At 43.9% G+C, this 72,089-nt stretch overlaps 1 protein-coding gene across 1 annotated transcript; it reads right to left on the bottom strand.

The window, feature by feature from the left end:
• Positions 1-25,784: 25,784 nt before the first annotated feature.
• Positions 25,785-51,073, bottom strand: FAS (Fas cell surface death receptor). Its single transcript, XM_044420610.1, has 10 exons — positions 50,920-51,073; positions 50,057-50,126; positions 45,985-46,132; positions 39,009-39,149; positions 36,723-36,834; positions 32,682-32,749; positions 31,463-31,549; positions 30,110-30,171; positions 29,337-29,361; positions 25,785-26,123 (listed from the first exon to the last, which is right to left on the bottom strand). The coding sequence occupies exons 2-10, from the start codon at positions 50,093-50,095 to the stop codon at positions 25,843-25,845; spliced, it is 963 nt and encodes a 320-aa protein (XP_044276545.1). The 5' UTR covers positions 50,096-50,126; positions 50,920-51,073; the 3' UTR covers positions 25,785-25,842.
• Between the last annotated feature and the right edge of the window lie 21,016 nt (positions 51,074-72,089).

The raw sequence follows: 72,089 nt of genomic DNA, 5'->3' as shown, positions 1-72,089 counted from the left end.
CTACACAATTCCTGGTATAGGGCATCTACCAAGACAACTGAGTGTGTTTCAGTTACCAAACAGTGTCTAAATCCACATGGGAAAGGATCCTAATAAACCAATTTCATCCAGGAACATCTGGTGGAATCTTGGACACTGGTGAGAAATAAGGATGGCTTCTTCAAGTTGTATAACTACCTTTTATACGGAAATGGGGAAGAGCTCTCCCACAAAGAAACATTTACAATCCCTGCCACCCATTTGGATAAGTGTCCAATAAGCACGTGGCTACTTGTTCACATCTCTAGGCTGAGCAAGATTATTGCTATTTATTTCATCTCCATGCCGTCCCATAACCAGAGCTCTCCGTCCATTAAAATTAGACAAGTGGATGCCTCAGTTATCATCACAGAGCTCATTCTTAATGTGGCGTCCCAGTTGCATTCAATGTGACTTGGATATAATTTATTTAATCAGGGATGGGTTTTGCGAACTCATCACAGTGGCTTCCTGAGGATTCTCCTTCATCTTTCTGGGGCTGCAAAGATAACAGCCCCCTCTCCTCCACAGAAGCTTCCCTTGGTGATGCTATGCTAGCAGAGATATCCAAACATGCCACGACACAGAATCTATTAAGGCCACCAAAAACACATCCGCCTTTTGGGTCATTCTTAGTTTTCTATCGTTCCGACACTCTTCCTTATAAACATAAGCACTGTCCCTCCAGTTTAATGTTATGTCTATGGTTCAAGTCAATGGGAGGATCACACATTGCTTTTGTCTTTTGTTTTCTCTATAAATGAGGGAGGATGTATTGTAGCAAACAACTTGGTCATTCATGGCAACTAAGTCTCCATTCTTTCTTGTTTATCTTTGGCTTGTACTCCGTCAAAACTCAACTGTTAAAAAGTCATCAAGTTATGCCAGATGGAAAATGCAACCCACTTCATCTTCCCGCTGCTGCTTAGTTAGGCTAAACACACCAGGTGTCTTGCTTCTGCTTTAGCATAAATGCAAACAGCTTATAATTGGGAATGTTTAGTTAACCAAGAGGTCAGTGTTTCACTCTCACGATTGCTATGACAGTCCGAAGATAAAAGTACACAAAATATACAAAGGACATCTAGCAGTTGGAGAGTAAATAAATGCTATTGTACCAAGGCTTGGATCCAGAACATGTGGTAAGCAAGACAGGGCTGAAGAGCTTCCTCCAATCACACTTCTGAAAGTAGCCTCTGGTGGTGCAGTTTTTAGTGGAAATGTGGTAAGTGGGGAAAAAAAATAGGCCTGGAGTGTATGTAGAAATACCTGTAATTGATCCCGTGGTCCAGGCAATTACACTCATATACTATCAACTTCTGTGTGACCCAAAACTTCATCTTTACTGAAACCCAATTTATACATGCAGGATCAAATGCTTAATGTTTGTGGCTGATGATGATGAATGGATAAGATCAGTTTAAATAAAGTGTTTGATAAGGTGAAAAACTACTCAAGGGTTCACAGTCTGGAAGTAGCAGCACAGAACCACGCCTGAGAGAAGTTTCCTTCACGAAACAAACTGGAAAGGAGATCTTCCATGGGAAAACTAACCAATGCATGGCATCAAGGCCTGATAAATTGCTAACAAGTTTATATAGAGAATAAAGTTGAGCAATTATAAAAGCAAGCCCTGGGGGGGGAAACACAGCAAAATAATATAATGCCCAACAGAAGCAGAACATTGCTCATCTAAAAATTTTGGATTTCATTCCTCACACAATTTGCTGGCTATGATAGCTGTATTATTGGGAGTGCTCCTCGACCTGGAGCTGTCCTTGGAAGCCCAAGTGATGGTGGTGGCGAGGAGTGCTTTCCTTCAGCTTCGGCTAATCTATCAGCTGTGTCCCTGCTGGAGGAAGATTGCCTAGCAACAGTAACACATGCATGGGTTACTTCCCCGTTGGATTTCTGTAACATGCTTTACGTGGGGCTGCCCTTGAAGACGGTCAGGATGCTTCAGATGGTGCAAAATAGAGCTGCCAGTTGCTGACAGGGACTGGGCGTTATTCTCATATAACCCCAGTCCTCTATCAGCTCCATTGGCTTCCCATTGAAGTCTGGGCTCAATTCAAGGTGCTGGTTATTACCTATAAAGCCCTAAATGGCTTGGGACCAGGATACCTAGAGAAACGCCTTTTCCCCTATTTGCCCTCCCATCCCCTGAGATCGGCAAAAGAAGCCCTCCTCAGGAAACCCTCTGTGAAAGATGTTAGGAGACAGAGTACCTGGAGGAGAGCCTTCTCTGCGGTGGTGCCCCGTCTATGGAATGCGTTCCCCAGAGAGGTCTGCCTGGCACTGTAATTATGTTTTTCGGCACCAGGTTAAGACCTTTTTATTTCATCAATATTTTAATATTGAATTTTATTATTGTATTTTATAATCTTGCAGCCAGAGTGGGTCGTCAGTTTATTTATGCTGTAAGCCATCCAGAGATGTAAGTAATTGGACGGCATACAAATTTTATAAATAAATAAATATTATTAGCTAATTAGACCACACTCATTATATGGTTAAGTTTGGATGATGCAACAAGCCACAGCAATTTCTTGTGTAGTATCGTCCACTGCAATACCAATATCCCACCATAGCATTACAGCATGCCTTGGCTGTCCTTTCAGAAACCATAAGAAACAATGGCCTGTTTAGAAGTCTTCAGTAATTAAACGTCTTCTGCTTTCCCTTTTAAAGCAATTCAAAATCTAGTCACAGTTGTCATGTACATAAGTAGTTCTATTTGTCTTAAATCACCTTACTATAACAACAAAGCATCAATACACAAATTAATCTCTAACAATATTTTCAATGTTCTATTTTATTTATATAGCTCTTCTTACTATAATAGTAAAGCAAGAGTTTAAATATTAATTCCCAACAATATTTTCAGATGTTCCACTGATCATATATAGACTTTTCTATGAAATAGGTTGTACATAGCTGACTTTCCATTTATCATTAAATTCTTTGGCTGGTTTTCTCTGTACATAATTGGTCGGTTTTGCTATTACCACATAGTCTGCTAATTTCTTTTTCTAGCCCTCAGTAGTTAGATCATCTTCTGCTTTCCATTTTGAAGCATTTATAACTCTGGTTGCAGTGATCATATATATGAATAACTCTACCATATTCTTTGGCAGAGTTTCTGGCAAAAATCTCAGCAACATAGTCTTAGCAGCCATGGGGAAATTAATTTTCAATTTTTTCTGTATTTCTGCATACACTTCTTTCCATTTTTTTATTTTGTCACATAAGCACCACACATGGTAAAACGTTTTATCTACTTCTTTACATTTCCAACACTTCTAATGTAATTCTCGTCTGTTTTCTCGTACCACCGTGACCGCTTCGGGAGGGGGCTGCGGGCCAAAGCCTCGCCTTCCCGGCTTCTCCACGCAGCGCAGCACCAGTGAGCCGCTGCACTCACCAGGTCTTTCTTCTGTGCGTCGAGTTTCCACCGCACGCTTCCCGCAGCGCCTTGCCCTTGCCCGCTCCGGCTCCCTTCCCCCGTGTCGCTATGGCAATGAGCTGCGCCGTCCCGGCCTTACCGCTGCCCAGTCTCTGCTTGCAGTTTGTCCCGGCAGGCTGCCGCTGCAGCTCTTCCTTAAGCACATGTGTGTTTCTCTACTCGCTTGCCGTCTCTCTCTCTCTCTTTCTCTCTCTCTCTCTCTCTCCCCGCCGTTGCAATTCTTCCTGAAGCGCATGTGTGTTTCTCTGCTCGCTCGCTCTCCTTTCCTTCTCCTGCCGCCTCTTTATCATCCCTCCTCGCACACCATTCCACCCAGCCCAGCTGTCCCTGCCCCGGTCCGCGAGGCCGTACGTATCCCTTGGCCGCTCCCAGCCCTGCCCTGTAGTCTTCAGCCTGGCCCTGTGGAAGGCCCCAGGGAAAGGGGTGAGCCCCTCTGCCTCCTCACAACCACCAAAAACACATCTTGTACCAGTTTTCTCTCAGTGCTTAACTGGCTGTGAGTTTTATTATCTTCATCCGTAAATTTTCCCATTTCCCATGGTATTTCCTCTTGAAAATTCTGCATCCAATTTCTCATGCATATTTTTACTTGCTCAGGCTTGGTATCATATTGAGGTAATTGTTTATAAATTTGTCTTAGTAAATGATATTTTTGCTTTGTAATCAGATTTTCAAAGTCCATTAAGTCTCTTATAGTACCTTTCCCTGTTTGAATGTCTTTCTTGAATCTTGATACCAATCTTGAATTGGTAATAAAGAAGTCATTTAATTTTTTTTCCTTCATTTTTTTAGTTCTTGCCATGACTTAATTCCTTCAAGTTGGTCAATCATGTCACCATATGTCATGAAATTGTTACGTTTCCTTGAATGCTTATCATCATATGCTCCAGTTGGAGAAATCAGAGGAGACATTGGAGGACTAATTCTTCTTCTTAAAAAATACTAAATGTTTATTAGACCAGCTCTAAGTGTATGACACTGTTTGGCATTAAGGCTTTTTTTTTTTTTTTTTGATAGATTCCTTAATCCATAGGTAGCTATGTATTCCTTCGACCAAACCTGCTGTTTTCAATTTTACTAACCTGTCATTAGGATTTATAATCCATCCTTTAATCCAAACCAAACCAGTGCACAGAAATATAATTTAATATTAGGTACTCTGAGGCCTTCTCTCTCTTTTTCATTGGCTAAGATGTTAAATCTGATCCTTGTTTTTTCCCTGGTCCAAATAAAAGCATTCAATTGTCTTTGCCATTGTTGAAGGATTTTTACCTGAATAAAAATTGATATCATCTAGAATAAAATAATAATAATTTAAGTAACATATTCATTCCTATGATAGAAATTCTTCCCAACCATGATACTTTTAACTTAGTCCATTGTTGTAAGTCATGTTGAATTTTTGTCTACATTATTTTAGAATTATCTTGAAATAGTATATCATTACGTCTAGACATTTTTATTCCAACATACTTAACCAGTTAGGAAGTTATTTTACATTCTGAATGTTTTAAAATGTTTTCTTGTTTTGTTACAAATTTTAATATAATTTTTGTTTTCCTCTTGTTGATTTAATCAAGATAAAAGACCCAAATTTTCCAGTTATGTGTTGCATTTATAAACTTGGATTTAGAAGCATCAAAACTCCATCCTTTTGTATTCTCCTCCCTCTACTTTCAAGCCCTTAATTTTTGGATCTTTTATTATTTTTGTAGTTAAAAGTTCCAGTTTGAGGATAAATAAAAGTGGCAATATGCTTGATGTGTTCCTTTATCTATTTGAAAACTGTCAGGTAATGTTCCATTTATCAAAGTGTTTGCATGTTGTTTAGTATATATTGCCTGTATCCAGTTCATAAAAGATGGTCCACAGTCTAATTGTTCAAGAGTTTTCAATCGAAATGGCATCACAATGACAGTAAAAAATCCCTCTTGTAGATTCCCACCCACCTGATGAAGTGCAGTGTCACTCGGGCCAACAGATTCCCAACTTTCACTAGCTATTAATATTCAAGCAAAGGAAGGGAGCTGGACAATATTTGGGAGTAGAAGGTGAACATTCTCTAAGTGTTGAATGAGATAATTGCATTACATTGTTTAGGAAGCCTTTTATGAGCTAGTCCAAGAGCTGCAAAAGAAGCCACAGCTGGCAGTGTAGCTTCTGCCGGCTGGGGAAACAGGGTTGCTGATGCCTCTGGGGATGTCACTGCATGGAGCCGCCATGCTTTTCCCCCCATCCAGTGTCCCAGTATCCATGTCACATCATTGCATGGCATCATAACCTTCAGGGGAGGTTTTATCTGCCATGCCCAAGTTTCTCTGAGAGCTTGAGAAAACAATCGCACATGAGAAATTGAGTAAGCATGAAAAAACATTTGGCTCAGCCTTAAGTGAAATTGTTGCTCTTGAAGAATTTGTGGCCTTTTTATAATCCAATATTTCCCTGTTACTAGCATGATTCAACTATTTAGAAAAATAATTACTGTAATGCTCTACATGTGTCATTTTAATTACGATAGTGCTGGAACATTTGGTCAAAGGTCAAGAAACACTGTAATCGTCAATGAAGCTTTGATCTATCACAAATGGAAGAGCATTACTTTATATGCCTTTGAAAAAACCGCAACTTCTTTCCAGGAAGGTGGGTTCTGAAGATAAAAAACTTGTATTCTCTTGGGGTGTACAGAATAAGTGCCTTGCAGTATGACCATGGAAAACACCATAGGATTATTGCCAAATGACAGAAATGACAGCAAAACAGAGGAGAGTCTGAGGGAGAATGACCTCCTCTGCCTGATTGAAGGTTAAAGGTGTATACAGCTTGGAATAATCTTATGTCGAACTCATTTTAAAAAAGCAAATTTAGAACTGTTCTGAAAGGAAGTGCATGAATCATTATTCCTTCACTTTCATGTGATTGGGAGGAAATGAGAGAAAGCCAGGAAGACAGAAACATCAATGATTGTGTACTTCGGTGATTTGTTCTGAGCTGTAAATGTACTTTATAGTTCATTTCCCACTCAAAATGTACTTGTCTGGGAAATAATAAGAATTTGAAGAAATTCCTGGAATGGGTTTGGGGCACTCTGCTTTCAGCAGGTGGCCTGTTATGGAAGAGTATCATTGTATTTTCCCTCAAGGAAATACATTCTAAAAATAGCTGCATGTCCTAAAGTAGGGATCCTAAAAAAAAAGTACAACAGGAAATAAGTCCTATATGAGTAAACATGTACCAGATGCACTATAAGAATGATCCTAGTTTATAGCTCAGGGGAGGTGATCTTGTTGGCCCTACAGGAACATTTGACAGTTTGAAAGGGTATTATGGAATTCGCTCCCCAGAGAGGTTTGCTTGGCGCCGACGCTTTATTCATTTTGGCACCAGGCAAAAACCTTTTAATTTCCCCATTATTTTAATGTTTCATATGTTTTGATGTGGGTTGTATTATACTGGAAGCATTGGATGCTGTGCTTCATTTCATTTGTGTTGCTTGTATTGTAAAACTGTCCTGAGATGCTAGTAGTTGGACAGGATATAAAAGCTATAAGCAAACAAGCAAACATCTCAGGCACTGGTACAAGTCACATGGGGAACAAAATGTTGGAAGTACCCCCGCCCCCCCGCCACACACACACACACTTCTCTAGAGCATTACTTTCCAACCCCCATCCCCATCCCAGGATTGGCTGCTTTTGGGCCTTCACAATAGGTTTATTTGACTTTAACAGAGGTAGGAGAAATGTTCACATGCCACAATATGGCTGGAGAAGGGGGAAAGTCCACCCAGCACTAAGGACCTTGTTGGCTCAAGGATACTTGGGAGGCGGTTCTCTCCACTTGTGCCATTTGTTGACAGCTCTCCCTTTCCCCATCTCTGTTAAAGTAAACTGAGCAATCCTGCAGGAGAAAGAGATCTCTGCTGCAGAAGAGGTGCAGTGGGAAGGAAGTCCTCTCCATTTAAGTCTCACTGTGGAGGGGCTGTTCTCAGAGGGAGACACTGGCAGGAAGTGGTAGCGTAGGAGATCCCTGCCTCACTGTAAGGAAGGACACCCAGTGAAGCTTTTGGGCCAGTTTGCCACTGCACTGGCCAATCACTCTTCTTTTCTCAAGAGGCTAAGAGGGTCGTGCTCTAAGAAGTCAAGAGGCAATCGGTGCTCCAGAGGGCGGTGCCGGCCACTCTAGCAGCCCCTTTCTGGAGCACTGGGCAAGATGTGCAGTTCTTGTGGGGGTGAAATCCATTGCCTCCCACACTGGGTGGAAGGACTGCTCTGACGGACTTTCCGCACATCAAGTCGAGCTGCTTTGGCAAGGAACCATTACCCCAGCTTCTGTAAATGTCGATGGAGACTATTGTCCCATTGGTTTGGAACACAGCTGTGTCAGAGGAGGACTGGGAGGGTCTTGGTTGGTGACAAGCTGCTGCGTCACTGCTCCCTTTGAATGCAGGCTGACTCAAAACAGTTTCGGTGGCGCCTCTGAATGGACAGAAGGTTCTCAAGTGTTCTAGATGAAAGGGCATTTTCATAGCTTGGGGCTCCTTGAGCCATTTTTGTCACCTGAAGCTCAGGGACATAGGGTGCCTTCCACCAGCTTTGAAGGGTGGTCCAGCTATGGCTCTATCTAGACAGGGATATCCTGCTTTCAGTAATCCACCCTATGGTGATCTCAAAATTAGATTACTGCAATGTACTTAGATTACTGCATTGTACAAGAGGTAGCAACTAAAACCATCCCAAAGAAAAAGAAATGCAAGAAAGCAAAATGGCTGTCTGAGGAAGCTTTACAAATAGCTGAGGAAAGAAGGGAAGCGAAAGGCAAGGGAGAAAGAGAAAGATACACCCAACTGAATACAGAATTCCAGCGAATAGCTAGAAAAGATAAGAATGCCTTCTTAAACAAACAGTGCAAAGAAATAGAGGAAAACAATAGAATAGGGAGGACCAGAGATCTCTTCAAGAAAACTGGAGATATGAAGGGAATGTTTCATGCAAAGATGGGCATGATAAAGGACCAAAATGGCAGGGACCTAACAGGCAGAAGAGATTAAGAAGAGGTGGCAAGATTACACAGAGGAACTATACAAGAAAGAGCTTAACGTCCCTGATAACCACGATGGGGTGGTCACTGACCTCGAGCCAGACATCCTGGAATGTGAAGTCAAATGGGCCTTAGGAAGTCTGAGCAACAACAAAGCTAGTGGAGGTGACAGTATTCCAGCTGAGCTATTCAAAATCTTAAGAGACAATGCTGTAAAAGTGCTACACTCAATATGCCAGCAAATTTGGAAAACTCAACAGTGGCCACAGGATTGGAAAAGGTCAGTTTACATTCCTATCCCAAAGAAGGGCAATGCCAAAGAATGTTCAAACTACCGCATCATTGCACTCATTTCACATACTAGCAAAGTGATGCTCAAAATCCTACAAGCTAGGCTCCAGCAGTATGTGGACCGAGAACTACCAGAAGTACAGGCAGGATTTCGAAGAGACAGAGGAACTAGAGATCAAATTGCCAACATACACTGGATCATGGAGAAAGCTAGGGAGTTCCAGAAAAACATCTACTTCTGCTTCATGGACTATGCTAAAGCCTTTGATTGTGTGGATCACAACAAATCGTGGCAAATTCTTAAAGAGATGGGAGTACCTGACCATCTTATTTGTCTCTTGAGAAACCTATATGCGGGTCAAGAAGCAACAGTGAGAACTGGACACGTAACCGCTGATCGGTTCAAAATTGAGAAAGGAGTTTGGCAAGGCTATATACTGTCGCCCTGCCTATTTAACTTATATGCAGAGCACATCATGAGAAAGGTGGGCCTAGATGAATCACCAGTTGGAATTAAGATTGCTGGCAGTAATATCAACAACCTCGAATATGCAGATGATACCACTCTCATGGCAGAAATTGAAGAGGAACTAAAGAGCCTCTTGATGTGGGTGAAGGAGGAGAGTGCAAAAGTTGGCTTGAAACTCAACATAAAGAAAACTAAGATCATGGCATCCAGGCCTCTCACTTCCTGGCAAATAGATGGAGAAGAAATGGAGGTAGTGACAGATTTTATTTTCCTGGGATCCAAGATCACTGCAGATGGGGACTGCAGCCAAGAAATTAAAAGATACTTGCTCCTGGGGAGGAAAGCTATGGCAAATCTAGATAGTATACTAAAAAGCAGAGACATCACCCTGCCAACAAAAGTGCATATAGTCAAGGCTATGGTTTTCCCAGTTGCAATGTATGGCTGTGAAAGTTGGACCATAAGGAAGGCTGAGCGCTGAAGAATTGAGGCCTTTAAATTGTGGTGCTGGCAGAGACTCCTGTGAGTCCCTTGGACAGCAAGGCGATCAAACCGGTCAGTGCTAGAGGAGATCAACCCTGACTGCTCTTTAGAAGGTCAGATCCTGAAGATGAAACTCAAATACTTTGGCCACCTAATGAGAAAGAAGGACTCCCTGGAGAAGAGTCTAATGTTGGGAACAATAAATGGCAAAAGAAGAAGGGGACAGCAGAGAATGAGGTGGCTGGATGGAGTCGCTGAAGCAGTAGGTGTGAGCTTGAGTGGCCTCTGGGGGATGGTGGAGGACAGGAAGGCCTGGAGGAATGTTGTCCATGGGGTCACGATGGGTCGGACATGACTTTGTGACCAACAACAACAATGTACTTTAAGTGGGGTTGGGCTTGAAGACTGTTCAGAAACTACAACTTGTGCAAACCTCAGCAGTCAGATTAATAACTGGAAGGTATGAAGACATAACACTATGTCTGGACTGCATACATTCCTATATGCCTCTGACCCTGATTCATGAAGCATGTTTCTATCTATAAAACTTAGAATTGCAGAATCAAAGAATAGTAGAGTTAGAAGGGGCCAGAAGGCCACCGGACACTAAGTTGCACTATCCATTCAGAAGACTGTCAAGACATTTTTTTGAATGTCTCCAGCAAGGGAGAGCCCACAACTTCCCCAGGTAATAGGTTCCATTGTTGTGCTGCTCTGACAAGTGAGGAAATTCTTCCTGGTGTCTAGTCTAAATCTGGTTGCTAGAGTCAATTATTCCATGTCCTGCACTCTGGAATGAATGAGAAAGATCTTGTCCTTCCTCTCTGTGACAGCCTTTCAGGTACTGGTAGAGTGCTATCATATCTCCCTCCAGGCTTTTCTTCCATAGGCTGAGCATGTCAAGTTCTCTCAATCTTTCCTTATAGGGCTTTGTCTCCAGTCCCTGAATCATCCTCGTTGCCTTCCTCTGTACCCTTTCCAGCTTGTTGCATCTCTTTAAAATGTAGGTGCCCACAGCTGGACACAGTACTTCAGAAGAGGGCTGACTAGTGCCGAGTATAGGAGAACTAGCACTTCACATGTTTTGGAAGTGATTCTTCTCTTCAAAAGAGGCAAAAGAAAGTACTTCTTCACACAATCATCATTGATGATGATTGGAATTATAGCCATTGGAATTATTGCCACAGGATGTAATGAAAGGTCCTGGTTTTAAGTACTTTGAAAAGGGAAGTGTTAGACAAATCTAAAGGGGATCCTTTTCTTAGTGGCTATTTTCCACGAAGGCTAAGTAGAAACGTTGTTTTATAAGCAGGATGCTTCTAACCACAATTCTTGCAGACTTGGTTCTCTGTTGCTGCTCTCAACCACAGCCTGAATACCTGGTCTTCTATGGCGCATATTTCAGTGCCTGGGGGAAGGAGAAGAAACTCAGCATGGTCAGTTGTGGGAGGGAAGCGGTGCTGAAATGAGGAAGTGTCCTACTGGGCATTTCAAAAAATAGTATTTGCTAATCCACATGTGCAGAGTTGTGAATCTGTGAATAACAGAAACGTCTCACAATGCTGGGTGAAGGCGGTTACTTGTGGCTGTGGTCAGCATGGACAGCCTCAACAGAATAATAAAAGATAAGCAAAATTAATAAAAGAAAGGACAAGTGGATTCCATAAAGCTGCATAAAACCTAGTCCAATGGTCTGCACACATAAAAAGCTGGTTTTTACTTTGTGCCAAAAACAAACACAAACTTGGCACCAAAAAGGGACCTGGAAATTCAGGGTCACCACCAACTTTAGAACAACCAGCTGGGAAATGAGGATTGGAGAACATGTGGCACTCAGGCTCTGGAGGAATCCAATAAAGCTCTAGAGGCATGATAACTCCACAAACCCTTTTAAACTCATGACTCAGTCGTTCCATACGTCAGGCTTAGACTGGTTGGGATACTCCAAGAATACTCAGCCGAAGAATAGTTCAAATAGAACTGACTGGAAGAGTACAGACATCACCGTTGCTCTGATTGTTAGAACCTAAGCCTGAGAGCCGGGCTTGTGTCTAAGTGTTAGCCATTTCTGCATAGAGCACCTTTGTACATAAATGCTGGCACATAATAGTATGTGCCTGCAGATTTAAGTGCCTGCAGCCGGGCTGATGATGAAGGAGGTCATGCCCCTCGCCCTGTGTCCCCTGTCTCCTGTCCCCTGAGAGGGAAATAGAGCTCCCAAAAAGAGATGCCAGGAGAGCTGGGAGAGCTGGAAGTCTGCCTCTGAGGCAACCAAGCCTCTGAGAGTGCTGTCACCTCAAGAGGTGGACTGCTCAAAAAGTGCTCAGTTGCAAAGGGACACTAGGCCCGAGTGGGACTTTTCGCAGAAGGTCTGCTGCATGCCGTAGCTGAGCCCTCTGTGAGACTCAAGCAGCTCTGGATGCAGGAGACTTGAAGTTTAGTAGACTCAGTGCTGGAACAGTTCTTTCAACTCCACTGCCTCATTTTCCAGTCCTTGTCTTACCCAAGGCAACCCCTGTATCCCCCTGAAAAGGACACACAGATATCCGGGGCGGGGGGGGGGGGGGGCTGAATGGGATGAGCTGTGATGTGGAGGGAAGTGGGGATCCCCCAAAACTGGGGAGAAGCACCCTCCATGAGTGGAGCCCTACTATTCACAGAGGGCAGGCCTTGGATCCTGTCCTATATAATTACTGTCAATAATTATAAAATAGTTCAGGGGTGATATGACATTTATCTTAATATTCTTGTTTAGATGTTGCTCTCAACTTCTGTGTTCCTAAATCCTGCCGACACTGACATGGTAGCAGTCCCATACTTTTAAGAAAAGAACTTTACTTCTAAGGATTGGTTTTTGTGGCTATAGCTGTTGTTTAGTATATTTCAGGCACATTCATTGGGCAAGTATGCAGCAATCTTTTACTTAATATCAGTTTCCAGAAACTGGAACTCACTGGACACTGGAATGCTTTCCTCTACATTATGGGATTTGTGTAGGAAGAAAATGCAATTGGCTAAAAAACTCAGCCTGGGTATTAAGCAGGGAAATCTGGCTTGTTTAAGCTTGGTAGATTTTTTTCTGTTTCCGATAAAATGATTGCAAGCTGGCTGAGTTGGGGTGGTGGGAATGGAGTTTTGAGACATCTATCTTCAAGAAGAACTGTAATTTGCACATTTTTAAAAACTGCTAATGAAATTTCTACAACTAAGCACCCCAAACCCATGTGGATCTAGTGCTATTTGTGTAAAATCAGCAGACAAATAAGCACCAAACCCCCACATGGTTGTAGCACAATTTGTGCAAATCATGATTTGTATAAGGTGTCCTTTGTACATATCATAATCCATGAATTGTCATTTGTGCAAATTGTGGTCCATCTTAGAGAAAGAAGCTTACAAGTTGACGCAGTTCGCAAACTCCAGTTTGCCAGAGTTGGCTCCAGCAAAGGCCTAAAGCACTAGAATCCTGGCGGGTGAATCATGAAAATCTGTCAAACATTTACTCCCTATCAAAATTATCACACATCCCTATTGAGAGACTTTGGCAGGGCCCACTACTGCCTCCTGTACATCTGATGTGGATCAGCTGGGTGACAATGGGGACTGAGGAGATGGCTGACGAAGCAAAACAGCACTTCTTACTTACCGGCCCCATCACCTTAATTGCACTGTCCCTGCCCCTTTCATGTCATGGGAGGGGATAACTACCATTACTAAGAACTCAATCTGGTGGATGCTTAGGGAGAAATAAGTCCTACAATTTTTAGCATTCCTAAGCTGGTCATTTTTGCCTTTTGGTACTGTCCATGGGGTTTTGGTGTGAAAGCTGGACCATAAGGAAGGCTGAGCATCGAAGAATTGAGGCCTTTGAATTGTGGTGCTGAAGGAGACTCCTGCGAGTCCCTTGGACTGCAAGGTGATCAAACCAGTCAGTCCTAGAGGAGATCAACCCTGACTGTTCTTTAGAAGGCCAGATCCTGAAGATGAAACTCTTTGGCCGCCTAATGAGAAGGAGGGACTCACTGGAGAAGACCCTAATGCTGGGAACAATTGACGGCAAAAGAAGAAGGGGACGGCAGAGGATGAAGAGGCTGGATGGAGTCACTGAAGCAGTCGGCATGAGCTTAGGTGGACTCCGGGGGATGGTGGAGGGCAGGAAGGCCTGGAGGAATGTTGTCCATGGGGTTGCGATGGGTCAAACCAGCAACAAGCTGGTCATGCTATTTGGAGGATGCTGGGAATTGTGGGGGGGGGGATCTAAACATGTTCAGTATTGCATCCTAAATATTGGCACCAATGCATCATAGGTCTGTTGGTCAGTGCTCCCCTCACAGTCATAAGAAATGGTACTTGCCAGAGTCTTACCTAGGGCAGCCTTTGTTCCCACAGTGGCAAATGAGAGGCCCACTGTGGGAACCTATTAGCAAGACTATGAGTACAACATCTTTTAATTCATGTTTCTTAGAACAGCAAAATGGACAAGCACTGGGGACTAGTAAATAGCACTGGACAGAGTTCTCACATACAGGATTTAGTCCAGTGTTTGGAAGCTCTGTAGAGATTCCCAAGCAGGGTTTTTGAAAACCAAATGTAAGCTTCCCTTAGATCTTGCACTTAAACAGGGGCAAGGGAAAATGTGCTGTTCCTTTAAAATACTCAGGACTTGGAAACCCAAGGCTGCTGATCATCTGCCTGTCAGAATTTACAAGCTTACATACTTTTCTATTTGGCTGCCTGTGACACTCGCAAAACATAAGGAGAGATTTAGTCCCCAGTCTCCTCTTTTTTCATGCTTGGAAAAAGCTCAAAGTTTCAGCTGGCAGGTGCTCTCTGAAGTGTCAAGAACTGAAGACCGTGTTTTAAGTCACGTAGCCTATATGAATAACTGTGCAAAAAAGCCAGGGCTTTGGGTGTAAAAATAAATATAACAGTGGCATATTATTTACAAGCTTTGGAACCACTTCCATCAGGCTCGTTCAAGACGTGTGTGTGCCTGCTCCTCTCTTCCAGCTGTTAAATTGAGGTTCCTCAACATCCAGCTTGTTCAGTATCTGGTCACTGTAAACAGGGGTGTTATTTTCAGTGTGAGGAGAACCACCAGCACCTAACAGTCTCTGTTTGTGGCTGTTCTACCACATTCCTGAAGCCCACTGCCCCCTCAAAGCCTCACCCTCCAGTATATTGTCTTAAAAACAGTTTTCCCAAGACAGTGCAACAGCAAACAAGCTTCTAAATAGCACAGAAGCATGTGCTATTCTTGCACTGACTTTTTGATTCTAATTACTTTTTTGGTAATTTAGAGGAACTGAAATGGAACTTAACTTTTAAAAATAGTAAAAAGTAAATTCTGTATTCTGTTTTTCTAAAACAAGAGAACTAATTTCAAGTTCAGAGGATTAAATCTTTTTTTCCTATCATTATCAGTATCAGTAACATTAGTTAATGGACAGAGCAATCATATGGTTGTGGGCAATTCCTTCAAATGGCTTGGAAATTGGATACCAACTAATTTCAGGCTGCTGACTCCAACATTTTGCTCATTTGCCCTTCAGAATTTGTAAGAGGTACATACATTTTTCCTTAGGTGTCTGCAAAGCACACTAAATGTAAAGAGAGAAATTATGTGTGTGTTTTGGCCAGAACCAAGGACTTGATTGCTCAGAGGTTCTGATCAGGATATAGAGATACATTTAAAAATCAGGTGGAAACATCTGCAGGATGTTAACCACTAAAGAGGTTGGTTAGAAAAGACTTGAGCAAAGGAAGGACAAAGCCATCCAACAGGTCTAACTCTTCGTTTAAGCGGAGTGAGACAGCAGCCTCAGGCAGCAGATCTGGAGTGTCATAAAGGATTACTTACTTTGCTTATTATTGTATTTCTCCTACATATGGGGAGAGGGTTGGCCATGCCTTCCCACATGAAATGCCCTTACTGGAAGGTCTCAATACCGGAAATGGTAGCTGAGGGAAGGAGGAAGCTGTGCTTTGAGCTTGAAGCAGTCAGCAAAAACCAGCACCAGAGCTCTAACTTGAGAGAAGGAGTCCATGAAATAGAAAGTCCATGAACTAGAGTAATTTTATCCCTGAAACCAGACAAAGACTGCTGGGCAGTGTCTTTTTTGATTGTGAAATATTGGCTGGGTTAGAGTTAGTGAAACCTGGACTGAAAGAAAGTTCTTGAGCGCTTATCTGGCTGGGGAGTGTCTCTAATGTGTGGAGGGCTCATTTTGTGGCAGTGGTTGAATATTTATAGTGGAGGCAGCATTTCTGCCCTGTGAGATCTGCTGGGGAACCCTGTTAAGACTTAGGGACAGCCAAGACTCCACGGCTTGGCATTTTAGCAGCAGGGTCTTGATGGGTTCTCCATGCTGGTTTTGTAACAGGGCATGTTGGGAGTAACAGCTGGGGCTTCTCTGCTTCTCCAGAGCATTTGTTGTGCACTCATAATCCTTCATGCATGAAAGTTGATGAGATCGTCATACAACATCCTTCTCCTCTAGGGCCATTCCCACATTTTGTAGTCATAGTTGCCACTTTTTTAAAAAAAGTGAGGACAAGGAGGTAATAATTTTTAAAGGTATGGACAAACAGGAATAAAGGCTCATGTAAATTCAACACTGACACTGTGCTGTAACACTACCTAATAAGGCAGAGAAAGCAAAACTGTGTGGAAAAAAATGTAAATAACACTATCTTTCTCCTGCAAAGAAAATGGAAGATGACCTTTCATGGAGCACCAGGTTCAGACAGGTTCTCTTGTAGTGGTGCCTGTAGGGTTAAGTTTCTGTGGCTGTAAGTCTCTCCTAGCAATCCTGTTTTAGTTCCTATCGCTTCTGTTGATAAAACATGATATTGTCTGAAATCAAAAAGCCTCCTTCCTTGGTTTTTTTATGCTAAAACATTAGAAAAAACATTCCTTCCTTTGGTGAGGGACAGAAGGAAACTTTTCTAAAAACAGTGCAGGTCACCTGCATGTTTTGAAATAAATACTTAGCATTGCAAAAATGGTCTGATATAATTAGTATAATAATAATTGGGAACATTTTCATAAATTAATAATTGGAAACATGTTCATAAATTAAAAGGTAATTCAGTCTCAGTAACTGCTTAAACTTGTTGGCTATGTATTTATTTATTTTTATTGCGGATTTTGAAACCAAAGTCAAAATCAAAACAAAGGAAAATAAAATAGAATAAGTTGTTGTGATACCCCTTTATGTTACATATGTAGCGAAATATTCTACTAATATACTGGCCTACAAGGAGAAAGCCTCGGAAATGAAAGGAGCTAAATTTTTACCAGAATTGGGTCACTAATAAAGGAAAATTGAGTCCTGAGTATGAATTGGCTCCAGTTTCCAAGATGCAGCTTCCGGTCAAAATTGCATCCAATTCAAAATTACAAGGGCAATGTGGGATTATACTCCACAACTTGTTTTGCAAAATGTGATATAGCAATGAGAATGGTGCCACACCAGTCACTGTACATTTAGTTCACTCTGTGAAATTAGATGTGTTTCAGGAGGAGCATACAGTGGGCTAAAGTTTGGGTCCACTGACATCGATGCCCCTGGACCAGCTGCATCCTGCTCATCGTCTTTATCGTCATCTGAGTGTAGAGGGTAGGGTTCTGGTGGATCTGAAATTGGCAAGTCCTCACCATGGGGTACAGGGTGCCGTGTGGATGGAATGTTTGGATATCCCACAGTCCACTTCTTTCTTGAGATCCCTTTTGCAATTGGGGGAACCATGCAAAAATAGCAGTCACTACTATGATTGGTGGGTTCCCTCCACACCACTGGGACTGTGAAAGGCATGGAATTTTTCTTCTTGGTTAGCCAATGATGCAGATAAGTTGCACATCTAATGCAACAATAATAATGCAACAATAACTCTTGTCCTGATCCCCCATTTTGCACCCGAAATATAGTTGGTCTGCCTTTTTTACCACTGCCTTCATAGTGCACTTTTGAGATTCAAATGTAACCTCACCACAAATGTAGCAGAAGTTATCTGCATTGTTTACACAGTTTGGAGGCATCTCAGCTTCTGAGGGAAAATAGCACGCAATTGTTCCTTGGAAATGTTAGGCAATGACACTTTCACAAGGCACCAGATATAACTGTATGATGTGTAGATCTGACCAAGACAAATATACCTTGCAATAAAAGAACAATACATTCGAGTTAGGCAATAATCTTTAGTCTCAAAGTGAAAATAAATTTATACACTTCCATGTGGTACCATTTTCATTGTTCTACTGTACTTTGTCGAGAAGTTATAAGGCATCACGATCATCAGGCACCTTCCTCCCTTGTAGGCAAATATACTCACCTGTGAATAAATCTTTCTTGTGAAGTATCTTGAAAACTTTAGCCAACCAGCACCTTTATCACCTGATTTCTAATTCATCTGTGAGAATTAGCACATTTTATCTTGGAGGTTGATAATTTCCCAAAATTTGTAGATCAGTGATATCAGAGATACAGTAAGTATGCATAAGTGCTCATATTTCCAATAAAGGCAGTCCAAATATCCAATTGTTTGTAAATTGTGCCTAAAAGTCATGTGTTCCAAAGTTGAAAGTTTCAAGTCCTCCACCCATTGTGTTATTCCAAGTAGTGATTTACCCTTCCAGTGTTGTGATCTTATTCTTTTAGCTGTTCAAAAGACCCAGAACATCTGTTTGCATTGGCCTTGAAGCTGTTGCCCAAATGTAAGGTTTTGTGTACAATTTGAAATTATCTGTTTGTAGAAAGGAAACTAGAACATTTGTGTATTTTTTAGTATGTCTTCTCAATAATGATGAATAGATTTAGCAAATAAATGAACACATACTATTTTCTGGGATTAAATCTGATTTTCAGATTAGCAATTTTAGATAGGCTTCACATTGAGTTGCTCACCATGAAAGAATTTAGAGGATTTCAATCAGACTTAAGTTTCTGGCATGCTGTTCATTTATGGGAAGCGCAGTCCTATGGCTGTCTAGACAATGCCAAGCAACCATGCATGATTACCACAATTCATGGCTTTTTCACTGTGATGTACCCAGTGGACTGCCAAGTGATTTAATGTTTACCCCTCCTGCTGTTAGCATGTATCCCATCAGCCATCTAACTGAAATTAAGTCCCAAGAGGCATCACTCCTACCTACGCTGCCTTCCTCTTCCTCATTGGCCCACACAATTCTCGGGGGGGGGGGGTGTTCTCTGTCACCCCTCCCCTCCCCTAGATCCCTTGGCCAATGCTGCTTGTTAATGAATGGAACTGCTCCTAGAAAGCAGCCTCTTCCAACACAATTCTTCTCCATGTGTTTGCCTCCAAATATACATCCAAGGAGAGCCTGCCTGTGTGGAGGGTTTGCCCTCTGTCTGCTCCACCATGCCTGCAGCCAGCATCTTCCTGTTCCCTGTATCACCAAATTTTGAAGTGTCTTTCCTCAGCCCTGCCTTCAGGATCATGCATCGAGGCTTGTCTTGCTGTCAGCACAGCTAGCACCCCCTTCCCTACAGTCAGCTCCTGACACCATCTCATATGCTCCTCTCCCGCCCTCTTTCTCCATGATGCTTCCAGAACTACCCATGGCCACACACACTGCCCTCCAGACATATCAGCCCCACTTGAAAAACACCTCCCCCTTTCCCCTGCTCTGGCTCCCAGGATGCCCTGGCTGTTCATCTTCCCTCCTCCATGCCAGTCCCTCCTCCGCAGAAACCACAGCTTCTCACTCCTCCCCACCCACCAGCCACATTCCAGCTTTCTGACATTGCCTCTGCTCATGTCTCCCCTCATCTCTTTAGGCCAACCTCCCAGACAGCCCTCCTTCCCACTCACTGGCTGGGAACTAGATCCCCATCACTAAAGTCCCTGTGCTCACATGCACACCAAATCCTCTACACCCAACCCACACCAAATCCTCTCCACAAAAAGATGCAGCTGTAGCAGAACGTGTCTTTTAGCAGTATTAGAGGGAGGTGGATTATGGAAAAGATTTATTCAGCTAGAAAATACAGTGCAGCGTGTAAAAAAAACCTACTGAATTTTTCTGCTGTGCAGGCTCTGCTGCCTAAAAGCTATGCCCAGGCCCTATCCCCCAGCCCCACCACTGAGCAGTCTTCCCCATGCTAGCATGAATCCAGGTGGGCCTCACTGGAACTAGTGGCGGTGCTTCCAAAGGTACTTTGAAAGAGTCACTGAGAAACCACTTCATTGGTGTCACAGGCCTCAGTTATGGTTGCGGTGGGTGCAGGCAGGTTCAGAGAGTGGGGTTGTGTGACTAGTCAGGGCTGCTGTTGGCCACCACTGCATTATTCTCAGCATCTGGGCCAGGCAGTTTTAGGTTCCCCTCCACGACTTGTCTCCCCACATCTCACAAATGTTGCACAGGATGCAATGAGCAGAGTGTACAAGGAATATCACCGTATCTTCAGCTGCCTGAAGGTTAGTTCACAGGAGGCATCATATGTCTGTAGCAGGAGCTGAACTTCTGCTTGGTTGTTCTGGTTACCTAGTGTTACCAATTGCAGCACCCCAAAAGTAATTGGCCAGAGAAAGGCCCCAAAAGTAGTTGGTCAGAGGAAGGCCACACAGTAAAAACACCACAGTTATACTGTCCCAGAAGGGAAGGCAGGTACGAACAAAATGAACTTTGTGTAACCCACAGCTAACACGCTAGCCTGACCTCGAATACAGTAATCAAAGAGACAGTGGAAACTGGTCTAGCCACCATGAAAGTTGCAAATGTGCAGGGAGTAAGAACATGGCAAGCCTATGCGAATCTCGAGCAGATAAAAATAGACATGGGAAATGCCTCGTCCTTGACAGAAGAAAGGACTCTTTCTCCAGCATGGGAGGGTGTGCATACATTGATGTATCTATGTATTAGATGTCTTATTAGGTGACCTAACTGGTTACCTAGGGTATAAAACGCATGTACTGGGGTGCAACTTTCGAGACACTGCTTTGGGCTGAATGTCCCCTTTCATCTCCCTTTATTCTATAGTGCACTAGAATAAAGCTGATTTTGGCTCTAAGTCTCGTTTCAGGCTCTGTTTGGCTCGGGTTTGGGGTCCACCCAGGTTTGCCCCAGCTGTTGACTGGCTCAGTCTGGTAACACTAGGGTCAGGGGCTGGAAGGGCTCTCTACTGACAAACACAGGGGGCTCCTGAAGAAGATAAGTCTCTTCAGTTTGGGTACCAACGAGGACTTCTTGAGGCTGTCTTTCTCAGGACACATCATGACAAAGCAAGGCTCAGTGGGAAAAATAATCATGCTAGGGAAAGTGGAAGGCAGAAGATGAAAGGGAAGACCAAATTTGAGATGTTGGTCTGGCAACTTTTTTCTCACATGGAAGAAACTTGTTGGGTGAGATTCAAGACATGACCTGAACCATCTTTCTCCAATATCCACAGTACCACAAGTCCTGAAAACTGGAATGGGAAATCCTTTCAGTATTCTGGCAGCAGGACTTCAAAAGCTTATCCATAGTTGTACAAATGGCAGAAAAGAGCTGAGAAATGGAAGGACTTGAAGTCCTTACAAGGTAACTATCATTAGGCTGAATGGCACTGTCAGATTTCAGTATCTTGAAGGTCCTTGGATTCTTATGTATTAAATTTATTATACTTATGCCAGGGGAGTGGAGAAGTATTTGTGGGATTCTCTGTCTCAGCTGCCAAAATAACTAGGCTAGCCTTGGGTTCAAGGCCCGTTGCCATGGCAGTGGGCGAGCTGGCAATAGGCATGCATGTGCTGTTCTAGCATAGAAAGTCTTGGATCAGCTCTCCATGGAGACCCTCAACAGAAGTAGCTAGTTTTAAGAGCGAGACTGACTTATTCATTTTCACATTTCTAAGAATACTTGCTGCCATCTGGTGGAATTCCCACAAAGGGAAATACACCTTTTAGTAAACCAGTTCTGGCAAGAATTTCTGACTTCTACCAATCCAGCAAACATCACAGAAAACTTTTGTGTTCTTTGAAAGGACTACTTAGGTTTTATTATAGGAATTCACTTTTCTCTGTGCCAAAAAATGGGCACAAAGTGGTAGGTAAAACAAAGCTGGCTTTATTACTTGTGAAGATAAAATACAGGAATAAAAGGGTACTTTAATTCACCTGTGGAAAATGACAAACTGCAAAATGAAAATGGAACTTTTTGATAATGTTCCATGTGAACAACTTAAGATGGGTACAATACATTGCAAAAAGTACCAATTATATAGTAAAATAGTTCATTTTTTCTTATTCCAGAATTAAAGAAACATTGCTGCTTAATTCAAAATAACATTTATAACAGGAAACAAGAGAAGATATTCAGGATGCGTTGGTGAATAATCCTAATCTGAAATATTTCCAGAACTACTTCTATCATTCTCATGGTTCTTCAGTGAATAGTGAACTAAATTTCAAGTCATGTTTTCACACAAAAGGTATTTCATAGACTTTTTAAGGACTGATTTCAGACTGGAAATGGAATTCTGTCTTCTGGGGAATCCCAAGATTTTGCCTTGGTTTTACAGGCTGAAAATGAAATCCGGATGTTTCCATCCACTGGCAAAGCCAAATATTCTCTGAAGGGTTGTGGGGGGTCGCTGGAGCAGATTTGGGAGGTGTGCAGTGCCGTAGAGGAGATGAAGAGTGGATGGGATCATAGCCATTTATACTGCAAGTTGAAGGGCAAGTTGATTCGCAGAATAACCGGTGTTCTGGCTTAAATGCCTGCCAAATATCCTGAGCTCACTTTTGTGAAGTCTTGCTACCCTTGCAAAAGTGGGGCTATCGAGTATTTAAGGACTTTTAGAGGGATTTGTAAGACATGTAATGTGAAAAGGTCAGATTCCATATTAACCCCCATGAACGGAAAACATGACTGGCTATATAATACTTCATATAAATATATGGTGTGACTGCATTTGAGATGCTTATCACAATTTTGGTTGTCCCATTTCAAAATAAATTGTAGAACTGGCCAAGGTACAGAAAGGGGCAGCTAAAAGTATAAGAGTCTAGAGCAACTTCCCAGTGAAGAAAGGTTATCATGTTTGGGAGTTTTTAGTTTGCAAAAAAGAAAACATTAAAAACCCATCTAATTTTCATACAGGAATGTTGTAACTACCAGAATGTTGAAACATTGTGCTTTCTCACCCTGCCCCTGCCCTCTGGTGGTCATTCCATCCCTTGAAGAATTTTAGGAACCTGAGCTGGAGGGTAGAGTGGTAAAGCACCTTTCCTTATGTTACGATTTTTCAGAAGAGAACTATTTCCTTGTGGAGGATGAGAAGGTAATGACCACATATGATCATGTCACACAACTCTGTTAAAGTGTTTTCGAGCATGATGTAAGCTGCCTTGAGCCCTTTGTAGGAAAAAGGCAGGATATAAATTGCAATATAAATAAAATAAATAAATAAATTTTCCCAATTCAGTTATGGATTCCTGGTATTTGTCTCTGCTGCAAAACAGAGGCAAGTTCAGTCACTAACGTTCTTGTGCTTTTTCCTTCACAATTGTTCTTACTGTGTAGGAAAATCATTCATGTGACATATCATGTAGAGCAGAGCAGCATAATTATCTTGGAACGGAATGACTCATTTTTGGAAACTGTTTTTCTCTGTTTTAATAGTGGTGGCTGCTATTAAATTCCACTCCATGTGGGGGAAATTCCTCTCTGTGTTAAGGGCACACCACCAACATTTAGATTCTTTATTTAAAATCAAGCAGATTACTCGACACATGGAATGCCACATGTGCGCACAACCAGAGTTTATTACCACAGGGAAATTGGAAGAGACATTCAAGGAAATAGCAAATATTCATTTTGCTTTAACTTCCTAGCTCCTTGTTGAAAAGGCTCAAAATATTTCGGCCACTACTTTTTCTTTCAGGCGTTTTACTTGGTCTGCACATCTAATCGTAGAGCACAAAGCAGCCTTCCCCAGTGTGGTGCCTTCCAGATGCGTTGGACTGCAGCTCCTGCAATTTCCAGCCAGGGTGGGCTAGTCCCCATCACTTCCACAGTCCGAATCCATGTACCTTCCAACCCCTCTACCAGTGCTGCTGCTTACTCCTAAAAATATTGGTAGCAGGAGAATGGACATGCACACATGCTTGTACTACTGTAGCAGCGGAATGTGACTTGCACTGGGAAAGCAGCAAGGGAGGAAAGAGTTTATCCTTCTGCATTACCCCCTCTTCTGATATTTACAATGTGCTAAAGCAGCTGTGTTGCCTTCACATAGCTTTGTTGTCACAGCTAGCTTGGCTCCTAACAGATTCAAAAAGCATAGCCAAAGCACAAGAATTTTTCAATGTATTTATCTGGGGTGGAAAGCCTTTGGCCTTCAACATGTGTTGGCTTACAGCTGTGATCAGCCCTAGTCCTCATAGCCAAGAGTAAGGGACAGGGACAGGGACAGAAACAGAGCAAATCAGAAAGGGTCTGCCAGGCCATCTAGTCTGACCCCTGGCTCCAGCCAGCTCCACTCATGACATGCCTACCATGTGCATGTCAAGCCTATCCTTAAACACCCTCACTGATGGGGCTTCAACCACCTCCCGTGGGAGCCCATTCCATACTCTTGGGGTCGTAATTGTCGGGAAATACTTCCTGGCATCCAAGGTGAATTTTAGGTCCCTAAGCTTTGCTCCATTGGAACGTGTCCTGCCCTTCTCCGCGGGAGGAAACTGGTCTCTACCCACCTCTGTGTGACACCCCCTCACATACCTAAATGTTACCATTGGATACCCTCATTGTCTCCATGTCTCCAGGCTGAAAAGACCATATACTTGAGTAGTTTTGGAATACATACACAGTTACACTATCCAATGCTTCTTGCTTTTCGTGGTAGTAAAACTGCTATATCAACAAAGAACTGGGTCACCTCAAATAGCTTTCACTGCAGTCTGGTCACCATCCTTGTTGCCCCCATGCGGCATTGATTCTAACCTGGCCATACCCTTCCTCTAATGTGGAGCCCAGAACTGAATACAATACTCTAGTTGCAGACCATCCAGAATTTTATAGAGTAGTAGTAATACCTCTCTCACTCTAGCAGCCACACTTCTGGCTATGCAAGCAAGGGTGACATTTGCCCTCTTGACTGCCACGTCACACTGCTGACTATGTTTAGTCTGCAGTCAACTAGCACTCCGTCATCCTTTTCACAAGGGCTGCTCTCCAGCCACTTGTCCCCTATCCTGTACTTATGACACCTATTCCTATGCCCCAAGTGCAAGTCCTTGCACTTATCCACATTGAACGCCATCCTGTTGTCTCCTGCCCACTTCCATAGTCTGTCCAGATCCCTCTGGGTCTGGAGTACCTGCTCCTCCGTTGTGGCCACTGCCTCCAATTTAGTATTGTCTACAAATTTGATCAGCACACTTGTTTTCCTTTCTTCCAGGTCATTGATGGAAAGACTGAACAGGATCAGTACCAGGACAGAGCCCTGGGGACTATACTCATTACCAACTGCCATCCCGATGATTCCCTACTAATAGTTACCCTCTGCTTTTGCTCCATCAACCATGCCCTAATCCATTGGACAGTGCACTGGTCCATCCCAAAACTCCTCAATTTCTCAACCAGGATATCATGGGCACTTTGTCAAAAGCCTTGCTGAAATCCAGGTATACCACATCCACTGCATCCCCTCCATCTAGCCAGCTCAAAAGCTTGTCATAGGATTCCACAAGGTTCATCTGGCAGGACCTGTTTTTCCAGAAGCTGTGTTGTGTGGCTGCCTACCTCCCTTCCTTATCTAATGTTACTAGATTTCTTGCTATCATAAGCCTTTCCATTGTCTTTCCCAGAATGGACGTAAGGCTAACTGGTCTGTAATTCCCCATGTCCCCTCTCCTACCCATTTTGAAGATTGGAACCTCACCAGTTCTCCACAAAGCCTCAACTCCCTAAGTACCCTCAGGTGTAAACCCTCAGGGCCTAGCATGAGATCACTGGAAGACAATTTAAACAAATGTGAACATGTTTGTACAGAATGCAAAACAAATGCGGAAAAGAGGAGAACAGCTCGATCTGTTTTCCATGAGGAAAAGTGATGCTTTTCTGATTGTCTCAAGGCAATCGTCTCACCTTATCTTCAAGGTTATCAGCAGGGGCATTTAAGGGAATACTTCTTAGTGTGGTGATTAAAGTGAAGTAAGCATTTTTTTCCCCTTTCCTCTGGTACCAGTGTTCCAACAGTTTTATTTTCTGTTCAGAGCAATCGTGTTGGTGATCATGGGTGATCGCATCTATGTCAGCTGGAGACACACCCAGTTTCCGAACAAGTTTCCTGACCTCTTTTAGCTTCATGTCCTCCGCAATGTCAGGAATGTAAGGATTCAAGTTAACATCTGGAAAAGAAAAATGAGGACAATGCAGGAATTGTTAACTATTGATTATATAAACACAGATTGTCCTTAGTTTTACAGTAATTTATATTTGTTGTTGTTATGTGCCATCAAGCTGTCTCCAAACTATGCTGACCCTATGAATGAAAGCCCTCCAAAATTTCCTGCCTTCCTCAGCTCTTGAAAACTCAAGGCTGTGGCTTTCTTCATCAAACTGATTCATCTTGTAGTTGGCCTTCTTTTTCTGCCTTCAGCCTCTCACAGCATGTTTGTGTTCTGCAGTGAGCCTTGCCTTCTTAGGATGGGCCTGAAGTACAGCTTCGGTTTTGTCATTGTTGCTTCCACTTTTATACTAGACTTAGGCAAAATCATAACAAATCCTCAAGATATTTTATTGAGGATCCTCAAGAACCAGTGTGGTGTAGCGGTTAAGAGCATGGGACTGGGACTCAGACAAACTGGGTTCTAGTCCCCGCTCAGCCATGGAGCCAACTGGGTGACTTTGGGCCAGTCACAGACTCTTAGCCCAATCTACCTCACAGGGTTGTTGTTGTGGGGATAAGATGGAGGAGGAGAATGATGTAAGCTGCCTTGAGCCCTTTGTAAGAAAAAGGCAGGATATAAATCGAAAAATAAATAAATAAATAACAAATCCTCAAGATATTGAGAAGGCTCCAATACTGCCTGTGGTAGGTAAAACTTTGAGCAGTCCATTTTCTCTATTATACTTCTGCTATGATGGGAAGCAAGCTCCTACCTGGCAGAATTTTCTGTAACCTCCCCAGGTAACCCAAAGGTTGGTTTATCACATAGGACAAAGCCTTCTCATGGGAATGTTCTACTTCCAATTTTCACAAAGGAGTAACATTTGTTTGGAAGTGTATTTGTTTGAAAGTGCAAAGAAAAAATGTTCTCCAAATATTTACACAATATAGTTGTGACATGTTAGTTGGTTCAGTCATGCCTTTCTGTTTGCTGCAACTAAAAGACCATTACATGAATCTATGATTTACCACCTAGCTCAGAAGTAAGGAACCTCTGGTGCCAACCCCAATCCCCAGCACTGCTTACATAATTGCTACTGTCTTGTCTGTGATTCTGAAAAAAAAGAGTGGGTCACAGGGAGCACACTCCTTGTTTGCCGACAGAAGCACGTTCCAAGGAGGCTTCTGGGACTGTGATTTTGCTTTCAGACAAGACAGATTCTGCATGTCAGCCGCAGGCCTTGTTTTCTTGCAAAGCTGCCGCCTTCTTTTCTTTCACTTTGGCAAATCCACAGCATTGGGGTGGGGGGCACAAAAAGGGTAACAGGATACTGCATGTGGGCCATGTCTTGCCTGATCTTGATCTAACTTATTTTTAAAAAATAATGACATATATTTATTAAATAGAATCTAGCTTCCTGAAATAGCTCAAGAGTGCCAACAAATTTTTGCTAAACTAACCAACCAACCAGTTTACTTCCCTCCCTCAGAAACACTATAAAACAGCAAGGTAAAAGCACATTCCATTACAAAGCAACAAAGAACAACTGCTTAAAACAGGACCAGAAAGTCCCTTTACGAAAGGCTTTTCTAAAAAGAAAGGACTTCTTTACCAGGCAGCAGGAAGCCATTAGAGAGGGGGAAAGATGAGCTTCCCTTGCGAGGAAGGTCTAAAGCCTAGTGAGTTGGGAAGGCTGCAACTGAGAACGCCTTCTTCTTAGTCCCAGGATAAGATAGACTATTGGGGTTGATGGAACAAAAGGAAATATGTTGACCTTCCAATGGCATATGGGAGTAGATTGGTAACTGGTATCAAATTATAATAGGGTTTAATAATTATCACCAGCACTTTGAACTGGGGCCAGAAACACATTGGAAACCAATTCAGTTCTTTCAATAGGTAAGTTTCAATTTCCTCGAACATGGAAATAACAGTTAATAGCCTTACTTGTGCATTCTGGACCAGCTGACATTTCCAGGCACTTTTTAAAGGTAGCCCTAACTAGAACACATTATAGTAATCCAGAGAAGATGGATCTAAGGTGTTACCATGGTTACATCTCTATCCAGGTCCCAAGGCACGCACCATAGACTGGATTCAGACAACACAATAATAAACACTTAAATGTTAAACTATGGGTTGTGTCAGAATCCAGCTACATTAACAAACCACGGTAAATAACCCATAGTTCACAGCCCAACAACAAAGCAGGCTTGTTAGTGCACCTGGGGTCAGACAACATGGCAACCTCTGTTCAACAACAGTTCACTAAGAACCCACACTCAACCCTTCCTCAGCTCTTAAGTGTGGATCACAAAATCATAGGGTTGGAAGGAGCCAAGGTGGCATTAGGTCCAACCCTCTGCTGCTGCAAGGCACTAAGTTACATCATCCCAGTTTCTTTTTAAATGTCTCTGGTGAGAGAGAGCCCACAACATCTATAGTCTAATGTTTAGTGCTCTTATAATAAGGAAACTTTTTCTGATCACTAGCCTGAATCTGGGTTGTCACAGCTTGAAACGATTATTCCATGTCTTACACTCTGGTATCAGAAAAAGAGATCTTGACCTTACTCTTTGTGACAGTCTTTCAGGTACTTATAATGTGATTTCATGCTCTCCCTCAGCCTTCTCTTTTCAAGATCAAACATACCCAGTTCTCTCAGTCTCTCCTCATAGGTCTCTGTTTCCAAATCTAGGATAATTTTTGTTGCCCTCCTCTGGCCCCTTTCTAATTTACCTTCATCTTTCTTAAATCTTGGTGCCTAGAACTGGATGCAGTATTCTGGATGAGGTCTGACTAGTGAGGAGAACAGGGGAACTACTGCTTCTTGTGATTTGGAAGTAGTGCTTCAGTTAATGCAAGCCAAAATAGCATTTGCCCTTTGGGCAGCTGCATTGCATTGTTGGCTCATATTTAGCCTGTTGTCCACAAAAACTCCGAGGTCTTTTCCTTTTTCAGTTCTGTTGAGCCATGTATTCCCCATCTTGTATCGGTGCAATTGGTTGCTTTTTCCTAGATGGAGGACTTGACACTTGTCCCTATTGAATCTCATTCTGTTGCTTTCAGCCCTGTGTTCAAATTTATCAAGATCTCCCTGGATCTTCATTCTGTCTTCTAGGGTGTTCACCATGCCACCCAGTTTTGTATCATCTGCAAATTTGATTATCATATTGTCTGACCTCAGTCATACTCCACACATATTATGAAATTATTATTAATTTTCTATACCTGGATACTGGAGAGGTCTAACTTCCTAAAAGGAAAGAGAATGAAAAATATTAATGAAAAACATACAGACCAACAAGACAGTTTCTTTCCTTTGCTCTCAATGTTGATGCAAAGTGCCAACAGAAAACATTACTTAGTATTAAGGGAAAAGTTCAACTATATATTGAACTTATGATAGGACTGCCTCCAATGCAGTAGCCTCGCATGGAGTTCTCTTTCTCTTTATTGGCTTGCACCCGTTGATCATTGAAATGGCCATGCAATAAACAATTTGCTTGGACTGTAATTCGTAAATGCATATATTTGCAAAACAGATCTAATCAGTAAACCAGTAAACTATTTTGCCACATGGCCAGCTGTAATGTGTTTGAACTGACAACACAGGACAAATCTGTGGATAAGAGAACTGGTCCAAATAGGCCAGCAGAGACTAGGCCAGTGTGGCTACTTCTAGCACATAAAAAATCCCTATGGCAAACACAAGCAATGTTGCTGTTTCAATTGTCTAAGACTGACAGTCCTCTTCCATTTCTTTCCCTGTTTCCTTTATCATTTAGTTTATTTTATGCATTTGTTTAATATAATTCCTGGCTGCCTTTAAGGGCAATAAAATCCCATAGAATTAAACAAAATTTTGGCGTTGAAACAGCAAACAAAATATTAATATGAACAACAACCTATCTAGACCAGATGGCACTTAAATCTAAAATGCAAATATGAGGAAATCTTCTTTGGATTATTTTCAATTTATTGTAAAAAAAAATGCTACTCACAATTACAGTTTCGTCACTTTCATTTCTGTTTGGGTCTATTTTCTTCTTCTGTTTTTTTCTATCTGTATGTACAAAGAGACACAAAGAACTATTTACCAGATAGACTTAAAATAACAAGAATTAATATTAGAAGGCTGCAAGAAATCTATATCACCCATGTCAATGAAAAGCCCAGTGTAAAGGCAATTTTCATGTTGGGCATAATTATAAAATGAATCAAAAATAAATCTGCCAATACCATATTGCCCTTAAAGAAATCTATGGTGGAACCACACTTGGAATACTTTGCCCAGTTCTGGCCACTGCACCTAAAAAGATATTGCAGAGTTGAAAAAAATATGAAGAGTAACTAAAATGATAAGGAGTTTGGAGCCACGTCATGAGCAAGGATAAATGTCTGACGCAGTTTAGGTTAGAAAAACGATGGGTCAAGAGAGACATGATAAAGCTTCAAAAAATTATCAGGTAAAAAAATATTTCTTCTCCCATAATACTAGACTGCCAGGTAAGGGGGGGAAATACTTTTTTTACATGCTGCTTAGCTGGGCTGTGTAATTTGCTATGAGAGGATGTAGTGATGGCCCCCAAGCAGGATTAGAGAAATTCATGGTGAAGCCGATCTGTGCCTACCAGTTAGGACTAGAGATCATCTCCCGCGTGAGAGGCAGTATGCCTCTGTACACCAGTTGCTGGGAAAATGCGTGAGACCGTGCTGTTGCGCCACTTGTGGGCTGTCCCGCTTGCATCTCATCCAGCCCATGGATTTCCCACAGGAAGCCAGCTGGTCACTGAGTGAATGGGATGCTGCACTGGACAGGCCCTTTGGTTTCATCCAGCAGCTCTTCTGTGTTCTTGCCCATGTGTGATACATGCCACAATCTAACATAAAACTATTGGTTCTTAAGGCAAGATTCCCAAAAATTTCAGTTTTGTAATGGCAGTCTATTCCTGAACATAACACCAGGGAGGTACATTAACTTAATCCAAGAAAAAATGCATTATTTTAATCTGTAATAAAATGCCAAGGATTTTATGATTATTTTAACTGACATATGTAATAATTCTAGTCATGTTTGCCTTTATTGCTTATATATTGTAGTAAACATAAATACTTTCTACAATTGAATAGATTAATTGATCTTTTGACAAAGGATGATGATGATGATGATGATTTTTTCAGTTTTCCAGTGATTACACAGTAGCATTGATTAGCTCTAAATGTACACATTAAATTGCTATAAAAATAATGACACACTGCTTGGCATCTGTCTTTAAGCATGCATTTCAGACTACCCATTACTGAAAAAAAAGCTTAGAACATAGTGTAGTTTAGGGGAAAGGATATCAACTTACAACAATATAAAATCACTGCAACTAATATGAGGACGACGATGATGACGACGACAATACTTGCAATTGCCCAAGGTCGTAGTGAATTAACTGTTAAGTAGACAAAGTGATATGATCAATAAATATCCCCAAACCCCCTCCCCCAGGTTATACTTTCTCATGTGATAAGATTACATAATGTGAACCAAAGCCATTCTGGGATCAACACTAAACCCCCTCTGTTTACTGGGGACTGTTGTGGTGGCATTTACGCAGAATGCACTTACGTTGTGTTGCAACTGCGACCTTCTGTCGCCCAGGGATGCAACTATGGGACAGGAATCAAAATGAGTGCAGGGATATAGCCCCTTGAAAAGAGGAGTAGATTCCCATCCATTAATTATGCACCCTTGGGGAGGTGTGAAGGAGTGGAAATTTCTAGAGAAGGGGGGAAATGACAGCTCCTCCTGCCCCCTCACCAAAAAATTATGAAGAAAAAAGGATGGGTAGTGAAGAGGGGAGACTGGTGTTGTTTGCTGTCCTCCCACTTCCCATAATGTGAAACCAGTGGAATCTATACCCCTATTTCCCTCTACCCAAAATCAATTCCTGAAGGCAAGTCCAGCACCATTTCTGTGCTGACTTTCCCAAGAGGGACTGCCATTGAAATCTCTAAATCTCCATCACAAAATTAAGTTTCAACCAGATTTTATTTCCGCTGATACTAAGTTCTCTCAGTTTCCATTTATTGCTAAACAGAACTTCCAATGGAGCCATGAAGAAATGTCTGCAATGTTTCTAAATTTTCATTTTTCAAAAGGAAAAAAAAAAGACCCGGAGAAGCCCTTTAAGACCCTTTAAAACTAAAGCAGCACCCCTAGCAGTCCAATGGGGACTGAGCATGCTCAGAAGCTATACAGTGATCTGTGAAAAAGAGAAAACTGGGACAAGAGGACAACAGGATGGATTGCACTGAAGGAGAACATGTCTGACTGGAACCCTCAAGAGCGGAAGCCCTCTTTGGAGATGAGGATAAGCTGCAGTGGTTTGTTGCAGCCTGGGGAGCTAGCAGCATGGATAAACATTTCAACAGACTGTCTGAAACTTATTACTGGCATGAGCTACAACAGCTGTGTGAACCAGACCTGTCGTCGATCCATAGCCAGTCCTTCCCAGGTGGTTACCCCCTGCTTGAAGGTTATTTAAATGAAGTCAAAGATTTAGAATGAGGTCAAAGAGTCACCTAGTTTTGCACATTTGGTGTTTCTGGTTTGCGTGCAATTTTCTACCACTTGGGTGCCATATTCGCATCTATGAAAAAGAAAGATTTGAAAATAATGGAAGGTTAGATGGTTAGATAAAGGAACAAAGAAAATTATCCATCTGCTCATGCTATTGCTCACTGTGTTCCTGGTATGTGCATTCTGGAAATAAAACGTATTTGGAGAAATATGCCCCATGCATACTGCTACAACAGGTCCAGGCTGGGATCATGGGCTGTGGTGTCCAGACTAGACCAGAATCTTTAGCATTCTGTTGACATCACTATGGGTCTCGTAAGATATAAATATACTGAAACTGGCTAGTTAGGGACTGTTAAAAAAGAAAAGCATCAATAAAACAATAATAATAACAGTCTAATTAAAGATGTAGTGGCTCCAAAAACAAGATATATAACTAAGAGAAATCTAGAATAATACTAAGAGAAATCTAGAAAAGCATGTCCAGCAGAGTTTTTATGATTTAGTCTTGAAGTGTTTGAATACTGCATTGATTATTGACCTGGAAGGTGTTCGAGCAGAAAGGGGATATCACTTAATTCCTTGGGAGCAAACATTTGAGCCACATTTCATAACCTGTTGATTTTTATTTATTTATTTATTTGGAGTGTTTATATGCCGTCCCATTGCTTAACGCTTAAAATAGAAATGGTTTACTAATACTTAAAAATTGTGAGTGCGCCTGACAGGGGGAAGGCAGAATGCCAGGACCAGGTGCTGGTGTGAGGCAGGCTCTGGCAGCATGGCCGACCGTCCCCGATCTGAAACAGGACAGTGGGCAGTCGGACACAGTACAAAATGCGGAGGGCGCAGTCATGAACAGGTGGTGGAGTTTGAGGAGGGAGGCTGCAGGGAAAGACAGGAGTGGGCTGGAGCATGGCAGAAGCAAGGCAGGGATGACCTGGATCAAGGCAGCAACGAGTGGAGCAGGGCTGGAGCAAGGCAGGGATGATGAAGAGTGAGGCAAGGAGTCATAGGGGCAGCTTGCGCTGCTGCGGCAGAGATGCTGGTCTCCAGGGCCTCCGCCTGTCCTGCATGGCTGCCTCTCAGCTGTTCCCTGCAAGTGCCTGCAAAGGCGCTGCTGGTTCTTCAGTCACTTGCGGGGCTAGCCATGTCCTGACAAGTAATTACGTATATCCTTTCAAACAAGAATAGCAGGAGCACAAAAGTTGTTTTTTAGAGAGGAAAATTTTGAAAGTGAAAAAGCTCTCGGAGAATCTACTGTCCAAATCTCCTAGAGCAAATAAGCTCGTCCAGATCTTGCCATGTGTTGCTGGGGCAGCATCACCTGTCAATTTAAGGCATTGACAATATGTGCAGAAGTGACGAACGCTAAATAGTCTAGAACGGGGTCACTCCATATGGAGCCTGCATATGGCTGGGGATATCTGGCTCAGTCCATCCTACTTCCACATGTTCCTGACCACAACTATTGTGTGCCATTTAAAATTTATCTCTCCAAATACACATTTAAGTGTATTTCTCTCCCAAATGCAAACCCATGTGTGCATTTTTTTTTCTTTCAAAATACACACTGAAACTGCAGAAAGCTGAGTTGCAACATCCAGATCATTAGCTAAGTATCAATCCACACATTAGTTCAAGAGGTGTGCAAAATCAGGTCACAGGGATTATTTGCAAAATTCTATTTTTTTATACAGGGTAAGCACGCAACTCAGATTATACTGAACCAGCAATTACATTGCAAAACTAACCCAATACATGGTGCAAGAGTGATACTTTTATTCATAAAGTTAGCATGCCACCTAGTGCTTAGAAAGGATTCTGCATTTCTCTCTTTCTATGGGAAAGGTAGACTGCATGAGTACCTCTTATTTTATTATATTGCCCATGGTCCCTTCCAGATCTAGTCATTTTACAATCTTCCCTGGAGGAACAATCCACTTTTAAGTTCATCTTCTGGATGCTTTAGTCCAGAAGACAGAAGGTTCCAGCTATATGAAGATGGGGTCAAAGTGGGAAGCTTGTTTTCTCATTTCTGCTCATGGGTGTTTTAGTAATGAAAGGTCATAACATTGTGTTTTTCCACTGGGGGGGGGGGTCATAAAGTCTTTTTTGGCACCACACTTTGGCTATGCAGTGAGCCACACTATATGCAGTAGGCAAAGGCAATTCAGAAAAGCAAAACCAGGCCCTACTCTTAAACATAGCTCATAATCTGCAGTAACATCTATTCCAACCACCACCAGCTTTTCTGGACATAAGGGGCAGTATCCAGTGCTGCCAATCAGCCAGAACTAACTCATCCTGTGCTGGAAGGAATGCCCACTAGCACAACAGGAAGCTAGGGCGGCCTAGCACAACCCAGGAAACTAGTCCAGACGACCACTTCAGGAAAGGGAAAATTTTCCACAAGTTCTATTGACTATCCTATTCTAGCAGCAGTTATTTCTGCTAGTTTCCACTAGCCAGCACTAGCAGACATTCTCACTACCGTGTGTTTCCCGAAAATAAGACACTGTCTTATTTAGTTTTTGCTCAAAAAAACACATTAGGTCTTATTTTCAGGTAGGTCTTATTTTTTTAATGTACAAAATGTACATTTAATGTACACCCTCCTGCTTGCACTTCTGCTGTGCACGCTTCTGCTTGCACTCTTCTGCTGTGCATCCTCCTGCTTGCACTTTTCTGCTGTGCACCCTCCTGCTTGCACCCTCCTGCTTGCACTTTTCTGCTGTGCATCCTCCTGCTTGCACTTTTCTGCTGTGCACGCTTCTGCTTGCACTTTTCTGCTCTACACTTTTCTGCTGTGTACCCTTCTGCTCTGCACTTTTCTGCTGTGCACGCTTCTGCTTGCACTTTTCTGCTGTGCACCCTCCTGCTTGCACGCTTCTGCTTGCACTTTTCTGCTGTGCATCCTCCTGCTTGCACTTTTCTGCTGTGCACGCTTCTGCTTGCACTTTTCTGCTCTACACTTTTCTGCTGTGTACCCTTCTGCTCTGCACTTTTCTGCTGTGCACGCTTCTGCTTGCACTTTTCTGCTGTGCACCCTCCTGCTTGCACGCTTTTGCTGTGCACACGTCTGCTTGCACTTTTCTGCTGTGCACGCTTCTGCTTGCACCCTTCTGCTGTGCACACGTCTGCTTGCACTTTTCTGCTTGCACCCTTCTGCTCTGCACACCTCTGCCCCGCACTCCAGTTGCTGACAAAAGCTGTATACACTGATCCTCTCCAGCGCCTGCTACCAGCACTGTCACAGGCAGCGGAGGAAGCAGAGCGGCTTGAGCTGATGCTTCCTCTATAGTGCCAGCTCCTGTGACAGGCGGAGTGCATTTGATATCACTCCACCTTCACAGGAGCCAGGACTATAAAGGAAGTATCGACTTAAGCTGCTCTGCATCCTTCCGCTGCGCCCTCTGCACCCTGCTGGCACTCTGCAAGTAAGCAAAAAAAGTAAGACCTATTACCAATAATTTTTAGTAATAGGTCTTACTTTCGGGGTAGGGCTTATATTATAGGACCTACCCCGAGATAAGACTAGGTCTTATTTTCGGGGTAGGTCCTATTTTTGGGGAAACACGATAGTTTAGTGACGGCTTTGGATAATGCCCAATTATTCTCAGTATTTTCAGCTATAATTGAAAAGATTGTGCACAAGGTCTGGGATTTACATTTGTGTCTGTATGATCGGTATTTTTGCTCAGATACTTGGGCAACCAAACAAAAGAATGAATATAAACAACAGAAGCTTACTGATTTGCAGTTTCTCCTTGCATGCATTTATATGGCTTTTACTATCACCTTTATGTGTCATAAAAGAAATAGCTACTGTGGTCTACTAGGTACAATTTTCACAAAGTCTGAAAGAATAATAAGGGATGTTTTCAAAACCATCTAAACTAGAAGCAGATTCAAAAAATCAAATATGAGATACGATAAAGCGATGCTTTGGGTACTCTGTCCCATATTTTTCACTGAAGTCTCCATTTCCCACTCAAATTCACATTTAATCCTTAGTCTTAGTAATTGTTCTAAAAACGTACTTATCACATCGATCACAATGAGTGCATGGTCGAGAAGAATTGCAAAAGAAGCCAGGCATACACTTGCATTTTTCATTCTGGTAAATGTTACAGGGTTTTTCAACTTCCATACCTAAAATAAATGGAAAATGTCATTAAGTCATTTGAAAATGGATTGGCTGTTTTACAGTTCTGGTGACTTAGAAGCACTAGATCAGTCTTCTCCAACCTTCTGCTCAATTGAAGATTAGGAGAAGGACGTTGACAGTTTGACAGTCAGACCAATTACTTTCAGCAGTGTAAATGGTGGCCCTCCAGATATTTTAGCCTACAACTCCCTAGCCATATGGGATGAAAGGGAACACCTTCATTCAGAATGGAATCGGCTTAAATGTATAGCCAGAAGAAGAATGGAAGTCTGGTGGGGAGGGACGATATGTGAGGAGAAATTGAGGGAAGTGGGTCTTTTCAGCCTGAAGAAGAGACTGTAAGGGGATATTTTAGTGACTTATAGGTATATGAGGGGATGAAAAGAAAACAAAAACTTTCCCAAGAGCTTTAGCTATTGGACAGTAAAGAAATTAAATAAATCTTCTTCCTCTTCTCTCTTCTCCCTCTTTGGGAGCTAAAATCCCCTTTGTGCTATGAAATAGCCTCTTCCCCACATTTTATAAGGAGAAAAAAACATCAGACATCTGTGTCCTCTTAGGGAGGCTAAGCCAGCTCACAAAAAGCAGAAACACAACTCATTTTGGCATCTGTGCTGTTCCTATCTGCCTCGAGGCTGTTAAATGCATTGGGGTTACATGATGTTGTCCTACATTTCTTTATTTCACGATACCCATGAATTCTTGCTGCTGCTGCTGCTGCTGCTGCTATTTGAGTACTAATACAAGTAAGAATATGAATTCTACTAATAGGCGTAGGGGACCTGGTGCCCTCCAGATGTTTTGGACTGCAGCTCCTTCAGTCCTTGACCATTGGTCATGCTAGCTAGCTCTTAAGGGAATTTAACTCCTGAAATCTCGAGGGCACCAGGTTGCTCACCCTACACATTTATTTTTCACTCATCTTACAAGGAGTTTAGACTTGTATACATGGAATTGAATCTACAGGTCTCTCCTCTTTCCCTCAAAACAATCCTGTGAAGTAGGTTAGGCTAAGGAAAAGTAACCATTCAAAGTTTCTTTCTGAATTTTCTGGATGAAATGAGACTTTGGACCCAGGTTTCCCTAACTCAAATCCAACACTTAAGCATGAATGCATACTGGAGTTCAAAATGGCAGAGCTCAAGGGAGAGTTTCCCATCATCCGGCATAGAGGTGACATGATGCACAAACTTTCTTTATCCACGCACTGCTCTAATGGAGAACCTGTGGGCTGAGCCCAAATGCTCTTAGGTCCTCAGTCTGCATCACCTCACCTCCAGCATGATAGCTCTCCTTTGCAGCTGAGGAAGTCAACTTTCCTCAGGCAACGCTTTTCCATCACTGCAGCAGTATGACCAAAAAGCTTCTCATTCTGACTTTCTGGTTCTGTCAAGTAGCTGAGCTGTTCTAACTCTTGCAGTGATGCTCATTGCCCTAAACTTTACAGAGAGGGAGGACAGCCTTCCTTCTGAAATATTACATCCAGCTAGTATGAGGCTTAAGAGCAATGTCATGGAATCCATTAGCTTGTCCGCGCCAGTGAATAAACCATGTGATGAGATGAAGTGGGATGAACCTCTTCGAATAATAGATGTCTATAACCCTTAGTCCAATGGTGAAGCCACATGGCAAGTCCCAGTTGTGAGTCAGTGACACTCTAGTACATACAACACCCCTCCTGTGATGTTGGGGTGGTTTGGCCTCTAGTTTACAGAGGCAGGAAAAAGTGCAAACCTGATTGTATGGTTGGTGAGCCTCACACCCTCAGATGCTACACACATCTGCTCCATGGGTAACTTGTGGCATCCATGTTGCAGGAGGACTGTCCATCTCCTCTGTGGCCCAAGGGACAGATGGCCATGCACCTTTCCGTGGATCCACCCCCTTTCTCCCATCTGCCAGTCACTGGGAAGTTGCTTGGCTTCGGGGAAGTTCTTTTTCCTCCTTCTGAATGGTTGAAATGCTTCTCCTAAGACTCAGCTACTAAGAGGTTTAGGCTTTAGCTCTGTCCCCTTTGCCTTTGGAGCACCCGTGGAATGTACCTCCAAAGAGCCCCTCTAAATTAGAATTTGGCTTTCTGCATAAAATGCATTCAAAATGTTTTCCCCTGCGCCAATGTACTGAAGCTGTAACAAAATGCTGTCAGCTGTAAACCTACCATGCTCGCTGTCACAAAAGCCACACCTCAGACAATGCAGTTGATAATTGAAATGATCCATATACTCTTGGCGGTCAATGCAACGTTGACAAGAGGTACTCGGATCCTCCTTTGTACAGCCAACTTTTGTAGCAAAACTACCTGTTCAAAAATAAAATGGAATAAAATAAGCACAAGACTGAAGCTGGTATAACCCTCTGTAATGTCTTTGATTTCTTTAGTCACACTGAATTATCTGCAAGCATGTAGGTAACAAGGCATTGACTGCTCCAGTTGTGGTTGGCTAAATTATATGCATACTATTCAGTACTGTGACAAAGACAGCTCTTGATAGCAAGGCATGCAACCATTTTCCTTTCAGAAGTTCTTCTGAAGGTGGCACCCCACACTGAAGAGAAGGTTGGACGTACTCTGCAGCACGGTGGGGGCTGAATGTGGTAGGGCATTGGGATCCCTCTCATGAGGAAAGAGGCATGCTTCCAGCAGATAACCTCCAACCTCTGCCTGCTTTTGAGGGCTGCGTTTGCCATCAGAGGTGGTACTGGGGTGCCACTTTTACATTCTTTCGTCCACCAAGTGATGATTTCCTTGCGCCACCTCCCCAGTCACGTTTAGCTCCCTGGTGACATCATAGAGGCAAATGAAGCTGCACTGCCCTCAGTCTGGAAGGGGGCCAGTATATATATGGGGCGCAAACGGAGCGGCTGCTCTCCGTCTCCCCATCAGGCACTTTTCTGGAGTGACAAGACACGGAGTACCAGACTGATGCCACTGGAAAGTGCACAGTAGACCCTACCCCTTGGTCTGCACACAATGCACACACATTTTGTGCTATCCTGAAGCCTCTTCAGGATAAACAAACAGGATAAACACCTGCTCCTTCAGGTGACCCCAAAGTACTGGTGAGGTTTGGTCTTCAAATTTGCTTGAGAGACAGTAAAATAAATGTAAAGAGAGAATGGCAGAAATAACACCGTCCTCACACCACTCTTTTAGTAATGTGTGATTTTATTAGTTTATTATGAATATGCTTTATCCATTTTATTGATTATAATTATTAATAATTTTATAAAAGAAATAACAAAATTATTATTTTTTTTAATGTGATAGCCAGTGTAGCGTAATAGTTAGAGTGCTGGACTCAGGATCTAGGACTTCCAGGTTCTCTTCCCAGCCCAGCCAGGGAGCTGGCTGGGTGACCATGAGTCAGTCACAGACTCTCAGCTTAACCTACCTCACAGGGCTGTTGTGAGGATAAAATTGAGAGGAGGAGGATTATGTAATCTGCCTGTGTTTCTTGAAAGGAAAAAAAGGCAGGATTTAAATAGATACATAAATAATAAAGGTTATCAGTTTACTTAGATATAATACTAAGAAACTGTAGACTTGCAAAATAGTTTACATTGCTCAAAGAACTGACATAATGGAATACAATCTTAAGCTTTCAAGAATTGAGTTATCTGTCCTATTACTTTTGCTCCAAAATATTTTGGAATGGAAACAAATAAATGGCTAGTTTTTTTAAATTAATGTGAAATGTGTTGTTTTATAGATCATTGCTGGATTTTGTTGTTGGTTTTTGTTGGTTTTTTAAAGGTCCTTTGTAAACAGTCTCAAGATGTGAACTCATTTTCTAAACATTTAAAAAGGCCTGTTCAATTATAGTGTGATGATGTCGCGAATTATGGAACTCAGAATGGACTGTCTGTGCATGTGCAGAGAAGCTCTTTTGCACCTGGGGACTTTCCCAGCATGTGCTAGGTGTTGTTTTGACTACTATTTATGAACCAGACACAGCATGTGCTGATACCATTTTGCCAAATCCCAAAGCTAAATCTGTAGCTTGCGATCTGGTTGCCTGCTGAAATGTTGTTGCGGGGATAAGATGGAGGAGGAGATGTAAGCTGCCTTGAGCCCTTTGTAGGAAAAAGGCAGGATAGAAATCCAGAAATAATAAATGAATGAATGAATGAATGAATGAATGAATGAATGAATGAATGGGGGATGACAGCATATGGGCTGGAGTGAGGTAGGCAGCAAAAGCCCTTCCTTGCAGTGCGGTGTGCCCTATCCACAGATCAGGATCTTGTGCTGGATTGGACTAAACAAAAAAGGAGAACAGTTCACTGTCCAGCATCCTGTTTCCGGCAAATGGACAGTCAGACGGAGGGTTGTAGCTTAGAAACAGAAACAGAGCGAGTCAGAAGGGGTCTCCCGGGCCATCTAGTCTGACCTCTGGCACCAGCTGGCTCCGCTCACGACATGCCCACCATGTGCATGTCCAGCCTATCCTTGAACACCCGCACCGATGGGGCCTCAACGACCTCTTGTGGGAGCCCATTCCACGCCCTCGGGGCCCTAACTGTCAGGAAGTGCTTCCTGGCATCCAAATGAAACCTTGGCTCCCTGAGCTTTGCTCCGTTGGAGCACCTCCTGCCTTCCTCTGCAGGGGAGAACAGGCCTCTACCCATCTCCATGTGACATCCCCTCACATACCTGTATGTCGCCAACATATCCCCTCTGAGTCACTCTTCTCCAGGCTGAAGAGACCCAGTTCACTCAGTCTCGCCTCATACCCCATCCCCTGCAAACCGGCCACCAACCTTGTGGCCCTATGCTGCACTGACTCCAACCTGGCTATATCCTTTCTGTAATGAGGGGCCCAAAACTGAGCACAGTACTCCAGTTGCGGGTGCACCAGATCTCTCGATCTAGAAGCCACACTTCTGGCTATGCAACCAAGGGTGGTGTTTGCCCTCTTGACCACCGCATCACACTGCTGACATGTTTAGCCTGCAGTCAACCAGTACCCCGAGGTCCCTTTCACAAGTGCTGCTCTCCAGCCACTTGTCACCTAACCTGTACTTATGACACCTATTCCTATGCCCCAAGTGCAAGACCTTGCACTTATCCACATTGATTGCCATCCTGTTGTCTCCTGCCCACTTCCATTGTCTGTCCAGATCCTTTTGGATCTGGAGTACCTGCTCCTCAGTTGTGGCCACTGCTCTAGTTTTAGTGTTGTCTGCGAATTTGATCAGCAGACTGTTCACCCCTTCTTCCATGTTGTTAATGAAAAGATTAAACAGGATCGGCCCCAGGACAGAGCCCTGGGGGACCCCGCTTATCACTGGCCGCCATCCCAATGATTCCCCACTAATGGTTACCCTCTGCTTTTGGTCAGTCAACCATGCCCTAATCCACCGGACAGTGCTTTGGTGTATCCTAAAACTCCTCAGTTTCTCCACCAGGATATCATGGGGCACTTTGTCAAAGGCCTTGCTGAAATCCAGGTATACCACATCCACTGCATCCCCTCCATCTAGCCATCTCGAAACCTTGTCATAGAATTCCACAACGTTTGTCTGGCAGGACCTGTTTTTGTGGAAGCCATGTTGTGTGGCTGTCAGCCTCCCTTCCCTATCTAGCATCACTAGATCTCTCTCTATTATGAACCTTTCCATTGTTTTTCCTACAATGGACATAAGGTTAACAGGTCTATAATTCCCCATGTCCCTTCTACTACCCTCTTTGAAAATTGGGACCACTGATGCCACCCTCCAGTCCTCTGGCACTTCACCCGTTCTCCACAAGGCCTCAAAAATGGAGGCCAGCAGGCGTGAGAGAACCCCTGCCAACTCTCTAAGTACTCTCGGGTGTAACCCGTCAGGGCCTGGAGCCTTTGTAATGTCCAATGCCCTGAGGAGCCCCTCGACTTCAAGGGGGGTGACTCTAATCTGTGCCCCTAAGTCCCCAGCCTCATCTAATCTCCTATGCGGATATCCCCCGTCCTGCTTTGGGGAGAACACAGAGGCAAAATAGTCATTTAGCATCTGTGCCTGTTCCCTCATATCAGTCACTGGATCTCCTTCCTCCTTATTTAGTGGTCCCACCACTTGTCTCCCTTTCCTCTTCCTATTTACATGCTGAAAGAAGCCCTTTTTGTTGCTCTTGATATTCTTGGCAAGTCTCAGCTCGTAATCAGCCTTACCCTTGCGAAGAATCCTTCTGCAACGGGCCTCCTCCTCCAGGTATACCCTTTTGTCTATTTGCCCCAGTACCCATTTCCTACGGAGGTTCCTCTTTCATCTAATCCCTCTAACCACCTCCTTTCACATCCATGGCGGTGCTCTCCTCCGCCTCCCCACTTTACTAACTAAAGGTATCGTCAAGGCTTGTGCCTCCAAAACCTCCCTTTTGAGTGCTATCCATCCCTCCTCAACTCGCTTACCTTCCAGTAACCTATCCCAGGAGACTCCCCAGTCTGGCCTTCAGTTGGCCAAAGTTGGCCCTCTTGAAGTCTCAGCTTCTAGTGCTCAACCTGCTGCACGTCCCCAGTCCCCTGATCTCAAAGCAAAGGATGGAGTGATCACTCGCATCCGAAGCTCCCCTAATCTGTACTTCATCTATCAGCTCCTCCCTATTGGTCAAGACCAAGCCAAGGATGTTTCCCCCCCCCCTCATTGCCTCTCGGACCCTCTGTGTGAAAAACCCTCCCTCTATAGCTTCTAGGAAGCGACGTGACCTAGTTGTCACTGCTGAGTGAGTCTCCCAAGTAACATCCGGGAGACTGAAATCTCCCATAATTACTGTGTCTCTCCCCCAAGATATCCTTAGAATCTGGCCTGTCAGGACATCATCCAGGGTCTCAAGTTGACCTGGGGAGCGATAACATATGCCCACTGTCAGGTCTCTTTCCCTGTCAAAACCCCTAAGTTTCACCCAGACTGCCTCTGCCGAATCCCCATCTGTGCTGCATTCTATCTCACTGCATCCTATCCCTTCCCTGATGTATAAAGCCACGCCCCCACCTCTCTTTCCCTTCCTGTCCTTTCTAAAAAGGTGATACCCTTCTATGTTCACACTCCAGACTTGCCCTTCATCCCACCAAGTTTCTGTGATTCCCACCAGATCATACCCTCCTATTCCCAGGAGAGCTTCAAGCTCTTCCTGCTTATTACCCATGCTCCTAGCATTGGTGTACATGCACTTCAACTCCTTCCCACCGCTTCCTTTCCTTGGAGTTCCCATCCTCCTCCTTCCTCCCATCCTCCCTGATACCTGGCCCCTCTCTGCAGAAGTCCTGTCAGTCCCTGCAGTATCTCTAAAACCCTGCTCCCAGAGCCCTGATCCTCCCCCCACACTTGTCCAGTGCAGACACGTTACTGGGGGGCCTGAACCCGCCCCCCCCCCGGCTCAGTTTAAAGTCTTCTGGACGAAGCTCGCTAGAGCATCTCCAAAGGACCTTTTCCCCATCCTTGTGAGGTGTAACCCGTCCCATGCCAGAAGTCCATTGGCAAGAAACCGAGTGCCGTGGTCGAGGAACCTGAAGCGTTCCTTCTGGTACCACACCCTAAGCTAGTCATTCACCTCGGAGGCCCTCCTTTCCCTTCCTGTCCCAAATCTGTATGCAAAAGCTACCAAGTTCAGTCCTTGTGCTTCTCAGGAAAGACCCTGGCCTGAAACCCTGCAGACATTCAGTGTAATTAATACTGAACTAGATGAACCAATAGCCAGCAGTCCAAATTCCTTAAGCATATAAGCAAGAGATAAAGTTAGCTGCTCTCACCTATTATTGCTTTCCAGCATCTGTTATTCCCTATTTCTGAATATGAAGGTTTGATTTAACTAACATGCTGATCACAAGCCTATTCTCCATGTCAGCAGACATCTGCGCTGCTCCTGGTAATGAATTGTAGGATTTGTGGAATGTCTCTGAAGAACTACTTTTTTTCAACCTGTCTTTAACCAGGCCAGGGATCCACAGTTCAAGTCACAATTTCTTCAGTGTGGACACAGTTAATTCTGTCCACACTGACCATATGTTGAAATAGGTGACTCTTTGTTACCTCTAGTCTCACTCGGTCCTTTTCATAAAAAGAAAATTCTGCAACAGTTTTTTGCTTTATCAGCTCTATGGATTGATACCACTAAAGATAAGGTAATCTTCCCCTTTGACACTAAGAGCTCATTAGTTTTGGTTGTCATAACAAGGTTATTATTACTTCCAAGTCTTTCCCATGTAATTTTTGAAGAAAAATATTAAAAACTAAGACCAATTCAAAAATTATATTAGCGTTCCCAAATATGTGAAGCCTTGAACTGAATGCTTTGCTCTCTCCCAGTTCTACATAGCCACAAACCAAGCCTCTATACTGGCCTCGTTCTGAGCTGGGAGTAGCAGGAGTGAACTGAGCGAAGTGGGGCAGAGACGCAACTAGTTTTTCAAGCAAGTGGAAGAGCACTACTTATGGTGCACAGCTGTTTCACCAGTGCTATGTAGCAAGACTTTTGCTCATATCCAACTCTTTGTTACATGTATCTGGCTCTTGTGTATTCTGTGAAATGAATGTAGAGTATGGGTGGAATGTACATTCAGATGCGAGAACAAACACGCACACCTAGAGCCTTTATTCTCCAACTAGTCTACCAGTTGTGATTAAGGTTAGTTGAGGAAATTTGTGATTGTTCTCAATCTTACCCACTCCACCATGCTTTCAGTGACATTTGTATATTTGATGCAAGTTTCAATTAACGGGAAAAGAATGCATGCTTTTAAAAGTGTACGCAATTGAAGTATACATCTGAAAAGAAACATGGAAATAGGTATGGATTGTCATACAAGAAACCCTCAACAGCAATCAAACCTGCCCCACAAAGCTTGCAATGTCTTATGGGCTCCAGCTGGAATGAACCCAGAGCCTGAATTGAGAGAGCTTAAGTGAGCTCAATTTTTGCTGATTTGCACATCCCTGGATGTGACTGGATCAGGACGAGGGATTATTGGTCTGTTTCTCACTGTTGCCGAGATGCTCTCCTCTGCAACCCATTTCACGTTCTCTTACGAAGAGGTATAACTAACACTGACAAGGGTGAGCATGTCATGGAGATCCAGGTCATCACAACATCACTCCCCCCTCATCTGGATTCTCCCCACTGGAAAAAGTCTCTTCAGTTATCTTACAACAACACATACCGGGAGGACAAGAGTTGCAACAGGTTCCATTGTAGCAGTACTGTACTTGCTTTTGACATTCAGGAAGATCTTGCTTGGAATCTTTGTCTCTGCATGTTGCTGACACTGCATTGCTGTGAGACACTCCAGCAGCAATCACAACTAATGCCTGTGAGACGGGAAAAAGAATTATACTAATACTGAATTATACAACTACTGAATTACGGCAGAAGCTTTTTGCCTCTGACATAGTGGAATTGCTGTGTTACTGTCACACCAACTCCTGCCTGGAACCTCTAAGGGAAACTGTGATTATAAGAAGAGTCATGCTGGTTCAGCCCAAGGGTTTGTTTCATCCGGCATTATGTTCACAAAGTGATCAACCAGATGCTTGTGGGAAACTCACAGTCAAACATCAGTGCACTTGCACCCTACTTATTGTCTCTCCATGGAAATGGTGTGCTGCCTTTGATACTGCAGATAGCATATAACTACCATGAGCATGCATGCATTCATTACATTTGAATAGAGATGCCAGGCAAGCCCCTCTGGGAAGCTCCTTCCACAACTGGGGTGCTACAAGAGCATTAATTGATAGGCCTTTCTTAATAAATTGAGAATTTCATTCAAGTAACACAAACCCATAAAAAAGAAAGAAAAGCAAAGAAAAATACTATTTTCTCACATAGATTTAAATAAATACATGCATGTGAAATACGTACCTATGTTGCATATAGGAAGAATACACCTATTGATAAAAACAGTTATGCATAAGCTTCAAGCAAAGTAAGCCAAATACCCATATGGTTATCTATTTGCATGCATCTAAACGCCACCTGTTCATATGTTGAAAGCATCATTAAGCATCTTCATTAAGTTACAAGACATGGACATTTATCCTTCCAATGTAAAAATATCAGTCTTTTAAGCTGTTAAATGGGTGTGGGAGATTAATTTATGTGGACCTTGTGTTAACTTCCAAGTGACTGGTTAATAATTTAAGAGAACATGTGTAACAGTGAACATAAAAGAACTTTTCAATACTAAGTTTATCTCTGCTATGATCTTCTCTCAACAAGAGGCAATTACTGGATGATGCCACGAGAAGCATTGGCAGAATTACATTTCCAACAATTAGCTGGCTTAGACAAATCCTTATTAAAAAGATGAAAGGGATCCCATGGAATATAGAAAGACAGATACCTATAAAGTTGTATTTGTGGGGTAACATTAATATACTTAAGAAGAAAATTGTACATAGGATTGGCTCTATTTTCTGCAGGATTTCTTTATTTATATCTGGCAAGTATTTTCAAAACTTAGCTACTGTGTTCCACAGTTACTTCAAAATTTAAGTACTATGTTTCTTTGGGATTTCTCTGCACATTCCTGCTTGAATGCAGGTAGAACTTGATACAGCTAAGAGCCCTGAAAACACAGAGTTTGCAATCCTGCATAGAAAATCCATTCAGATCTCATCAATTCAGCATGCAAGCCTCAAGCCACCTGCAAGACTGCCAGCTTCTTCAAAGACACACAGCCTGAAGGACCTCAGAGAGTGTGGAAGTGGGTGGAGAGAAGGTGGAGGAAGACATGGCCACTTCTAGGAGGAGTCTGTGGACATTTCTTTAGCCTTTGTTAAAGCTAATTTTCTTAACAAAAGGAGGGCCCTGGGGAATCTCCACAGGTCCAAGGCTTTGTCCAGATGTTCCTCAACCCAGATAGAAAATCCATTACCAGAAAGCTGAAGAAAAACTCATAACAATTGAATGTCTCCACAGCTAATGTTCACAGAGTTCAAAAATAGTTCCTATTGTTCAGCAAACAGTTCTCACGCCTGGAAAAAATGTAAGGGATTTGTTCTCAAGCTAGAAAAATAGTGTGTCCATGGAGAAACTAACTTGTCAGGAAATAATACCACCATGTTCACATGGAGGAAATACTTGCTATAATTATTTGGTAAGGAGCAGGTATAGAAATTCTTTATCCTTTTCCATGTCCACTGATGCAGTGAATCTGTGAATTCCTTACTTGTCAGTCATTCCTCTGTGCAATTTCTCCAGCATAATGGAAGTCAAGAACTTGTGTATATCTCTGAATAATGGGGTAGAATTATTGCTTCTTGCATTTTCTTTAATATTGCTTTACATAAATTGACCAGAACCATGCTGTTATTTGGAAATGAACACAACATATCTGGGGAAATTCCCCTGCCCCAACACATGGGTACTTAAAAAAAGATGGTGGAGGGGGATGGGGAAGCATCCATTAGTATCTTCATTAGCATCCACAAGGAGGGGGCAAATTCTGGAAAAATGGCTGGGACATAGGATTAAAGCTACTCAGGCAGATGGTCACACTTTGTTTCAGGACCCTACATGTTTGCTTTAATGTACCACAGAAAAAGGAGTTTACCTGTATGCTACACATTTAATGTATTGAGCAGTTTTATTCTGGAAAAACTAGGAGCATCTGGAACACTTTATTCTGAATGCATTTCTCTGTTTCTCTTTGCAGTGTATTTATTGCCTCTTGGATTTCCCATATAAAGAACTCCTTGCACATGGAATAAGCTTTTTGTTCTTGAGATGCTAGTTCATTTAAATGCAGGAACTTTTTCTCATTCAAAAGTTCCCCATCTGAAGCCTGACATCAAAGTCCAGAAAGTTTAGCATGCTATTGTAAGTGTTGTACCTGACTCCCCAGGATCCTGACATAATAGAAACACCTATCAGCTTTCTCAGGGCATTCAGGATAGGCATGACTCCTCTAGGCTCCAGATAGGCATGACACGGCCAAACACTAGAATAATCAGCTGTCTCAGGGTATGCATGATAGGCTTAGCTCTCCTAAGCTCGAGCCCATTCAAATGACTAGTAACTGCCTCAGAGAATTCCCTCAGAAAATGGAAAGAGCTTACCTACAATGTAATGGACAAAGATTGCTTAGAAGGTGTAAATTAAAAGATAAAAAACTTACTGCTAACCAAATCTGCTTCTGTATATCGCTTGCTCAACTGCTTATGTGATTCTGTAACTCCCCATTGTCGCCATTGTTCTCATTCTTGTCAAAAACTGATTGTATTGTTCCCCATTTGCCGAAAGCGGATTGTGAAGGTATAAAGATCTCCTTCCAACTCTGTTCAAGCCCCGCATTCTAACCATGAATGTTGGTCCCTGCAAGAAATCTTGCAGGTAATTAAACTCCTCTTTACTTTACCATCCGGTCTCTGGTCTCGTCTGTAACACCGCGGGTACAACAGTAAGTGACTGACAAACCAGCTAACAAGTACTTTCTGCTTAACTTCAGCTCAACAGCATGAAGTTCAAAGCTGACAGTTTTCACAACTTCTCTCTTTGCCATGCCCATTCTTGCCTTCTTGGAATGTCACTTTGACTGATTTTTAAATAAAATAACAAGCCTCTAAAATGCCACATAGCTTTGAATGTAATGGATATGCATCATCTGAACCTTCTTTGTGTGTTTTTTAAAGTATCTGTACAGGATGTGGAATTCATTGAAATAAAATAATGGCTAAAATCCTGATTACAGAAATTCCCTCAGGGTTGCATCATCAATCATTACAAGCAAAGTATATTTTGCCCAGATGCCCCTTAGTGACTTGCAGAACAGTCAAGTGGCTTTTGCTGTGGCCATATATGCCGCAACAGGAAACACATCTTATATCTGTCTTCTCCAATACATGTTTACATCCACAAATATAAATTCAGTATTTCTACTATTCAGTTCAATGGATTGAACCCCTTGTAAGTGGGTTTAGGATCGCAACTTTCCTGTGCAGTAGGAAGAATTGCAGGCCTGTGACCAAATCCAGCAGGGTCAGCAAATGTATGTTGCTGCCTCCAGAAAGGCAGCCGTGCCCCTTCTCTTGTGGCAGGATGAACAGCAACCATTCTGTGAAAAGTGCCACCCAAATAGCCTCAGCTACCTGTCACGTTCATTTCCGTGAGGAATTGTGACTTGTACCCAGCACAGGAGCCTGTCAAACAGCAAGCTGCCAGAATGCCCCTTCGACGAAGGGCTGCAAGAGTCACTGCAGGTAGGTAATGCGTGTGGGAAAAAAAATACTTACAGGATGCAAGGCTAAGAGGTAGAAAAGGACCTGCTGCATCTTGGCGTCTTCAGGCCTGGTATGTGCAGAACTGGAAAAAGAAAGTAAAACTTGAGTGCCTCGCAGTTGCACCCTCCCCTTTGCTGTCGGCTTTGCAAAACATCTCGCCTGCAGAAAGAGTTAACTGTTGCCTGCCTGGTTGGTGCTCTTCTGAGTTAGGGAAATTCCTTTCCATTGCTGCCGTACAGGAAGCTGTGTCGTTCACACAGAGGGCATGTTGGTAATTGTCAGAGCAATTCATCAACAGTGCACGATGCTGGATTAGGTGTGTTGTAAAAGTTCTGTGTGCCCTTTAAAAGGAGCCTGGTAGGACAGGGCAATGGTTGTAGATAAATCCCCTAATCTGTCCTTTTTCTCCAAGGGGAAAAAGGGGGGGATATGCTTTTGCATTTTCCTGATCATTTAGAACCTCAGGAAAAAGTGCAAAATACGCACTCTCCTGAGAACTATTGTGGGGTGGGGGCAGGAATTAGGCACGACCAAGGTGGGCATCCCACCCCTCCCTTTTTGTGAGCAAAGATCACCTGCAGCTTTGTTTCAACAGCTCCCCTTTTGACATCTCCCAAAGGGTGAAAAACTTCTCTTTGGACCCTCTTTGCATCATTGTCTGGGGTTGGTTTCTGCTACATCAAAGTATTGAAATGGTTAACACTGGGGAATGCTGGGAATGGTAGGATTTTTTCCCCTCCATGAAAACAAGTTTAGGATTGCACCACAGGCCTTTCCGTGGCTGTTAGGTTTGATAACTACATGGAACTTGGTACAGAGGGATAATTAGAAAGGGGTCTTATTCCAGAGCATCCCATCTGTCCAACCGCACTTGCCTTTCCCCTTCTGGAGCTAGACCAAGAACAGCCCTCTTCTTTGCCACAGCAGTAGCAGATGCTTCTCGGCTGGCTACACTGCCAGAGTGCAGGGGTGGAGCATCTGTTGCGTCAGAAGCTGAGAAATGCCAAGTCACTGTGTCAGAGTGGCCAGGAGAGGGAAGGAACACAAGACCAGCACTGGCAGGGGTGCCTCAGAGGCCTGCATATTCCAAGTGAGCACATCTGCTTACTGTTTCTGTTGTAACCCCCCTCATAATCAAGCACGTAGCCAGGGCATGGCTCATCACGAGTATCAGGGTGTCCTGTTCGCATGAGAACAAGTACACGAACACGGATGTGCACGCTACGCAAAGCTGACGACAAAGCAGGCTACGCTCCAGCATTACCAGTATCACCGCAGACGTTATGCCCTTGTACCCACGCTTGCTTGCTTTTGCATGATAAATGTGCAAAATGTGCTCTCCCCTGTTGTTTCTCTGTTGTTCCCCTATTGTTCGCTGTCATTCAAGCATAAGTGTAAAAGAGTACAAAACCAAATGTCTCTCCTCTGCCTGCGACCACACTCTCACGAGTGCATGGTCCCTGCCGGCAGGTAAAAATAAATCTCTCTCGATAATTCCAACCCGTCTCTGGTCTTGTCCGTAAAATCTCGCCATACAACAATTGGAGGCCCCAGCGAGATCCGAGACTATCTGTCTTGCCTCCCGCCGACACCAGGGATGGGCCCACAGGCATCTTATGCCTCTGCCCCGGCTCGGTGGGACGTCTGACTAGCTGAGAGAGGAATTACCGGTAAGTGCGCACGGCGGTTACCCGCCATTAGTATCTGCAGATCTGGTATTGGAAAGAAAAGCCTGCTGGACGCAGCGTAAGGGCTACTTTCCGGTCTGAGGTGAGACGTCGCTTCTGGCCTCAGTTCCTGTTTAGATTGTCTGTCTTGTCGTCTGTCTTGTTGCTCTCTGTTTTGTTGATGTTTTGTCATCTGTCTTGTCTGTTTTGTCATCTGTTTTGTTGATCTGACACTTGGAATTCTCAGTATGGTTTATGTCCTGTTCTATCGTTGCTGTCTGTGTTCTGTCTTGTCTGTTTGCATTGAAATGTGTTCCCCTTTCTGGAAGGTAAGCATAGCATAGCCCAAAGTGGGTTTTGGGGTTCCTCAGGAAATAGAAGCTCCCCATGCAGCCGCACCAATCTGTCCTCTTCAGGGCAGGGTTGAAAGCAAGGGCGTGGATGGGTGTTCTTGCCCCTGAGATGAGAGTGTGTGTTAACCTGGCTTTGATTGAGAAAGATTCATGAGGTCATTTGCCTGAGCCCAAGCATGGCAAGCCAGCCAGGAACATGGCTGAGTCCGGCTGGGAAAAAGGTGATGATCAGGGCATGTGTGTGTGGGATTTTTTCCTTCCCCCATTCCTTGTATATGAGCCAAAACTGGGAAGTAAGGAAATGTGTGGCCCTTGAATTGGGCTTGCAAACACAGGTCCTACCCAGTTTTCTGGACATCCTCAATAAGCTTATCCTGTGTGAAAGCCCTGTGTGCAAGAGGGGTTATATAGAAACATTTTTATGAAGGTCCTTTCCTTGTCAGAAACCAGGAACACTGTTTTAATGTCTTTAATGTAAGTTTTCTGCCTCTCCCATATGCCTTACAGCCCTCCTAGGTAGGAAAATTCCTTTTTGTGAGATTAAATAATTGTGTTTGAAATTCCAGGAGGGGATGCTGATGGGCAGAGGAAAGATGGGAAAAAAATGTGTATACTGTTGGGAATACTCAGTAGGAATCCTGAAAAGGATTCCCAGTGAGATAAAGAAAGGGTTTTACATTGGGAACATATTGCAGGTAAAGTTTTGCAAATTTAAATTGTTGTGTTTAGCAGTCAGCCTGAGCAGTAGCAGGCTGGAATTCAACAGGGCAGAGTATAAAATCAGGGGAAGACAGATTGCAGTTGACCATTAATAAATATTTCTGCCAAATTGGTTGGTTTTTCTTCCCCTGTTGAACTTGCAGCTGTTTGGAATGTGAGTGAATTCTAAGAGTTTTGGTAAATGGTGATTTGGTACTTTTTCTACTGGAAAAAATATGGAAAGAAATGTGTAACTTTTGGAGAAAAACAAATGAAAAAAGAGGAACAGTCTACCTTGCTAAGAGCACTCCCATTATTTAAAGAGACAGTAACTGCAGCCTCTTCTCTGGGTTTGGTCTGGCCAACTGAATTCAGGAGGGATTTGTGCTGGAAAATTTGAATTTCTTGACTCTGTGGACTTGGCTATTCCACAGAACCAAGAAAAGGGGGGATGCTCTGGCAGGAAGATACCACAAACACCACTTTGTGAGTACTGCAGCAGCACATACAGCCTCTGAGCATGTGCAGAGTTCAAAATACTTTGAGAAGTTTGAGCAGCTCCGCTTCCAGCCACAGATTGGAGGCGGGCTTGCACTAGTTCTCAAAAAAAAAGTCTTTGAGTCTCTAGAAAACTCTAAAAGGAAATCTTGGTGTCTTGGAAATAAAAGTTGTGTAACTGAGGTAAGGCATTTGAGTGTTCAGAGCTTGTATTGCCTCTGGAAAAATTCTGCCTGGGAAGGGTTGGGTTAAAACAAAGACCCTCAAGCACTCTCAATGAGTCACTAGGGTTTTTTTTAGGAAGGGAATCCTTCCAAAAAGCAACGTTGTGAGCATGTGATTTGTGTCAGCCATCAAGAGTTTTCCCTCTCCAATAACTTCTATTTCTCTATGCAACATGGATCTGGGTCTTATATATGTGTGTGGGTATAAGTTCTGAATTCTGAGTATACCATTTTGTTATTTTGCTATGTTACAACTGAAGGATTGGGAGGAAATGGATGAAACTCTGGGGCTGTGTATGTGTATGCAGTAGGAAGAGTTTCTTTTCAAATCTATGAGGCTACTTTTCCCTTTGGTGTCCAACAGAAAGTTTTGTTTCCTTTTTCCTTTTGCAATGTGCCAAATATTAATGGTAGTAATATTGCTGTTACTGTTGTTACTGGTATTGATGCCCTTACAGTAGCCTAATGTTTGTTGGGGACTGAGCCCATTTGCCAGCCCAAGGATGCCCAAGGATGTTCATCTAAATGCGCAAGCATTGATTGTTAGATGAAATGTGCATTAGTTCAGGTTTGTTTGTGTTAACAATGGGTTGGTGCATTTTGCATCTATGTGGAAGAGTATCATGTCTGTAATAAGAAATTGTGTAAAACTGTTCTCATTGTCCAGAAGAAAGCACATTTCTTTTTAGCCTAGGCAAGCAACAGGTTCGTGCAACACCAGTTCAACAAAGGCTTTATTTGGTGTACATTTTTTTGCATTGTTTGGATTGATTTATACCTGGAAACAGCAGAACCCCCCTTTCTCTGAAAAACCACAAGGCCCCAGGGAATCCCCCTCCGCTTTCTTGGAACACCTACTTGAGGCATATAGGCAATACACACCTATAGACCCTCCGGTGGCTGAAAACGCGCGGGCAATTAACACAGCCTTTGTTTCACAGTCAATTAACACAGCCTTTGTTTCACAGTCGGCCCCAGACATCAAAAAAAAAAAAAAAAATCAGAAGTTAGATGGCTTTGAGGGAAAGTTACTTAGTGAATTAGTGGAAATAGCCCAGAAAGTATTCAACGGCAATCCTAGTGAAGGAGGCCAAGAAATTGACATTGGGCCAGGACCTCCAGATCATTGGCACCCACACGGTAGAGACCCTTCTCCGAAGCCCACCTCATCGCTGCATCTCCAACGCTCGCGCCACGCAATATCAGATATTACTGTTGGACCCTCCCCGGGTAACCTTCTCCAAGTCTCCAAGACGATGGTCCTAAATCCGGCCACCCTCCTCCTGGGGGACAAACAGGAGGGCCCTGCCCCCGACTGCACTGAGGCCCTCGACACTATCACCGGCACCAGACCAGATCTGTCCGATGTCCCGCTAAGGCCGCCAGCCCACAACCTATTTACAGATGGGAGCAGTTTCGTCAAGGACAGAGTCCGGTATGCGGGAACAGCGGTGGTCACCAGATCTGAGGTAATATGGGCCCAGTCACTGGGACACGGCACGTCAGCCCAAAGGGCACAGCTCATCGCCCTAGCGCAAGCCCTCCGGTGGGGGAAGGGGAAGACTCTTAACATTTACACGGACAGCCGGTACACCTTTGCCACGGCTCACGTCCACGGGGCGTTGTACCGGGAAAGGGGACTGTGGACCTCTGGGAGGAAGGATATTAAAAACATGGAAGAAATAATGGAGGCCCTCTGGTTACCAGAACGCATGGCTAGTACAAAACTGCCAGAGAGGCGGCCCTAAGACCAGTAGGGCCACTAGAGATCCTCCCGGTACATCTGCCTCCCCGAGTTCTTCCTGAACGGCCAACTGATTCACAGAAGGAAAAGGACTTGGGCACACTCTTGAAGTTGGCAGTCATTGGACGGACCTCCTTCCGTTTGCCCTCCTACGCACGCGATGCTCCCCTTATAGGAAGCAATTGTATTTGGGCGACCGCCCCCTCTGCTCCCCCGCCTGGCGGAAGAGACGCGCGCCCAGTTGTCTAACCACAACTTGCTTGAGTCCTTGCAGGCCCTTGATCGCGTCTTGCACGATATTCGCCGACAGGTTCGGTCCAACATGGGCGAGACTACGGAGGCTCCAGACCCCACAGCCGACCCCCGCAGCGAAAACCCGGGAGATTGGGTCTGGCTAAAGAACTTTCACCCTGTCACTCTAGGTGCCAGGGGGCTAGGACCCTTCCAGGTGATCCTCTCCACTCCCACGGCGGTAAGACTGGCTGAAAAACCCCACTGGATCCACGTGACACAGATAAAGCCTGCTTCGCCAGTCCTCTCGGGAAAAATGGACGGTGGACGGTGCACCAAACCGAAAACCCTCTGCGAGTCAAGTTAAAAAGGGTCTCCTCCCAGCAGCCCTCCTGATTCTTCTCGCTCGCCCAGTAGGCTGTCCCCTCCCGAACCCACACCAGCCACTTACCATGGAATGGACATTGCAGACTGCAGACTGATTGGCAGGCCTCCCCGCCAGTAGCAACTGTCCTAGGGGTGAATGTGTATCTCCTACTCGGAAAATTATGGGAGCGCCTGCCCATGGGGGCTCCACCTCTCTATAACATTAGAAGAGTTCTCAGGTCAAGGGACCTGTGTCACGGGTCCCGGTGGGCCCCACAATGATCCACAATACGCTGCTACCTTACTCCTGACCCCCACAGCATGCCCCTACCTCCTGGCAGCCCCGAATGGGACTCTTTTTGCTTGCCAATCTGGCCTCACCCCGTGCAGCTTATGTGCTGCCTTGGATAAGAAATGCTGCTTTTATGCAAATCATTCAGGCATCACCCGTAGCAGTCTAGACCTAGTAAAGCCTGCCTGGAGGACTGGGAAAGGCGCCGCCAGGAGGGTTCCAACTGGTATCCGTGCCTCTTTAACTGGTCCCCCTGGCTGACCAGTCTGCTCTCTTCCCTTGCTGGACCCCTTTTAGGATTATTATTTTTCCTTATCTTCGGGCCCCTTCTGCTCAGTTGGGTCACCCGCCTTGTCCAGCAGCGCATTAACGCTGCGAAAGTACTGGCATTTCATGTCAGGTCTCATCTGGGGCAGGGTAATGGTTACAAGCTCCACCCGCTAGTGGTCCACGGACTCGATGATTCGATTCCCCAAAAAGACCAGTAGGGAATGTTGTAACCCCCCTCATAATCAAGCACGTAGCCAGGGCATGGCTCATCACGAGTAGCACGTAGCCAGGGCATGGCTCATCACGAGTAGCACGTAGCCAGGGCATAGCTCATCACGAGTATCAGGGTGTCCTGTTCGCATGAGAACAAGTACACGAACACGGATGTGCACGCTACGCAAAGCTGACAACAAAGCAGGCTACGCTCCAGCATTACCAGTATCACCGCAGACGTTATGCCCTTGTACCCACGCTTGCTTGCTTTTGCATGATAAATGTGCAAAATGTGCTCTCCCCTGTTGTTTCTCTGTTGTTCCCCTATTGTTCGCTGTCATTCAAGCATAAGTGTAAAAGAGTATAAAAACCAAATGTCTCTCCTCTGCCTGCGACCACACTCTCATGAGTGCATGGTCCCTGCCGGCAGGTAAAAATAAATCTCTCTCGATAATTCCAACCAGTCTCTGGTCTCGTCCGTAAAATCTCGCCATACAACAGTGCTGGAAGCGATGCCACATTTAATGGTTTAATTCTGCTCATATGCCATCCTTGATAGACGACCAGGCTAAATGGAGCAAGGAGGGTAAAAAGAGCTAGGCTGGGAGAACAGGCCAGAGGGGGAAAAGTGAGGGCTAGCCTACAAGCAGAGGTGGGAAGAGAGGATGTGGATTGCTAGTCTGGAATCTTCAGTGCCAAGGGTGGAGAAGACCCTGTGCGTGGCAGCAGCTCATACCACAACCTAGCAGGATCCCTGGGCTGCTGAAATTACAGCTGAAGGTAATTCCCACTATAAAGCAGATATGCAGAAACATTTTGGTTTCAAATACAAGTGTGTCCACTTACACATGAACATTCACATGCATATGCGTATCTACATGGAAAGGGTTAACTTGCTATCCCTAGAAAGTGGATTTCTCCTGCTAATGCTAAACCTAGAAAGTTCCTTATCTTTGTTTTTTTGCTGAAAGACTGGAAAGAAGAGAAGGATCTCTCTTGCTAGCACTAGCAAGGGAACCCCCAGGCAATGCGCTCCCTGGCAGCCTTTATCAGCCAAGAGCCTAAGGAAGTGGCTGTATATATTAGGGAAGTGGTTGTATGAAGCTGTCCAAGCCCCTAACCAACATCCTCAAGCTGAATTGACTGAAACGTATCCAAGAATACCAGAAAAGGGCACCTCTGGATTCTGGTGGATGCAAGAGATTTTATATCTGAAATGCCTAGCAAATGCATTATAATAGGCAGATTAATAATGTGCTTAAGGCCAACATATAATAGGAGCCAGATAACCAGATGACACATAGAGCATGTAATAGAGGCAGCCAGATGTTGTTTCTTTGCCCCCCTTGTGGGAGTTCATTGCTGAGTCACGCTGTAGTTACGTACGCCACGACGGCACTATAATATTGTAATTTACCTGTGTAACCATATAAGGCTTGTAACCATATAAGGCTTGTAACCTAAGCACTAGGGGTTGGCCGCTTGTATTCGACGGCCAATTGGCTGTATGCAAATGCCTATGTAAAGCTGTGTAGTGAAGAAAAAGGAGGTGCCGGAGGTGAGGGGGAAGCAAGAGAATTTTTCTTTGTCTTCCCCTGCAAACGCAACCGAGCATGCTTTGCACCTAATCTCCTGACTGCAGTTTTCTTTATCAGAGATCTCTCCTGAAACTTTCTCGCGCCTTTGTCGGAGCAGGACTCCGGCAAGTGGTGCCCCGTGTGAGGCAAACGGTTTGCCTCGGTTCAACCTTCGGCTGCAAGCCGACGGTTCCCGCGATCGTCACCTCCCCACGCCCGGCAAGGGTTTCAGGCGCCACACATCTTCGGATCCCGGGTGAGTGTGACTGGTCAAGTTAGAACGCCACTGAAATGGGCTCCTCATTGTCTACCGAGCAACAGGTGTTTAAACACGACCTCCATTTTTTACTTACTAAAGAGGGACATTCTGTTACTGAAAAGGAGGTCGAAGAATTAATTAAAGCAATTGATGATGTTTGTCCCTGGGTACTCGAGTCCGGCACACTAAAGCTGGAGGATTGGTGTAAAATTGGTACATGTTTTCAAGATCACCCCCGCGTAACATCAAGAATCTTGTTTACGTGGTGCAAAGTCCGTGCTTGTTTAAAAGGACTAACACCAACTAATATATTGTTTAACCAACAATTGGAAACTGGGACCATTCCGTCTGCGCCACTGCCACAATTATTACCACCTGCACCCCCCCCCCCCATACCCAAGCCCCCTCCAAAATATGAGGGGCACCACCACTTTCCGCCATCAAAACCGCCTGACGATTTGGGATCGGATAATGAGGAACTTGTCATAACCCTGGCTCCTGCTATGCAGCGTACAGCCGCTTTAGCCGCTGCCTTGCAAACAGCAATTATGGAGGAAGGGGATCTGGGATCACAAGAAAACCCAGCAGCATTTCCGGTGCTCAGAGGGGCCCCCGGGGGAAGAGGCATGCAAGCCGTCCCGGATAGATATGAACCCTTACCGTTGCAGACATTGAAGGAGTTACAGCGGTCTATTCGGGATAATGGCATACAGACCCCATATACCAGGGCTTTGTTGGAAAGCATGTCCCTTCAGAGGCTAACGCCAACGGATTCGAAAATGATTCTCCGCTCTCTCCTCCCCTCTGCCCAAGGTCTCCTTTGTAGGGAGGCCTGGCGGCAAGAGGCAGCTGCGCAAGCATTGCAAAATGCAATGAATAATATCAATATTACAGAAGATATGCTGCTAGGAGAGGGAGCCTTTGCAACGGTCGTACAACAAGTTGCATTAACAGATCAAGCCCTAAGTCAATTGGCTAATATAGTCATTAGAGCCTGGAAAAAGATTCCGGAACCTGGAGATAATTCTTTGTCCAGCTTCGCTAATATAAGACAAGGTGCCGCGGAGCCATATACAGAGTTCATTAATAGACTAATGCGGGCAGTGGAACGCCAAATTGACAGTCCTAGAGCCCGAAAATTATTGCTCAAGCAGCTAGCATTTGAAAATGCGAATGAGGACTGTAAGACGGCCCTCACACCTATTTATAATAATCCAGATACCGATATACAATCTATGCTTCGGGTGTGCCAGAATGTTGATTCGCAAACCCATAAGGCACGTTTGCTCGCAGCTGCAGTACAGACATTTCAACAGTCTAATAATCCTGCTGCTGGAAAGAAATGTTTTGGGTGTGGCAAAGAAGGCCATTTCCGGGCACAGTGCCGTTCTGTTCAAAGAAGCGCGGCCCGTCCTTCGAAAAAATGCCCTATTTGCCAGAAGGGTTTCCATTGGGCCAACCAGTGTCACTCACGCCCCGAGGCGGGACAACAAGGATCCGGCAGTAGCCAGGGAAGCGAGAGGAAGGGCCAACCCCGGGCCCAGGAAAAACAATAGGGGAACTGCAGAGTAATTCGTTTCCTGAGCTGCCCTCGGGGGCGGAGTGGCCGTTTTGCAGCCTGTCAAATCCTCGCCTCCACACTATAGGAGATGATCAAAAGCCACATGAGTATAACCCAGGTTGTTCTGGACTACCTGTGGTTCTCGCTTCATCGGTTACGCTTACTCCGGGGTTTGCCGTGCCTGTGCCTGCTAGAGTATCCCACCCGGTACCTGCAGGTCATATTGGCTTATTACTTCCTATAATGGGCCCGGATCATTGGCATGTGGTTCCTGGACTATATGAGCCGTCCGGTTCAACAGACGTTGTGCTGCATCTCTGGACCACTATGCATATGGAAGTTCCGGCAGAATCACCTGTGGCTCGTATGATTTTGATACCATTGTCAAGCGAAAGGGACTCTCGGCAGTCTTGCCAGCCTATGCCGAGTAATTTGCAAACTACTCCCATTGCTATGGCAACTATTCAATTGTCAACAAACCGGCCTTATTTATCTGTCACCATGGCGGGACGCTGTGTAAAAGGGATGCTGGATTCAGGGGCAGATGTGACTGTTATAGCAAAAAAGGACTGGCCTGACGAGTTCCCCACAGCTCCTGCGTCCCCTGTTTATGGAGTGGGAGGGTTTACAGCTGCTTCCCGAAGTGTACAGCAAATTACCTTTCAATCTGAAGGCCGTATCGTGACTTTACGACCTTTAATAATGGACATCCCAATTACCTTATGGGGCAGAGATTTACTTTCTTCCTTAGGAGCTACCATCAGTACAAATTAATCCTAAGGGCCTCCCCCTCAGCGCCACTGCATGCATTGCCCATCCAATGGAAAACAAATGCGCCAGTATGGGTAGTCCAGTGGCCGCTGCCTTTACAAAAGCTCCAGGCGGTGGAGGCCCTTGTTCAGGAGCAACTTCAGTTGGGTCATAGTCAGCCTAGTTCCAGCCCACGGAATACACCAATTTTTGTGATAAAAAAGAAGTCAGGAAAATGGCGATTACTACAAGATTTAAGAAAAGTGAATGAATGTATGCAAGTGATGGGGCCTGTTCAATGTGGGATGCCAAATCCAAACTTGATCCCACAAAATTATAAATTGAAAATTATTGACTTGAAAGACTGTTTTTTTAATATATTACTAGCCCCTCAAGATCGGGAAAAATTTGCATTTACAGTTCCAGTGCTGAACAATGATCGCCCTACACAAAGATATGAGTGGTGTGTTTTGCCTCAAGGAATGGCAAATTCTCCCACCCTCTGTCAGCTATTTGTTGCTTTGGCCCTGCAACCATTTCGATCAGCATTTCCGGACTTACTGGTGTATCATTACATGGATGACATCTTAATAGCAGGAAAAAATGTTGATAAATGTCATCTGGACTTTCTCGTTGCTTCGTTGGAAGCATATGGACTTTATGTAGCACCAGAAAAGGTCCAAGAAGTCCCTCCGTTCAAATACTTGGGACACCAGCTCTCGGAGAAGGCCTCAGTGCCAGTGTTGCCACAGTTTCATATTCCAGAAACATTGACTTTGGTACAGCTCCAAAGTTTGCTGGGGAATATTAACTGGGCTAGGCCATCTTTAGCCCTTACTACTGATGACCTTTCACCACTATTTTTGGCCCTGGCAGGTCATTCATCTCCAGCAGATAAAATCCCTGTCACTCCAAAAATGAAAGCTGCCTTTAGATTACTTGCTCAAAGGCTTCGTGTTCGGGCAGTTGATCGGCTGCCAAATGAGGATTTACAATTGTCTTGTTTTATTTTGTCAACACCATTATTACCAACAGCCATTCTTTACATGCCCAAAGATAAAGAGACAATCTGCATAACAGAATGGATATATTTGCCACATACACCGTCACGGAATTTATATCCTTGGATAACAGCAGTGTCAGACTTGTTCTTTAAAGCCCGGCATAGAGCATTGCAGCTTTCTGGAAAGGACCTTGACTGTGTGTTTTTTCCTTTTAAGCAGGAGGAGGTCGAGCGACTGCTGGTGACGTCTCCTGAATTTCAAGTTGCATTCGCAGGATTCTTAGGGAAAGTCCTCCATAATCCACCGAAAGATAAAAGTTTGCAGCTATTTTCACATATTTCGTATAAACTAACCTCTTGCTTTTCTTTACAGCCACTGTCACATGCAATAACTTTGTTTACAGATGGTTCTCCTACCCGAGGAGTGGTTACTTGGCAGATGCCAGATGGCTCTTGGTCATCGAAGTTCACTGAAAATCAATCATCAGCACAGCGGTCTGAACTAGCAGCTGTAATTTTAGCATTTCAATTGTTTGCGCAAAAGGATTTTAATCTTATTGTAGATACTCAATACGTTTATAAGTTGTTGCTACATTTACCATTGTCGTATTTGTCACCTGCTATTGATAGAGAACTTTATGGCATGTTTTGCAAGCTGCAACAATTGATCCAAGAACGATCATATTTCTGCTATGTGGCTCATATTAGATCCCATACAGGATTCCCAGGCTTATTGGCAGAAGGAAATGCTCGAGCTGATGGTGCACTTAAACATAATGTTTTTTCTTTATTTGATGACCCCATCCTATCTCATGATACATTTCATCAGTCAGCTAAAGTTTTGCATAAAATGTTTTCTATTCCTATGTCACAAGCAAGGGACATTGTATCAGCCTGCCCATCATGTTGTAAATCACCGATAAACTTTCCTTTCAATGCAGTGAAACCTCGAGGAACGCAAGCTAATCAGACTTGGCAAATGGATGTTACTCATGTACCATCGTTGGCTCCTTTCAATAAATTACATTTAACTGTTGATTCCTTCTCAGGATTTATTTGGGCAACACCCATGAAAGGGGAAACATCAAGACATGTTATTCAACATTGCATCAGGACATTTGCTGTAATGGGGAAACCATTGGCTATAAAAACGGACAATGGCCCATCATATTGTTCTCATTCATTTTCAGAATTCTGCAATTTGTGGGGAATAAAGTTATCTCGTGGTATTCCTTTTAATTCTACAGGTCAAGCTATTGTGGAAAGAGCACACCTTACCTTCAAATCAGTGCTGTATAAGCAGACGGAAGGGAGAGGGATATCCACTGTTGATATACCAACTGTTGTAGCTAAGATCCTTTATACCTTAAATTTTTTGTTCACTCCCCGTAATAGGTCTCATACACCTGTTGAGCTTCATTTCAGGACTGAAGAACAACTTCCACGACCACTTGTGAGCTATCGAAAATTACCTGATCCTGAGTGGAAGGGACCTGTGCCGTTAATAACTTGGGGCCATGGATACGCAGCAGTAGCTTTGGATAACGGCCCTCTTTGGATTCCTGCGCGATGCGTCCGCCCATGGAGGTCTTCGTCCGGGTGTCTGTGATCCTCCTTTTTGTCACTGTGGCCCGGGCGGGATGGCATAAGAACATTTTTCACCAACTGGTCCATGACATCTCGTTGTCTTTTAATCAATCCAAATGTTGGGTTTGTTCCCATGGCCCGGCTTCCGCCCTTCAGGGATGGCCGGTGGTGCCCACTGCCACGCTGAACATTACGGGCTATGCTGCCTTTAGAGTGCGCAAGTCTCCTTGTACTGAACAGAGCCGGTGTCGATTTCTCGATGCCTCTCAGTTCGTCCTTACCAGAAAATCCTCCTGGCCTACTGCGAGCCTTTGTTTTCGCTGGCACGATTCTACTCCTTCAGGGTATTTTACCTATACGGACACTAGTAACAAACAAGTCCAGGTGCCAATACCCCGTGCCGCATTGGGGGATTATCCTTTTTGTAAATTCACTCTTGATCTTTGTGATGACTGTGTTAGCGGAAACCCCTGCAATACCTCCATTAATAATGCCTCGCTTGGCCTTTCCATTGCTCGACAGCGCGAATGCCAAGCCACTTTGAATAGGTCCATGAGCGGTCAGTCAATCTTCGTCGCTCTCACGGAGCAGGCTTTTATGCACGGTGGAGCTTACATCCATGGCCTGCCTGATGGGTATTTTTGGGTGTGCGGTGAATGGGCCGGCTCGGTTCTACCGGCTGTATGGAATGGCACCTGCACTATTGCTACGGTGGCACCTGCGGGTCTGGCGTTTCATCCTAAGGTCCAGCCCCCTGCTGCATGGGACCCTCACTTCCGTTGGTCTCGTTCTAAACGCGCCTATGACAAAAAGTTGGGATATGACCCTGATGATACTTATTTGACAGAAGGGGAACGCTTCGTTGCTATTGCTTTTCCCCATTATGGGGTGGCTCGCAATGTTAAACAGCTCCATATTCTTTCCTATAATTTGGAGGCCCTGGCCAATGTTACTGCAGTGGGCTTGAAGACCCTCCAGGTTGAGATTGAGTCCCTCGCGGGACAGCTTGCCCAACATAAATTAGCCTTAGATTATCTCCTTAGCAAGGAGGGTGGCCTCTGTTTTTGGTTGAACACCACCTGCTGTCATTTTATTAATCATTCTGGCGTCATAGAGACAGACATAGCTAAACTGCATGAGGTTGCCCGCCAGGTTCGCAAAAAGTTCTCCACCCCTGGCATGTCATGGTGGACCTGGCTCTGGTCTTGGTTGCCTGATCTTTCCTGGCTTCGGTCCCTAATCATGTATGTTATCATTGCTGTTGTGCTTTTAATCATGCTATGTTGCTGTATCCAGTGCGTACCTTCACTCCTTAATACTCTTAGGATCTGTTGCACTCGCATGCCCTCCCCGCCGACTGGCCTTACGGGGAAGCAACTATATCAAGTGAAATACCACGTTTTGAACTCGCGTGATGATGAAGATCATGATCCTCTGCTTCCTCCTTATGAGGATATGGGGTACCCCCCACTTGTTCGTAGAGGTTCTTTGGAATCATCTCTTCCTGTCGTATACAATTGGCAGAAATTGACTTCGCCAGTGCAGAAGTGATTGTCCATTTAAATAAACAAAACGGAGGAGATGTGGGAGTTCATCGCTGAGTCACGCTGTAGTTACGTATGCCACGACGGCACTATAATATTGTAATTTACCTGTGTAACCATATAAGGCTTGTAACCATATAAGGCTTGTAACCTAAGCACTAGGGGTTGGCCGCTTGTACTCGACGGCCAATTGGCTGTATGCAAATGCCTATGTGAAGCTGTGTAGTGAAGAAAAAGGAGGTGCCGGAGGTGAGGGGGAAGCAAGAGAATTTTTCTTTGTCTTCCCCTGCAAACGCAACCGAGCATGCTTTGTGCCTAATCTCCTGACTGCAGTTTTCTTTATCAGAGATCTCTCCTGAAACTTTCTCGCGCCTTTGTCGGAGCAGGACTCCGGCACCCCCTCACTGCCCCTGAATGTATATGGTCAAAGGCATACACCAATGTTAGTTGCATCCTCTGTGAGATTTTCTCCATATCAGTGCAGCAAAACAGCCATTCCAGGCAGAAGTAGCCAGACAGCAGTCAACAGTCAAAGCCACAGCTTTACCAGGGAAGAAGGAGAGTTCTAAGAGGAGACGGAAAAGGCATGCCCATTGTATTAATTGTACTTATATGTAAAGCTAAGTTTGAATAATCTGAATTATCTGAAGTTTGAATTATTCAATAATCCTTGAATAATCTGTGGGTAGAGAATAACAGAGCAAACAACCACAGAGGCAGTAACACATGTGAAGGAACACATATTCGGTCACATTGCAACCTTATCAGTGTTTTGTGGCAGAATCCAGGGACAGTTCCCACACTGTATTGGTAATTAAGGATGCCCTCAAATTTGTAATTTCTTGTTTTGCAAAGAGAATTTGTCCTGTCCAGATGAATTACAAGTTAAGCATTTTTTCCAAGAAGAGGAGATCAGTTGGGGAGAAACTCTTGTTCTGAGCTCTGAGTGAGTTCAGAACATTTTGTTTGGTGAGTGTCCTCTCTCTCTCAATAATTTATTACTAGGATTTTACATAGTTATTTCCAACTAGATCCAAATCTCTCTTGCTTTTGCTTTGCTTTGGGAGTGAAGGTTGGCTGTATTTCCAAGTGTTTCTCTGATATGATAACAATTTTCAGAAGGCAATAGCCATGATGAAGAAGACTGCGTGAGCAGGAAATAGGACTCCATAGAAGGGACATGGAGCATATGTGCTTGAGACAGACCTCCAGCATCCTTGCTTCGGAATTCCTGGTTGCAGCCCATCTATCCCAGAATTCCTGTCTTTGCACATTTACTTGAGCATATGTAGAACCTCAGCATACAGATGTTCCATCCAATATATGGAAGCCTCTTTCAGACCATTTCGCTTACTGTGAAAAGGTTGGGATGAAGACACTGGGAGTAGAGCTGGCATGCATGTGACCATGTTCCCCATGCACATTAGTAAATTCTGGCCAGACAAAATGCCTGATCAGGAATGAAGTGATACAACATAGGTGAGCAGCAACATCAGCATGCATATGATCATGTTAGGAGTCAGTGAGAAAAGTCTTGGAAAGAAGTGGACCTTTTTTTTCTCAGTTCTTGTTGACAAAGTATGTAAAGAGGGAGGCAAATGAGTCCAGTTGCTGTGAGTGTGTCTCTTTCCTTGTCCTTTCTGAGCAGATCAAGACAAAAGGCTTCTACTATGGGGAGGGGGGTTGTTCTGTTTTTTTACTGAGTTAGACTAACCATTCAGGGCTGGTTTTGTAATTCAGAATAACTCAGTCCCTGAGTTATGAATGTCCAAGCTACCAACAATCCATACTTATGAATGAACTGCCATAAAGCCTATTAATTTTTGAAAAAAATATTGCAGCAAATCATCATCGCCATAGAGAGAGAGAGGAAGTGAAAGGGTAGAGAGGGAGGCCTCCAAGGCATGCCTTCCCACCCCACCCAACTGAAGAGGGAAATCTCTCCAACAGTTCCTCACTGCAGAGAGAAGGTACTGGTGCGTTTGGGTGGGAGAGGGTCTAGAGATGGCCATAGTTTTCCACTTCCATGGGGGTTCTGAGCCCCTAAGACCCATGGATGTGGAGGGCCAACTACACTTGATTTGACTTAACATACTCACTTGATTTAAAGATGAATTTCCATTATCTTAGGAAGGGAATTCATTCGCAACCCAGAGACTGCCTGTAATGTGAAAGTCATTAACAAGAAGCATCCATCAAGTTAATGACCCCTCTAAATGTGCAGGTAGTTCTTCCGCATATCAGTAGTTCTTTCACAAAGCCAAATTCCTCTCCTCCCTTCACCAAATAAAGCTGGCGCCACCCTTAGGGAGATTTGCACTGCTTGTGGGCCAGATAGTGGGAACCCTAGATGTTTCTTAATGGCTCCATTCATTAGACTTGACTTCCACCACAGGGCTGATAAATTCATGCTGCTCTTTCTCTGGCTCTCCCTTTTCTGCAGAGACTCCCCTTGAACCAGAAGCAATCTGGTTCTCACCAGCCTCTAGGCTTATCCCCAATCAGCTAATCATTCCTACCCCACCCACCTCTTCCTTTAGTTCAGATTCAGAGTCTGACATCTACATCTTGGAATGCTACATTTTGGGAGAAGCAGGCCCAGTTCCTGCACTAGTGCACCCAAGATTATGAAGGCATATGGGGTCATCCAAATCTTGTTGAAGCCAGTGAAGCGGAGAATCTTTTGGAGAACCATTTCCCCCTTATTTGGTCCCATTAATCAAATCCAAAAGATATTGCTTATTGCTGTCCTGCTGGAAACAGATGCTAATGTGACGTGTGTTTCACAACTTACTATTTAACTTTATTATTTAATGTATTAGTAAGATTGAAAATATTGAAATCTATTAAATTGTTCACAATACTCCCAAGTAGCCAGAATATTCCCTTGGACTGGGAAAAGAATTTGGCTTGATGCCTGTGAATGCTCACAGTCAACCACTGCCATGTTAACCATAAATGTAAATGCATTTCCATCTCAGAGAAAACGATCTGGATTCTTTATTTTAGCCATGAGACTTGCTGTTCTTTCCATGTTGCAGCAGGAAGCCTCAGTGTCTTCCCCATCCGTGTGAGCTTTGTGTAGTTGCCTCACAGCTCTGAGCCAACTTTCCAGGAGAAATGTAGCATTTTACTTAACTGTTTATTTGTTGGATGTTATAAACTGCTCTTCAGTCTTAACTCTTAAAGTGGAAGACAGCATAAGACATTAAAACCCTAACATGATACTAAGAAATTGCTGCAGAAGATACAAATCCAGGATTTTAAAACATGTAAACAAGAAACAAAATACCAATGTGAAAAACATTTTCACTGGGTCAAGGTAGAAAATAAAGATCACATCAGGTGAGCAATTCTGTGAGTGAAGTTGCGCAAGTGAAGTGAGACCATTGCTATCACGGGGTGGGGGGCGGGATTGATGCAGAGCAACATCTCTGCTCAATCTTAATGGCTGGAAGCTGGTCGCCCTTTAGCGATTCACTACTAACCTGAATGCAAGAGCCAGTGAGACATGGTGGTTCCAGTGCTGGACCTGGGAGATCCAGGTTCTGATCCCCAGCAGCCAAGAAGCTCACGGGGTGACTCTGAGCCAGGCGTGAACTTCACAGCGTTCTTGTTATTAGGATAAAAAGGGAGTGGAGGAGAACTATGTAAGCTGCCTTGGGCCCTTGCAAAGGAAGACCTGGAATTCAGGCTATAACTACAATGTAACAATAATAATACATAAGAGGCATAATATAATGCTATAATATACAAGGCTACCTAATGTACAGTGCTATGTATTAGGGTTAGGGTTAGGGTTCTGCTGTAATCTGCAGTATAGAAGGATAGATGTTACACCATTTCTGAGTTTTAGAAAATGGCAGCTGGTACTTATGAGATGGCCGCCACTGTTACTGTCTATAGCAAGCAGACACAGATCAGATCTTCTCTGAGACACATTTCAAAACCCAGCTGAAAGTGCCTTCATGACTTACGTTATGTGGCTACTGTGTTTTGAAAGTTTCTAATTCAGTGCAGGATATGTAGGCAGGAGGGGGAAAAGTGCGAGGGCAGTTCAGTTTTTGCATCTGCAGATGTCTTCTAGTCGTTTGGAGCGACAAACAATCTAGTATTGCTTCTCATGCACAATGGTTAGCAATATGCATGTCCGAGCTGTATCCTGATTTCTAATCTACTTCCTAACTTTCCTTAAAGTTCAGGGTATTTTATACAATTTATTTGCACTGAATAGAAATATTAGTCTCCCAAACAAGTTTTCCTTATCTTTTCAGACCATTTGTATTTTTTCTTAGGAACATTTGTATTATTTGTATTATTTTTTAGGTTGTAATCCATTTGTATTCTTACATGGTAATCTGCTTGGAGACTCTTCAGACTTGTTATAGCAGAATATAAGCTGAACGAATGAAAGAATGACTAAATAAATAAATAAATAGATAAATAAGCAAGCATGCTTCTGTGCTACAGCCGCTACTTTACTGCCGCAAGTACACTTCCTCTCTTCTAGAGAAGCGCCTCAGCCAGAGTGTAGTTTGTACTGTGGTGACACTGGGTTTTTCCGACGTGAGGCTTGCAGCTACAGCTTCCGGCTCCTTTAGCATTCAGAATGTGCACAGTTTTTCCACGCACCCATTTCCCCCATCCTGTGTATCACATGCTGCAAAATAAACTGGCTCTGATGGGTGGACTTGCTCCTCCCTCCACCCTTTTTCTATCCCATTTCTAGCCATGAACCTTTGTGCCCGGGTGCATGTATGTTGATCGATACACATTTTTGTCTTGCTGCTCTTGCTCAGATTCAGAACTTTGACCTTCTTCTCTCCTTCCCTTAAGATCCCCCAGCACATAGTAGAACAAGAAAAGCACTTGTTGGGAGTGGGAAGGGCAGTCGCTCCTGGCGTGCATTCCCAGGGCATACTGATTGGTACTCCGAGAGAAAGGGAAATGAGGGGGCGGGGAATGTGGGCCAATCCCAGACACTGAGATGAGAGAAGCTCTCAAGGGCAGCCTCCCCAGGTGCTCCAGCAGCCTCTGAGAATAAACTTGATGTGGGAGGGGGCTTGGAACAGGGGAGACAGACAAGGCAGGTATGGCTCTCAGCCCCGTTGGCAGAGGAGGGCTATCCAATTAGAGGATCGGCATGCAGAGAGGAGCCGTGCTCATTCCCAGAAGGGCCCTCCTGAAAGGATGGGGCACAAACATACTCATAAGGAGTGTTCCTAGTCGTAGATAATAGATTTGGGTTTAATGAATTGCTCTGTGCATGCTCAGAGGTTTATTATGTAAAACTGTGATTATGGAAAACACTTTGATCAATAAAGAACTTTTTGCAAGAAGGGTTTGTGACTTTGAATGTGTGAAGAAAAGCCTTGCTCGTGACAGCACAGAAGACGTTTCGTTTCACAAGAGCAAAAACTACCCAATTTTCTCCATTCCCCCCAAAAAAAGGAGAAAAAAAGGGAGAAAACCTGGCAAAGTGGTTTGAAAGGAAGAAGGGTGACTTCAAGGACTTTGTTTCCATTTAAAGCAGCCACAAGTGACTAAGAATGGAGAGAGATGAGTACAGAATTGTACTCATCACAACAATTATTGTTGTAAGCCGCCCCGAGGCTTCGGCGAATGGGGCAGCATAAAAATGTTTTAATAAAAAAAAAAAAGAATGAAAGCCTCAAAAGAGCTTTCACTGCTTAGAGCATTCACTGCTTCCGTTTTTCTTGAGCAAATTGCCCAAGATGTGAACAATAAGTTCACAGCAAGCTCCCATAAATATCCTTAAGCATGCTTTGCTATTCAATCTCAAATGTTCTTCTAGATGGAAACAGGGCTGCATCACCTGTCCCCTCCCCAGTGCTTGGCCCCTGAGGGCAAACTGTGTATGTGGGCAATTCTTCCTGGGCTTGCCAGAGTGCTGATCTTAGTCAATTAGCAGCACTCCCTCTCTTCAAGGCATCCAAAAGTTGACACAGCCTCTCAAGGAACCTTCAAAATCACGCTGCACATGCAGCATCCCACCCACCCACCAGTTCTTCGTGCTGTCACTTACCATGCCTGGGGCATGCTCTGTGTTGTGGATGTAGATTTTGCAACATTTTTCTGCCCTCTCCGCAGAGCCTCATAGTGAAAGCCACCCCTCCACACACAGAGAACTGCAAAAAGCACGGGACTCTTTGCAAGGAGTGAAAAAAATCTGAGGTAGAAGTACAGCTCTGACTTCAAAGAGAAGATGGGTTTCTTTCTGTTTCAACTTCCTGTTTTCTCTCTTTCTCTGTAACAGTTTACTGGTCTTTTCTGTCAGAGAAACTATGTCTGAGTTTCTACTGTATAATTAGCTTCCTGCCACCTGGTGCTCTCCAGATGAGTTAGAGTATAGCTCCAACACTTGTAGGAACTTGCTGGGCGAAGATGGGGATTGTAGCCCAAGACATCTGGTGAGATCAGATTAACTGTAGACCAGGATACTCAAAATGCCACCTTCCCCCATATGCATCTGCTCAAATCTTAAGGTCTTCTGGAGCAGCAGAGAAAGGCACAAAAATGGCCATGGGGCACCCACATGGGGCATCCACCCAAGGATTGTATGTTTAGGCCTCAGTTTACTAGCCAAGAATAGACAAGTTTTACTTTAGCACTAGTCTTGATTTGTGATTTTTATATTTTATGCAGAGATGTCAACACTCACTCTGAATGCAGTTATTTAAACAGAGGATGATCCAAGGATGGAAATAATTAAATCCAAGGCTGTGCTAAAAACTAACAATCACATCAATACATTATCATGGCCTTCATAAAAGAAAACCCAAGTGCCCAATCTCATTTTTATCTGAGATTTCTCCCTTTATGCCCAGTGGAATTTGTTTCCAGGCAGGTTGCAATTTCTAGTATTTTACCTGGGAACAAGCCTCACTTAACTCAGTGCAACTTACTTCTGAGTAGACATATATAATGTTGTGCTGTATGGTTAGCAGCATATTCAGTCTATGCTTTTGGATATGTGACTGCCATTGCTTTCAACATAACAAGAAGAATCATGCTGGGTCAGATCATCTAGTCCAGCATCTTTTTCACATGGGGGTCCACTAGCTGTCCCAGATTCCTCCAGGCAAGACATGAGTGTAGCAGAACCCTCCTCCCTAAATGCCCCAGCATCTGGTGTACTGTAGCATGCAGCCTCTGATACTGGAGCTGGCATGGAGCCATCTGGACC

Source organism: Varanus komodoensis, unplaced genomic scaffold (genome assembly GCF_004798865.1).
Source record: "Varanus komodoensis strain SLA01 unplaced genomic scaffold, ASM479886v1 scaffold11, whole genome shotgun sequence".
Lineage (NCBI taxonomy): Eukaryota > Metazoa > Chordata > Lepidosauria > Squamata > Varanidae > Varanus > Varanus komodoensis.
This window is presented reverse-complemented; position numbering and strand designations above follow the sequence as displayed.

Excerpts from the sequence above, each read along its gene's own strand:
- FAS (XM_044420610.1), bottom strand. The coding sequence starts at position 50,095 with ATGCAGCAGGTCCTTTTCTACCTCTTAGCCTTGCATCCT. Across the intron at positions 46,133-50,056 it reads ACCTCTTAGCCTTGCATCCT|GCATTAGTTGTGATTGCTGC; the intron begins GTAAGTATTTTT and ends CCCGTCTCACAG. Across the intron at positions 26,124-29,336 it reads TAGACCTCTCCAGTATCCAG|ATGTTAACTTGAATCCTTAC; the intron begins GTATAGAAAATT and ends TTTCTTTTCCAG.